At 37.5% G+C, this 58,058-nt stretch overlaps 3 protein-coding genes across 3 annotated transcripts; 2 read left to right on the plus strand and 1 right to left on the minus strand.

Moving 5' to 3' along the window:
- Window positions 1–19,816: 19,816 nt before the first annotated feature.
- On the plus strand, window positions 19,817–21,562 carry LOC136777916 (piggyBac transposable element-derived protein 4-like). The gene has a single exon (XM_066734519.1). The coding sequence runs from the start codon at window positions 19,817–19,819 to the stop codon at window positions 21,560–21,562; it is 1,746 nt and encodes a 581-aa protein (XP_066590616.1).
- A 717-nt stretch (window positions 21,563–22,279) lies between these two features.
- Window positions 22,280–23,947, minus strand: LOC136777988 (general transcription factor II-I repeat domain-containing protein 2B-like). Its single transcript, XM_066734617.1, has one exon. The coding sequence runs from the start codon at window positions 23,945–23,947 to the stop codon at window positions 22,280–22,282; it is 1,668 nt and encodes a 555-aa protein (XP_066590714.1).
- Window positions 23,948–37,130: 13,183 nt separating this feature from the next.
- Window positions 37,131–45,273, plus strand: LOC136778064 (golgin subfamily A member 6-like protein 25). The gene is made up of 4 exons (XM_066734699.1): window positions 37,131–38,692; window positions 38,826–40,057; window positions 44,749–44,881; window positions 44,946–45,273. The coding sequence occupies exons 1-4, from the start codon at window positions 37,131–37,133 to the stop codon at window positions 45,271–45,273; spliced, it is 3,255 nt and encodes a 1,084-aa protein (XP_066590796.1).
- The last annotated feature ends 12,785 nt before the right edge of the window (window positions 45,274–58,058 follow it).

Genomic DNA, 58,058 nt, shown 5'->3' on the forward strand with positions numbered 1-58,058 from the left:
CAGGACAATATAAGGGACTACTTTTGCATGGGTAGACATTCCAACATCGATTGTTTCTACCTCTGTCAGACTTATGCGAAAATACCGAAGCATCTGATACGAGATAACGCAAACTTGCTAATAATATTTAAGCAGGATGGAACTAATCTGAAGCATATTTTCAACGATCACGTCAACAGTGATATGTCGTATGAGAAATTTCTCACATTGTGTTCGACCTGTTGGAGTCGCGATTACCGTTTCCTAGTAATAGACAAGGATAGCTCTCTGAGGAACGGTCGTTATCGCAAAGGTTTCAACGAGTACGCCACGATCGAGTGAACGGTCTTGTCAGGCCGGTAAGGTTTCGACCTTGCCGGTAAGGTTTCGGCCTTGTGAATGTCGATAATCATGCCGGTAAGGTTTCACGATCACGGCCTTGAGTGTCAGTTTGATACTGGAGCGCAGGCTGTTCGGATCACCGTGTCAGGTCGGTTAAAACCCGTGTCGGTTCGGGGAGAATACAGCATCGCAACAGGTCGGTTAAAAACCGTTCAATTCGGGGGAAAGCTGTTTTATACAGCATCGCGATGGATGAAAAATCGCTTCTGAAGAGGATCGCCAAGACGAGCGAGGTCATTCGCGACAAGCATCGTGCCTTGAAATCGGAGAAGGCGATAATGTAGAGCAGTTTGAACGAGACATTCAAGCCGATAGTCGAACCATTGAAGAAACTCGTTTCGCAAACGGAGGATAACACAAATAATAATAATAATAGTTCGTTTGTCAAATACAACGATAAATTGAAGAGGGGAGCCTACTTCACATCGACACCGCATAAACGAGCAAAGAATCTTAGTAGTAGTAATATTAGTGAAACTATTACGAATCCATTGGATTTCATGACCGACGACGACGACGAGTCTTCTATAACCGATCAACCGTCGCCCGATTCAAAAAAAAGTTTGCTAGAAAAATTAAATGTTGATGAAAAACAGGAACCAGGCTTGTTTCAACATGTCTTTCAACATATTCAATTACATCCGATCCCTGGCAAGTATATTAAATTACTTATGACTGATAGGGATAACTTGATTGATCGTGCTTTTGGACCTCGTTATGAAGATGATCAACTGACGCTTGGTAAATGTAAATTTGAAATAAGTCATGAGGGAGATATTATTCTCGATAAGACGTTATACACCGGTACAATGGGTACTTATGAACTAATTTTCATGAGAGAACCCAATCGAGCCATTATAAAACCCGACGATTTGGAACAATACAAGAGTATTCTCAATCAAACTAAAGCGCATAAACTGTTAAACGATAGTCTAAAACAAATCAAAGGTAATAGAGGTGCAAAATATACAGAAATTATGAAACCATTGCTATTGGGAAAACCTATTTTACCGCCTTATCGGTTACCATCAACATCACGCGCAAGAAAATCGTCAACTTCTGACGCGTCAACATCGGGCGCAAGTAAACCGTCGGGCGCAAGTAAACCGTCGAGCGCAAGTAAACCGTCATCAGCATCATCGAAAAAAAAGGGTAAAGGTCTTATGCGTGTCACCGAGGGACCAATCAACTACGTACATTGGAACGATCCGAATGAATTGATCGAACGTTTGAGACTTTTGATCGCGTCGGTGGCTGCCGGTAATACGAGTCATCACAACGAGATACAGTCGATAATCGAGGAGTTGCGCGACGAGGATCTCATCGTATAAAGAAAGTTGCACGTTACACTCTTACCTCAGTGTAATATCAACGTCTTTCGGTAGTACGAGGTAAATAAATGTCTGACTCCTGCTGCTGTGAAATTTGCATTTGTTTAACATACATCGTAGACTGTATACTCTCGACATTACGAGCCATCAAAAAGAGGAATAATAATAACGAGGAACAGGAGACTGATTTTTGAAATGTCGATAAATAAATTTGGAATTGGACTGGATGGTGAGAGTAGGAAACACGAACCAAATTTAGAGCATTTACTGCTTGAATTCAAGCAATATCTGACAATGGCATTGAATAAACATAATGAACAATTTGAGAAAAAGATGGACCAAATTTTTCAAACAATTTGTGAAAAATTGGATGATAAAGTGAGTAAAAGAGATCTGGAAAGAGCAATACTTAGCAACACTTTTCATTAGGAATTTCTAAGAATCTGTCTATTTTTTTGAAAAAAAAAAAAAAAAAAAAAAAAAAAATGAGCAAAGAAAAGATACAGTTGGTGGAGGAGCTCCACGCACCGGCGAGGATAAATTTTCCACGCAGAAGAGTCATCGTGCGCGGCTTCGACGATCTCTGGCAGGCCGATCTTGTTGATATGCGCAATTACGTCGATGCGGGTCACCAGTACATTCTCACTGTAATCGATACCCTCTCGAAATACGCTTGGGCGGTGGCATTGAAGACCAAGAGCGGCGGAGAAGTGACGACGGCAATGACGAGAATCCTACTGAAGAACGGCAGATGTCCGAAAAATTTACAGACCGACAACGGCAAGGAGTTTTACAACAGTGACTTTCGGGCGTTGATGAAGAAACGCGGGATAAATCACTACTCGACCTACAGCGTGATGAAAGCGTCGATAGTCGAGCGCTGGAATCGTACGTTGAAGACGGAAATGTGGAAACGATTTACGTTGAACGGTAATTACAAGTGGCGCGCTATGCTGCAAGAGTTGGTGGACGCGTACAATGCGCGAAAGCATCGTACCACGGGAATGCGTCCCGTGGATGTGAAACCCGAGCATGCAGATAAGCTACTCAAGACAGTATACAACCACATCAAGGTCGCAGGTCGTGCCAAGTTCAAAGTCGGTGATTTCGTACGAATCAGTAAATACAAGCAGATGTTCGCCAAAGGCTACACGCCTAATTGGACTACCGAAATATTCGAGGTGGCGAAAGTGCAGAGGACCAATCCCGCTACGTATCTCCTCAAGGATTCCAGGGGTACGGAACTGTTGGGTGGATTTTACGAATACGAGCTTTCGAAAACCATCAATCCCGATGTGTACCTGGTGGAGAGAGTATTGCGTAGAAAGGGCGATAAAGTGTTCGTTAAGTGGCTGGGATTCGACAGGACGCACAATTCCTGGATAAATAAGAGCAATGTTTTATAATAACTTTTATTAAGATGTATCAAAATATAGAATAAATAAATAAATAAATAAATAAACAAATTATTTTAGACTATAATGTCCCCAGGGTAGAGTCGCCGCGGTGCCGGGTGTAACGAAACGCTTGTCGTCGTACGGACTGAGGGCGACCTTTCTCTGACTGATCGAGAAAACCTGGTGCAGCCTCGATCGAATCAAATTTTGACTGCGAGACTGTACGGTGAAATTATCCAAGCAATCCTTGTAGTCGTCAAATGTTATATTTCTATCGATAACGTAACCTTTGACACCTTTGGCTTTTTTGGTAATTCTCGCACAGTCCTGCACCTTGAAAGTATACATTTTTGCCCTCAGTCCTACGAACTCGGTCATGACACAACCATTGTTCTCGTCCTTCATCAGACCGGGTATCTTTTTGTTGACGCGTGGCAAGTCATACCGATTATCGTCAGGATAATCGCTGGTGTCGAATCGCGCGAGATCGCGTTTCATGACCGAGTAAACGTCGTCGCACTCGACACTGTATATCAGACTGTCCGTGTCGGTATACATCGCTCTACATTTACCGCCGAATGTAGGAAGCATATAGTCATAGTGAAATTCATACAAGCAAATTTTTGAAATATCTAAAATACTCATTCCCACGTAAATGGGTTTATCAAATTTCGCGGACAATTTCGACAATTGAATCGCGACCAAATTCTCGTTGAAAATCGCGAGACTGTGAAAATTCGGTTTGGAAATCAGGCTTTCCGCCCCGTATCTTCCCTCCCACTTGGTTGCGAGCCTCACGTCAACTCTATTCCTCACGTTCTCCATTGTTTTACCGAAAACCGCGTTGTTCATCAACTTGAAGAGATTCCTCTCAAATTCGTTGGTGGACGCGGTGCGCAAACGCGTGTTCAGCTCGATGTAATCGCGTAGCCAGGTGGACTCCTGAAACTTTAAACCGCGATGTATACGCTTCAGTACGAGTCCATTACGCATACATTGTTGCAGAGCGCGATAATGTATTACGTAACGGGTCTTATCGTTTAAAGTGGCCAGCAGCTTCTCCTGGCTCGCGCCCGGCGGCTTCTCGCGCACCATGCAGAACGGTAGGTCCGCGTGTTTGTCGTGAAGCTCGCGCGGATACTCCAAATCGACCTCCAAAATATAACCCTCGGGATGATCCGTGGGTATAGCGGAGACATCGAGATTGGCAGCGTCCTCGATCCATTGGAATCCATGGGTGGGCAGCGGCTGACACATTGCCCATCCATACAGATTGTTTACGTCGTAATACATGAGATATTTCGACGGTTCCGCCGGATCGTAGTCCCGCATATACCGATTGTTGGCCCTCTCGTAACGATGGGAGCACTGACTCAAACCACCGCGTATACCGCGCTCCACGAACAGCAACATATCCACGTCCGTGAAAAGCTCCAGCCTGATTCCCGTATGCTTCAACATCGCGTCCCAGGTGAAGCCCGGTAGCGTATAATAATGGGCTGGATCCAACTCATAATTTAGCATGCAACTATCGCGAAAACTTTCGAAAACATCGGTCAACAATAGGACATCGGTCTTCAGGTACAGGTCACTGTACTCCCCAAGTGTGCGCATGTGGAATTTGGTCCATACCTCTACGGCATGATTGTATGCTTCCTCGCTGATATCGCTGTCGGTCAGTCTGTTGCGAAACGACTGTCGCGGTGGTAAAGCCGTCTCTTCCAATCTAGCCGCGCTATCTATATAGTCGTAAGGAAAAATACCTTTCCTCGTAAGCAAATTCAACTGTTCGACGCTCAATTCCGAAAATTGTGACCTCAAATTTGTCAGCTGAGATTCCGCCAAGTACGAGCTCAATTTGTCCAAACTGGAGGCCATGAATTTGAACGAATCGATAAATCTCAGCCGTATATTATAATTTCGCAGATATTTGGTGAATGAAATGTATTTTTCCTTATGCACAGGCAGCAGATATACCGATCCCTCGTACAAATTAGCGATCGTCTCGAAAATGAAATGTGAATCATAGCCGGAAAAATTGTGGAAAATGACTGGAATGACATGCGAATCTTTGAAATTTAAATTACAATTATTGTGAGCCGGTCCTCTGTATCTGCCGGTCAGATGATCGTGATCGCGAATTCGTAGTTGATTCGGAAGAAACGGCTTTTTGCATATATGATAATTGGGATCATTATAGTGACGCGATCGTTCGCTAATACTAAGATTATGCATGGGTACGATAGTGTCCAGTTTCTCGCTCGCGATGCGCGCAATGACCTCGAGCTTGCGTACGAACCATTCGATGCAGTCGGCACCCCGATGAGCATCGTATTTCGAGAGTGACGCATCGCTAGCACTTTTTAAATAATAGCCTACACTCATAGGTTCATGCTTCTGATAAATATCACTACTGTTCGATTGTTCAACTTTTGATAATATGCACTCCAGATCCGCGTATACGACGAATGGCACTCGTTCCCCATTTTTGATGTTCTTGAAGGAAACCCAGCGATCCTCGGACTCTCTCGGTAACATCAATCGGAGATTATCGTTGAGCTGCGAGCAATCCTGCTCATGCGACTCAAGCCTCTCCACTGTGCGAAAGTAGTGGAGACATCTAAAAAAAAAAAAAAAAAAAAAAAAATAAATAAATAAATAAATAAAACATATGCAGTTATATTTGTATCATTATTAATACATACCGATCGCATATATAATGCGCATTTTTGCTCTTGGTGAATTGACTTCGCACCAATCTCGACAGATTCCTTATGCACATGAAATGTCCTGCCCCCTGTTCATCGTTGACGAGAAGAAGATTAACATGCCTCGATCTCTTCTTCTTCGTCACCTGAAGCGGTACGATTTTTGCGTCGCTATTTTGCTCTTCATTCTCCAAGGTGAAGATGTTCACCGACACGTCATTATCTGTCTCGAATTTCGGAATCTGTTTTAGCGTAGTCGGAAAGGTTAGGCTACCGACGTCTAAAACCGTCCGAAAATGTGGATAAGAGGACGTGCGCTTTGGATTAGCCGTAGGTTTGCCGGATAGAGTGCCGCCGTCACGGACCACGCGAAACATGCATTATCACTGGTTTCTAAATTTATCAGAGCTTTCCTACTCGTGATAGCGGATGGCAGATTAATTTTACAACCCGCGTGGAACGGGTTAAAACGATTAATGTTAACTATTAAATAATGAATTTTGTGCAAAGCCCATCCACTATCACGCTCTTGAAATTCACTTAATTTTTTCATTATAACGTCTAAAATGTTTTTCCTATACCAATCACTAAAATTATCAGTCTTATACAATGTAGCATTAGTCGTACTAATGTTTTTATCATCACTCTGGTCCTTAGAGATGAATTGTCCGTTAAATACACAATTAACCTTAACACTATTTGCACTAACAAATACCTTATCTATACGCGTACGCACTAATACTTCCGCGTCAACTAAAAAATCCTTAGGCTCTATATAATTACTATTAACTACCATGCCGCTGCATATTCGACTTCGAAACGCCGAATCAAGCTCCTCCCAGGTAAGTCCTTGTATGTCATTGCTACAACCAGCCCCTGATTTAATATAATTCAATTCCCTCTGCGCTCGTAGCAACAGACACTTTATACACGCGATTTCGGCAAAATTCTTCTGACGCGTTCCAACGGGTAAAGCTCGATCCGCGTTGCTCAATCGTCGAATATGCTCGCGACATTCCAGTACCCACGCATCGTACTCATTCGCACTATTAATTGTAAAAAATTTTCTTCGCAATTCAGTCGACATTTTGTGTGTTTCTTAAAGAAATGACTCTGTCATACGGTGAACAACAACAACAATAAATTAATAATTGCGAATGCGTCTCTCGCGAAGAGTAACGCTTATATATATATCGAATAGAGAATGGAAGTAGGGGTATCTACACATCCCATTGTTTCGTCCGAGATGCATACTGACATTGATATACATTGTTTTTTTTTTTTTTTTCAGAAGTCTTTTATTCCTTTATATATTGATCATATACAGATTTCATAAAGTAAACATTTTGCAGTGAACATATACCATAATGATTCATACACTTGGGTAACGGTGGTTCGAAATTTTTACTCCATCCAAGACTAAATTTACCCCACTCACACTCCTTCGCATTGTATATATTTTCTAAGTTGCAAATTTTTCTCAACCAATCATATTTCTCCCGTCCTTTCACGAAAATCCAATCCTCTCCCTCGTACGACGTTACATACTTTCTTATTACATCTTTATGCTTGTAATAAGGTGAATGACCGTCGGTCCAATTGAATCCATGTCGATTAAAATAAAGCCAACTTTAAAAAAGAAAAAATTATATATAAAACATTACATTTAAAAAAAAAAAATACTTACTCATTCTGTTCTCTCTCGAGATCGCTCAACCAAGCTTCTTGAAATGGTGGTGAAAATACATTCTGATACACTTCATTATCACGCAACACCGCAAATTCTTTAACTATAAAACTCTTGTCGGTCAATACAAAACCTTGAAAATCAACGAATGTCGGTGTCATTATCGTCGTCGTCAGTCGCTCGATGCAATACTGAACGATCTTTTTTTTGTTGCATTTAAGAAAATATTAAAATTTAATGTTTTTTTTTAGGAGGGGATATTTTCTAAGAATTTTTTCCCATTGTTAGTTTCTTCGGAAAAAAAAATATCTTCCAGAGATTAAGAAAGAATGGACTCCTTATCGAATGTAACTTTATATTTTTAAAAAATCTTTCTCTCTCTACGGAGATATTTCTTCGGAGATGCTTCATTTCAGTTTTTATCTTCGTCGAGAATAGCGCAACAATGCATAGAATAACTCACATAATGGATATAGAAGGTTTCTTAGTTTATAAAAAAGAACTTAAATATAAAGATATAGCTATAATTGATTTAAAAAGTAACCAAATTTCTTACGCATCTTTTCGTTTGCGTGACAGTATGAAAAACCTTAGTGAAAAAGACAAAAAAACTGTGTGGTTTTTGCTAAATATGGTGCATGGTATAAAATACAGTGATACGGGATTCGAGAAATACGAGCAGGAGGATGTGGAAGATTTTATTAGAGGTTGCCTAACGTGCGAGAATCCCGTAGTAGCCTACAAGGGAGGGAACATTGAAAAAAATCTATTGAATAGGATGAATGTGGATAATATTAATTTAGAAGTGTATGGTTGCCCTAAGTTTAAGGATTTAATTGAATTATATGATTTTGAAAAAACACCGTGCAATTTACACGTTCGAGAGAAGAACTTGAACAATGAACGTATCCACTGTCCGTACGAGGAGGTATCAGTTTTTGCCAAATGGATAAAAGCAAAAATGTGATTCTTTAAAAATCATAGAGAAATAAAGAGGGGAAAACAAGTCCTCGCAGCCTCATTCAATGTTACAACATCGTCGGTGACAGTAAGAAAAAATGAGCTGCGAAAAGTGTAAATTAATCATGATTCAAGAGGATATTGTTCCTCTTTCACCCACTCCTCCCAGAGAATTGACAGAGGAATACGTGAATCGAATTAACGATTTCTTCAATCGTTACTTCGAAGAGTATGAACGGAAACTGCATCATTATTTGCATAAAAACTGTAAGTATTTATTTTATAATATTTTTACATTTCCATAATTATTATTTGTTTGTAAAATTTTTTTCTTCAAAAAAATAAAGTGAAGAAAGACGAAGAGACTGAGGAAAAAGATATTGAGTCAAAGGAGACGAAGAAGGAAGAAGATAAAGAGGAGAAAAAAATAGAGGAGAAGGAGGAGGAGGAGGAGGAGGAGGAGGAGAAAATAGAGGAGGAAGAATGTAAGTATTTACTTTATTTTTTACCTTCTCATAATTATTACCTATTTGTATTTTTAAATTAAAGTGAAGAAAGACGAAGAGAAACAGACCGGGGAAGATATTGAGCCAAAGGAGATGAAGAAGGAAGAAGAAGAAGAGAAAAAAATAGAGGAGGGGGAGGAGGAGGAAAAAGATAATGCGTCAAAGCAGACTAAGAAGGAAGATGAATCACCACATTTCTTTTTCTTTTATTATTAAATTTTTATAGAATAGTTTAAAAATTATTGTAGAAATATTATTGTAAATATTCCCCTTCCTATTTCATCAGGGGTAAACGGAAAGAAATCTAATACGTTTTGATTAAGAGATGTAACTCAATCTAGAGTAGAGATAGATAAGGATTATTCGTACTGGAGAGCAATGTCGACTTCAGTAGTGTTTCTGACAGTAGACAAAATGAATTCGAACCAAAAAAAAATCAGTTTACCAGACAAAAAAATGACATTGTTGGATTATCAACAAACAGGAAAGCCTGTAGCTATAGTAAAGCCAACACCGCGGTTAGTAGTAGGACGAAATACATGGAGGCTTCTGCAGCAGCAGCATCAACCACTTCGAAGACCTGCACCGCTTCAGCCTAATGCTGCTGCTGCTGCTGCTGCTGGTGCTGGTGATTCTGATAATGTCAATAATCAACCTATACCACGTCTTTAGCCACCAATCGGTAAGAAAAGTTTTAACTCTTCTAACATTAAGTACTTCATGAAATTAAAATTTAAGACTAATAATAATAATAAATCATTTTCAATTTTTTAATCGCAGATTCTGCTGCTGCTGCTGCTGCTCCAGTTTAAGACCAATATTATCATTACTATTATTGTTATTGTGTGTATATAATATTATTATTAAAAATATATATTAATTTTATTTAAAAACTACAACGATTGTTCAACTAGCAAACCCCTGCTCCTCAACCTTGAATTCACGTGAAAAATGATAAAACGATATCATCCAAAGTATGGACGAGGTAGTAGAAGAGGAGGATAATAACCTGTTAATAGCTATTGTGAAGTGGAGAAATCTAATACGTATTGATAGAGAAAATAATAATAATTATACATTTCGTATTGAGCTTACATCTCTACCATTCTCAGTCTACCGAGTTTGCTTGACGTGATAGTTTCTACAAAAAAAATGGGTGTAATTAAATTGTACAGATTATCTACTGAACAAAATATTGAAAACATTCTAAATATGGATGAATTAGTGGAGGAAGAAGAAGAAGAAGTAGATTTGGAAGGAGATTGGGGTGAAATAGAAGACGTGAATAACAACGCGTTGACCGCGATTGTGAGAATGTTGAGGAAGAAGCTTCAGCGGCAACAATCCACATCAAATATCCAGTCTGATGGGGATAATGACGATGATGATGATGATGATGATGATGATGATGATGAGGTTCATCTATCAGATTTTAGTAGTGAAATGGAGTGGGAGGGTATTGATATGGAGGAAGAAATTTCTCCAGAAAATATATTACGGTTCGATGAGGATAATGACGTTCTCCAGCTACTGGAAACCATCAACAATCGGTAAGAATCAATGAAAAAAAAAAAAAAAAAAAAAAAAAAAAAAAATTTTATCAAGTGCTTGGATAAGTAGTATAATAAATATTTTTTCTCGTAGATGATACCGCTCCTACTGCTACTCTCACTACCACTTCATTTTTATAATATTTTATTATTAAATTCAATTATAACTTTTTTTTTTATGTGTGTTATTAAAAATATATTTATAAATTTTAATTAAAAAAACAAAAAAAAAATATCGTTCATTTCACAACCTCAAAATTCTATTTCTCCTTCTCCTTCTCTTTGACTGCGTTCCGCTTCTCGGATAGGAGGCTAATACGTTTTGATAAAGAGTAGACTAATATGTATGTATTGATAAAGAAGAAAGAAAGGTATCAGATTAACTACAAAATACGTGTCTAATCAGTAAGTTCATATTTCATTGGAAGATCGTTTTGCATCTGAGCGACTAGTGACGAAAAATCTTGAGATCATTTTAACGCTAGCAACGACAGTGACAATGTTCTGTGATACACCTAAAAAACGAGACATTTTTGAGGATAATCCTGATTTTGATGCCTTGATTGAAGACCTTGTGGGGATAATAAGTGAAATAGAGGAACAAATAGAGGAAGAGGACGAAGATTTGTTGAGGAATCCGGAGGATAATCCTGAATTTAGCGCCTTGGTTAAAGAACTTGTGGAAATAATGGGTAAAATGGAGGAAGAAGTGCAAGAGGACGAAGATTTGTTGGGTGACGATCCTGATTTGATAGTACTAGTTGAAAAACTAGTGGAGCTCAGAAATCGAATACAAGAAGGGCTACAGCAAGCGGAGCAAGAGCAGGTGGAATAAGAGGAAGAAGAAGAAGAAGAAGAGCATGAGGAGGAGGAGGAGGAAAACGAAGGAGAAGCAGCGAAAGCCTAAAAATCTTTTTGTGATTTTTGTAAGTATATTTGCTTTGTTAAAATAGTTATTACAATATCAAAAAAAAAAAAAAAAAAAAAAAAAAAAAATAACAAAATGTTTTTCAAATATGTCCCAGGTGAAAAATATGGCCACACAAACGGAGTCCATTGCTACAAGAACTGAGGCTACGCAAATGGAGCCTCAGATAGATCTCACACCACATTACTGGTGTACAAATTGTACAAAATATGGTCACCTACGCATCAATTGTTCACTACCAGAGTGGTGTAGCATTTGTCATAAATATATACATCATGCAATTGAATGTAAAAAAAATTTCTAAAAAAAGCATTGTAAATAAAACCTTTTTAATACTTCAATAAATTATAATTAAAAAAAAAAAAAAAAAAAAAAAAAAATTATGGGGGAGCGATCACTGGATCGCTCTCTACGAGTATTCTCTCTCTCTCTCTTTCTCCAAAGCGTCTACACTATTCGCCTTAAAAGAAGTCGGTCGCGCGGGCACCCAGGAGCGTAAAGACTCGGTTGGGCACCCCCCCCCAACTCTCATCCCAGGAGCGTCAAGATTCGCTTGGGCACCGCTCTTTAAGGAATTTAAGGTAAAAGGGGGAGGCCACATTTGTACCCCCCCACCAAAGGAGTCAGAGGGGGGATACACGCGACAACTATCGGTAGTTAGCGATACCGACAATCATCGATGGAATCTCTCTCTCTCTCTCTCTCTCTCTCTCTTTCTCTCTTTCTCTGCGTCCACTGCTTAACGTAAGAGTGGGCCCACGTGTGTACCCTACGAGATTAACGTCGGGGGAGGAGGATGCGCATGCGCACAACCGCTCGAGGAGAGGGGGCAATTCCCCTACTTCCCTTGCCCCCGCGGGACCCCGACCCCCTCGTCACCCGGTCATAGAATCCCCTTAGCTACTCTACTCCCGACACATTATTCACGAGTTCTTTCCCAGCGTACCACCGGGCTATAAAATCTCGGAGGCACCGAAAACCGTCATTTATCTACCGGTCATCGTCAGAGTAATCGACCGTCTCACGTTACGTATCCTCGATCAGGACGATCGTCTCGTAGACTTTGGACGTGAAGAAATTACCATAAGATTTCACATTAAGAAAAATGTTAATTTACAAATGTAACGAGGATTATAAAGCGGTGAAACTGGATGAAACGTTCGCTAGTCGTTCGTCCTACGTGGAGTCGAATACACCGGCTCGGAGTGAAAATCGCGACAAGAGGAGCTTCCTGCTAACGAGAAGAAATATAGAATTTTTACAATCATTGGGATTCACCGTGAAGAGATTGGGCGAAGGTACATAGTGGAACAATGGCAGATTCCTTGAACGTCACCGCAGCGCTGACCTACGACAATCTCATCACCAAAATGGAGATGCATGCCTACAATCCGTATGCGAACGCCTCGTTGGCGAACAGCGACGAGATTCGTATTCCCATACAGCAGCAAGATTTGATACTCCTGCCGTGCGAGAGTTATCTCTACGTCGAGGGTCAGCTGGTGGAGGGCACGCGTGACGCGAGCGCCAGCAACGAGGATATAGTTACGCTCGACTGCAATTCCGCGGCCTTTCTCTTCGACGAGATTCGTTACGAAATGAACAGTATCGAGATCGACCGATGCAGAAACGTCGGTATTACCAGCACTCTGAAGAATCTCGTTTCCCTGAGCACCGAGGAGAGCGCCAGTCTACGTCATTCCGGATGGTTCGTCGCTACGGCCAAAGACCGGCTCAAAAAGGAGGCGGCTGTTAAGAATTTCAGCTTTTGCGTGCCCCTGAAAATGCTGCTGGGATTCTGCGAGGATTATCGGCGAGTCGTCGTTAACGCGCGTCACGAGCTCGTTCTCATTCGCGCGCGCGACGATACAAACGCCATTTACTCATCGACCAAAATCACCGATTCGTCGATCAAGCTGCTACGAGTGCAATAGAGAATACCCCATGTGACCCTGAAAGAAATTACGAAACTCCAATTTCTCAGTATCGTCGAGCAGGACAAGAGTCTGTCACTCGCTTTTCGCGCCTGGAAACTTTACGAGTATCCCCTTCTGCCCAAGTCGCAGCGACACACGTGGTCCGTGAAAGCGTCCACGCAATTGGAGAAACCGCGATACGTCATTCTGGCGTTCAGAACGAACAAAAAGAGTAATCAGCACGAGGATGTGCTCAAATTCAATTATTGCAAAGTCCTCGATGTCAAACTTTATCTGAATTCCGAATCTTATCCGTACGATCGTCTCGACACTGATTTCACGAAATCCCGCTACTCCGTCCTCTACGACATGTATGTAAAGTTTTTCACCTCCTATTACGCTGGTGAGAAACTCGCGAGACCCATGCTCGACTATACGGACTTCTTGACGTACGGGCCGCTCTTCGTCATCGACTGCTCGCATCAGAACGAATCCATAAAAACCGGCACGGTCGACGTCAAACTCGAGATCGAGTGTATGGAAATCATTCCGGATAATACTACAGCCTATTGTCTAATTATACACGATAAAATTGTACAATATAATCCTCTTACGAATATTGTTAGAAATTAAGTTAGAAATGTAAGTTAAAAAAAACAATTTTTTATTAAATACATAAACATCAAATTTATTAATTCTTTTTATACAAAATACCTATCAAACTGTAGATTTAAATTCCACGTTGTGATATTTTCCTCCTTTGTATAGCATTATTAAATTTTTGGCTGTTGCAGCCTTTTGTAGCTGCTGCAACTGCTCCGTATCCTCCGCCAATTTTGCCATTCTACCAGGCAAGAAAATCCAATCTCCAACTGACAGCTTAACAATAATTTTTATTCCATATTTTGTTATAATTTTTTCCACTTCTAAAATATCGTACTCTTTATTTTCCGTCAAGCTATCTAACTTCACGAAATTCTTCGGAATGACACTTCCCAATTCATTAATTTTATTGAAATTCATTATTTTCTCTATGAAAAAAAGAAAAAAATAATTAGTCTCATTACAGTTAAAAAATCAATTAAATAATGCATTTACTAATCGAATTGAAATTCATTTTTATTTTTATTTAAAAAAAAATATATCCTTACCTTTTTTATGTAACAAACAAACAAACAAGTTTCTTTTCTCTCAATACTCCTGACACAAACTGTAACTGCTTTGCAGAATATTTTTTACAGACTTTTTCTCTCAATACACCTGACACAAACGCTTTGCAGAATACGTTTTTACAGACTGAAGCTTTTTCTTCTTCTGCTGTTCACTTGACTTCTTTGCAAACGATATTATCGTATGTTAAGCGTATTTAATTTCAATTATTGGAAAGGGTAATTTTCTTCTCTTTCTTGCAATGCATTTCCATTGTGATTGACCTATAGGTTTATCACAGTATAACACAATAGGAAAAAATATCACAATACAGTGATTATTCAGAGGGTATAGTGTATCCCTTCTCGATGAAGAAAGAATAGACTCCTAAGTGTTATCAAATGTAACTTTATATTTAAAAACTGAACGACAAAGAGTTTCTCTCGACGAAATTTCTTCAGAGGCTTCATTCAGTCGTCGAACCTCCATCAGTACAGATTGTACAATAGAAAATTAAAAAAAAATGGAAAGTGAACGGGGTTTTGTGAAAAGAAGTCTAGTAGAGGATGATGAAAATCCTGCAGAATCGATGTCGGATTACATCAAGAGAATTAACGATTCTCACAATCGTTATTTTGAAGAATATGAAGCGATGCTTCATCACAATATGCACTTGAACTGTAAGTACTTATTTTTATTTATTTTAAAAGAAAAAACCCACCCATCCATACAGACTGTTTATGTCGTAATACATGAAATAGTGTCAATAAATAGAATCATAAAAGAATTTTACGACACATATTTTTGAAAAAACCGTGAACTATCACACTATTTGACCAATTGTTCTTTTATTCAAAACCAAGAATAACGAAAAAAAAATAATTTTTTTCTTTTTTTTTTACCAGCCATTGATTTAGAGGAGAGGGAGGAAGAAGAAAAGGAGGAGGATGAAGAAGAAGAGGAGGAGGAGGAAGAAGAGGAGGAAGTGATTTTTGTAAGTATACCTGCTTTGTAAAATAGTTATTACAATATCAAAAAAAAAAAATAACAAAATGTTTTCAAATATGTCCCAGGTTAAAAATATGATCACACAAACGGAGTCTGTTGCTGCAAGAACAGAGGCTACGCAAATAGAGCCTCAGATAGATCTCACACCACATTATTGGTGTATAAATTGCAAAAAATTTGGTCACCTACACATCAATTGTTCAATTCCTGAATGGTGTAGCATTTGTAAAAAATATATACATCATGCAATTGAATGTCAGAAAAATGTCTAAAAAAGCATTGTAAATAAAACTTTTTTAATAATTCAATAAATTATAAAAATAAGCATTGTATTTAAATACTCCTTCTCTTTCTCTTTCTCTCTTTCTCTCCTTCTCTCCATCTCTCTCTAAGGCGTCCACTGCTTAACGTAAGAGGGGGGGAGGTCACATGTGTACCCTACGAGTTTAACGTGGGTGACACACACAATGCGCACAACCGCAGAGGGGCCAATTCCCCTACTTCCCCTACACCCGCGGGACCCCGACCCCCTCGCCGATCGGTCTCAGCCGAGGAGTGGGGCAATTCCCCTACTTCCCCTACCTCCGCGGAACCCCGACCCCCTCGCCACCCGGTCATAGAACCATCCTAGCTACTCTACTTACAGATTTCGAATAATATCTTATTTATTTACATTCTTAATTTTGTCTTCTTCCTAAACACACATACATTTTATTTTCATATATAACATTACATTATATCCCTACAGAAAACACTTTCGTGTAAAGAAAAGACGGCAAGAGTAATTTATTTCTTTTTATACAAGACTTTTGATTCCAATAAAAATACTAGCGAAACCAATTTTTACAGAAAGTTAACTCTTAAACAAAAGAAACGGTAGTGTCTCGATGGCAAGTACATTCCGGGAAATATATTCTGTCCAGCATATCAATGAAGGTTTTAAAGGACTTAAGGGGAAATCTGTATATCGACATTACAGAGCGAAATTTGCGCCAAATGGAACGGCCTCATTTCTTAACCGATTTTAACGTTTATCCACCTTTTTGGAAACGCCAGAAGATTATCCAGCGATCTTCGTTGACTGATTTTTCAAATTTCCCTTTTTTTTATATTTTTTAAAAATCTGTCAACGAAGATCGCTAGATAATTTTCTGGCGTTTTCAAAAAGGTGTATAAATGTGAAAATAGGTTAAGAAATTAAACTGTTTCGTTTGGCGCAAATTTGACTAATTTATTGAAATTTACGCAGAGCCGACAATAACAAAGGAGACGCTGGAACCTAGCTTGCCTCCCCATTCGAGCATCGAGGGGGGGAGTAGACTCGCTCTTCACTCGCAACGTCGCTTCCTACTCCGCAGCCTACAATGAATTGCACGGCCTATCTCTAAAATCACGCTACTTTTGCCACGCGGTACGGTCGTATTTCTTATCCAATTACATTGAAATCGGTATGAAAATAATCTTTCATTTATTTCGAAGTGAACCACGTTTTCCAATATTTAATACGACTTTTAGTTCTTTCCTGTTAGCGATAGAAGATGGAAGTGCGCAACGAACTAATCGAGTTGAACAGTGACCGGAATTGTCACGCACTTGCAGCTTCTTCGGTAAAGAGGGAAAAACTATAAGACTTATTTTGTGTGTTTGAAAATTTACAAACTTAGATCACTCTGTACTAAATGTAGGATTCTATTCGTACCAATTTTATTGTAATCGGATAAGAATTAAAATCATACGGCGTGGCAAAAGATAGCGACCATGCATGTATATGGTAAAAATCACGCTACATTTTGCCACGCCGTATGATTGTAATTTTTATCCGATTACAATAAAATTGGTACAAATATAATTCTACATTTATTACAGAGTGATCTACGTTTGTAAATTTTCACACAATAAGTCTTATAGTTCTTTCCCTCTTTACCAAAGAAGTTTCAAGTGCGTGACAATTTCGGTCACTGTTCAACTCGATTAGTTCGTTGCGGACTTCCATCTTCTATCGCTAACAGGAAAGAACTAAAAGTCGTATTAAATATTGGAAAACGTGGTTCACTTTGAAATAAATGAAAGATTATGTTCATACCGATTTCAATGTAATTGGATAAGAATTACGACCGTACAGCTTGGCAAAAGTAGCGTGATTTTTAATATAGGTCGTGCAATTTATTGTAGGCTGCGGAGTGGGGAGCGACGTCGCGAGTGAAGAGCGATTCTACTCCCCCACTCGCTGCTCGAGTGGGGAGACAAGCTAGGTTCCAGCGTTCCCTTTGTTATTGTCGGCCCTGCGTAAATCTCAACAAATTAGTCAAATCTTGCGCCAAACGAAACAGCCTCACTTCTTAGCCGATTTTAATGTTTATACACCTTTTCGGAAACGCCAGAAGATTATCTAGCTATCTCCGTTGGCAGATTTTTAAAAAAATTAAAAACTAATAAAAAAGTGAAATTTGAAAAATCGGCCAACGAAGTTCGCTAGATAATCTTCTGGCGTTTCCAAAAAGGTGGATAAACGTTAAAATCGGTTAAGAAATGAGGCCATTTCGTTTGGCGCAAATTTCGCTCTGTAATGTCGATGTACAGATTCCCTTTAACTTCTCAAGCGGAGAAGGCTTCCCCCACCAATCGGCCTACCTGTACTAGCATCGAACTAGGGTAATAAACCGCAGGCCATAAATAAAGGTAAATCAATTATACCTGTAACTTCAAATGCTAATACAAATCTTAAACTTTTATATTGTTAAGGGGCACACTACCCAGGCGCACTGAAAAATGAATGTTTTTTGGAGAATTTTTTCCTTGAAAACTATTCAATGGATTAAAATGAAATTTTTATTCTTTATTATATATGTTTTGAGATATATTAAAGCAATTTTTATTTTAATTTTTTATACAAAATGTCGTCTTGACAAGCGGTAAACGGAACATGTTTTTTCCGAGGAGCGAATCTGTGTGCACTATAATATTCTCCGAACAGCACCTAGAGTGAAAAAATTTTTTTTTTCGTCAATCGAAATTAGTTTTGCTAGGGAGGTACACACGCTTTTTAAGATTAATAAATAATTAAAATTGTTATTAACTATTTAATGTCGATTTTTAATGATAAAATTTTTAAGAAAGTTCAAACTGACGCCTATTTTCGATAAAAATGAATAATCGTGTGTACTTCCCTAGCAAATCTAATGTAGATTAACGAAAAAAAAATTTTTTTATCCTAGGTGCTGTTTGGAGAATATTATAGTGCACACAGATTCACTCCTCCGAAAAAACATGTTCCGTTTGCCGCTTGTCAAGATGCCATTTTGTATAAAAATTTTAAATAAAGATTGCTTTAATATACCTCAAAACATATATAATAAAGACTAAATATTTCATTTTAATCCATTGAATAGTTTTCAAGGAAAAGTTCTGCAAAAACTTTCATTTTTCAGTGCGCCTCGGTAGCGTAACCCCTTAATTCAGGGCTCGGAACGGTTTGCAACTTTCGGCTGATTTCCAAGCTCTATCCCCTCCACCAAGTCACGTGGGCTCGCAGTCGCTGGTCGTAGCTGGGCGCGTAAAACAGCCAGGGGCGGCACACGCAATTCTGGAACAAATAAAACACATGGGACCAAATTACTGTTTATCAGCAATAGTATAAAAAAATTAACATTTATTGGCTCAACGTTATTCTAAATATAGTATTACCAAATAATAAGTCGAAAGTGTGTTACACTAATGTAATTAGTTGATTTTAATAAACATTAAATTTATTCGATCTATAAAAGAATAGTGCTATGGCCCTGCGTGTTGAATTTATAACTATTAAAAGTACGCACAAATTGCAGTATTATTTTCCCTATTGTAGTTCTGCTGCTAAAAATAAATATACGTACGAATACAATACTATTTACCATTCCTTTCGCACGAAAGTTTTTTATATCTGTAATTATATACTTATATGTATGCTTTAACCCTCAACGGGTACACAGGGTAAAATTTACCCAATCGCAATTTCCCTCAAAGCTATATTTTAATATAGAGGAAAAAGAGGGTATTGCAAATCTATTGAAAAAATCAGTTATTAGGAGCTCTCCTATAAACATCTAAGACCGGCTACATTTTGTTAACAGTATTTCATTTGCAAGGTAATAAAAAAATTGTGCGGGTAAAATTAACCCTGTGTACCCGTTGTGTCCCAATATTGGCAGACTTCCGGACAGCAAAAAGGTAAGCACTAATATACTATACTCATTACTAATCTTAAGATATATATTTACTTTTATTTATATTGATTCGTATATAGTTTAAAAGAAACAATGAGACGTTCTGTTAGACTAGCAGCCCAGTTAGCAGCTGCAGAAATGCAAAATGCTTGTACATCAGATGAAGAAATTTCTAATGCTAGCGACGTAGAATGTGATGAGGATATTACAATTGAACAAAGTGATAGTTGTTCAGAACAGAGCATTTCGGAGAGTGAATGGCCTACTACTTCAAAACCCAAGCGCGGTCGGCCGTCACTTCTCCGCGCAAAAAACTGCACATGGTCAGTTACACCTGTCTCGTCAACAACTATGTCTAAAAACTTAAGAAATTCAATTGATAGAGAGTCGATTATACCATCTCCAAAAGAGGCTGCTCTTCAAATAAAGTCACCCTTGGAAGCGTGGAGTCTTTTGATGTCCGAAAATATAATTGACAAAATCGTTAAATTTACTAATATTGAGCTTTTACAATATACTGCGGCAAATAATGTATCAGATCATATAGTTATCAAAACTATTGACAAAATTGAAATAAAAGCATTCTTTGGGTTGCTGTACTATTCAGGCCTATTTAAAGTAAATCGTACGGATATCGAAGATCTTTGGTCGGTTCATTCGTTATCATTATTTCGTGCTACAATGACGTACCGTAGATTCAAAATTATTTTGAGGTGTATTAGGTTTGACGATAAAGAAACCCGAAAAGAACGTCTGCAAAATGATAAATTTGCTCATATTCGAGAATGTTGGGATATGTTCATTTCTAATTGCAAAAATTATTACGAACCTGGGAAAAATGTTACAATAGATGAGCAACTATTATCATTTCGTGGTCGATGCTCATTCAAAATTTATATACCTTCAAAACCTGACAGGTATGGTTTGAAAATCGTTTCTATACACGATGCTGAAACACATTATATGTTTGATGCTTTACCGTATACTGGTACCGTTGTTAACAAAGAGCCAACTGAAAGTGTTCCAGCTTACTTCGTGCGAAAGTTATGTGAGAGTATCTCTGGTTCAAATCGGAATATTACTGCTGATAATTGGTTTACCAGTTTGCCAATTGTTGAAAAATTGTCTGATTCAAATCTAACATACGTCGGAACTATCCGCAAAAATAAACAGGAGATTCCTGAGTCATTCAAGCGCGCACCTGCAGATAATTCAGATGCTCAATTTGCTTTTCGAAAAAATATGACTCTTCTTTCATATTATCCAAAAAAGAAAAACAAAAAGGTGGTTTTATTATTATCATCACTTCATAAAGATCGTGGAATTGACGCAGAAACAAATAAGCCCAACATCGTTGTTTTTTACAACAAAACTAAGGGAGGGGTGGATAGTTTTGACAAAAAATGTCACGATTATTCTGTTGCACGGCGAACTCAGCGATGGCCTCTACGATTTATGTACGGTATGCTAGACCAATGCAATGTAAACGCACATATTTTGCACAATTTCTGCGAGAACAATTCTATGCTTTCGCGAAAAAAATTTGTTCTAGAACTTGCTATGTCACTTGTTAAACCTCTCTTGACTTTGCGGTTAACACTTCCGACATTACGCATTTCCGTACGCAATTTAATTGAACAATTTATTCCAAATGAAGAACGCTTTGAGAATCAATTAATCGAAGACGAGCTTCCAACAAATTTACATGAAAAACCAAAGCGTTGTCAGCTTTGTCCCTATTCAAGTGATAGAAAATCGCGTGCCTTTTGTATACGTTGTCGTAAAACCATGTGCAAGGAACATGTGGCTAAGATTTGCACTATATGCGAAAAAAAATAATTATTTAAGTTTTTTTAATGTATAAGAACAGAAAAATTGTTTATTTTGTTAATTAATAATAACTTTTATTTTTTAAATGTTTATTAACTTTAAAAAGCACTTATAACTATTACTTGCTAATATATAGAAGATAATAATCTTATATAGAAGAAATAAAGTACCGTACAAATGATTCAAATTCTATCACTTTTTAAATTGTCATAAAAAATAAAAAAATTTTTATAATCGTAAAAAGATGTTAATTACTTTAAAGTATAGCTCTTTATCTTCAAAATAGTATATATATTTGTTAGTTTATTGTTTATCTTTACTAATAAAATATTACTTAGAACAGAAAAAGGTTTTTTAAAAACATATCGTTTTATTTTTCAGTAAATCTAAAAAAATTTCATAAATTTATAACGTTTTATGTTCTCATTATCTTCTTTAAACTATGGTAAGTAGTTTAAAAAAAAATTCCAACATACATTAATTTGGAGCCGAGATATAAACGTTTGAATTTCGGTAAGGTAAAATTTACCCTGTGTACCCGTAACATTACATTTTCAAAGTGTACCCGTTGAGGGTTAATGTTGTAGACTGTTTCAAGGATCAAATGACAGATTCTTAATAGATTTCCACATCACCCAGGAGGTACTATTAATGATGCATTTTTTTTGTAAGTGGTATCCCCAATAGGTCTAATCCACTGTAATTGACAACAAGAGAAGTTAAAACTTAATTTGGTTTATATGTTGTGACTGGAGGAACTAACGAAAAAGTATCTATTTCGATGTTAGTTAAATATGTTCTCATAAGAGCAGTCAAAGTGGAATCATTCATGGAAGACCGTAAATCATTCTTGATTTGTTTCATTTTAGAAAACGAACATTCACACAAATAGGTGGATCCAAACATAGAAAATATCCTGAGCCCAAAACTTCTTAGAAAAGGATATTTGTCTTTTGGCAAGGTTTTAAAAATTTCTAATGAGTTCTGAAATTTATTTTTTAAATAATGTAAAGAAATATCATTTTGTAAGTCGCAAAGTTCTTCCCGTAAGATCACATTTTGCTCTTCAATAGGTACAAAGAAGACATTTTCATATAAAATTAAATCCTTTCTAAGAGCTTGCAAATCTTTAAAACGAGTAGTGAATTCTTCAATAATCGATTGAAGGATATAAAAGTGTTTCTTAAAGTCGCATGTATTTGGAGCAGATTCTTCCAGTAAATATTTACATGCGGGAAAGTGATAAAAGCTATTATGTATTAAATCATGCATAAGCATATTTAATTTTGCTATGAAGGAATCGATATGACTGACTAATTGAGAACTAGATTGTTCTGATGTTTGCAATTTATAATTCAAGGTGTTAAGATGATTTGTTAAATCTGTTATTAATGCTAGCTCACAAAGGGAATCTATATCTTCTAAAAATGATTTGAACTCATTATACATTGCTGATGCCATTGCTATAATTTGCAAGAACATCATTATTTCATTCTTTAAAGCGAGAAACCTTTCTAAACATTGCCCTGCACTAAGCCAACGAACATCAGAATATAAAGGTATATCCTTATAGAGTGAATCATGCTCAGCTAAAAATAATTTAAATTGACGATGAGTTAATGATCTATTTCCTCCTTTAATGAAATTTATAATTTTTGTGACCATTTTCATTGCAGCAGTAATCTTTATTGCTTTGCCACATAATGCTTCTTGATGAATAATGCAATGGATTAAAGGAACTTTTATATTTCTTTGAAATAGCTGCCCAGCAAATCCTTTTCTAGTTCCTACCATAGACGATGCACCATCCGTAACGATACATGAACACTTGGAAAAATTAATATTAAATTTTTCAAAAGTGTTTTCTACCGTACTAAAAATATCTGCGCCTGTCGTTGTACCATGTAACGGGAAGAAATCTAATAACTCTTTAGTATAAGAAAAGTCATCTCCTACAATGCGCACAAATATACTTAATTGACTGACATGACGGTTGTCAGTACTTTCGTTGAGGTACAATGAAAAATATACACACGACTGTAGCAGAGATTTAAATTTTTCTTCAATAGAACCAGCTATTACTTGCACTCTGGTAGCAACCGTTTTATCGCTCAATGGAATTTGAAGAACATCATCAACCGTCAAAGATCCTCCAAATGCATTTACTGCTTTAAGAAGACACGATTTAATAAATTCGCCATCAACAAAAGGCTTACCACGTTGAGCAATAAGCAAAGAAATATCGTAGGAAGCTTTACGAGCAAATGAGGATGTTTGGGCAACAATATCCAAATTTGGAGGTTCATCAGAATATTGTTTAAGAACTAGTTTCAATCGTTCTATTAAATTTCGTCTTTCATCATCTTTATAAATTGAATAATTATATTTCGACATGTGCTTTGAAAAATAATGTTTTTCTATAGTAAATGTAGAAACAATGGATGGCTCATAATGGCAAATCAGACATACCGTTTTGTTGGATATATAAGCGAAGATTTTGTCTTCTCAGCAACTGTTGACACGCTGCTTATATTTTTGATTTCCACTCATTTTATCACTCTAACTGTCAATAAATTAGAGAATTCACAACACAAAACCAGCAAAATCAAGGAAGAAATCGATATTACTTGCTATTAAAAGAAACAAATTTTGATGAACAAAAGAAAGAAGATTTATTTCGACCTCTAAATTACAAAATCGTACAACCGGAGACCTAATCGAGTAACCCGTTCTAATGACCGTTTATTGTGACTCTTTAAACGGCAATAATCATCTATCGAACAACTGCTGATATTTGGCTATGTCAATAATATTGTTGTTATACTGAAAAAGTTCATTGGGAGACTGAAAATGATACTAAAATATTTAAATCTTCTAGTCAACCTTCTGAGTATAATAACAACACAGGGTGTTCGTTACAAAAGTTTCCAGCTGATTATTTCGTAATCCAATAATTTTTCAAAAAATGTTTCATACAAAAGTTTTATGGTTCAAAAGGGGACATAAAATATTATCATTTGATTGATTTTCAAATTGTGTTTGAAAAACATATGAAGGTCACCTTGAATTTTTTAAATAACCTACTATATTTTATTGCATATTCTTTTAGCTTAATTCAAGAGGTTTTCAAAACACTATATGAAAGTAACATTCCTTCTAGCAGTTCACTAGATATATCAAATTAAAATTATATGTAGGTGTGAATTTGCTTAAAATAGTGTGTGTAAAGTTATACACATTTTCATAAAATCGCGTCTTATTTATCATTAAAAACCAGCGAAAGTTTCATAATTTCTTACAAAACAAAAAATATGCATTCTCCTTGTGAATTAGCTTTAATAATAATAGCTTAACGAATCACCTTCATAATGTCAATTATTAATTGCAAACGTCAAAACAGTCTATTTCTCAGTTGGTCAGACGTATTAATTCCTTCGGTGCAAATTTTAATGTATGTTTATGCATGCTTTAGTATTTAATACTATTCCTCACATTGCCGTCTGTAAATATTTACTTCAAGAATCTGCTCCAAATACTTGCAACTTTAAGAAGCAATTCTACAGGGTCTTTTCCTAACAGTGGAGCATAGGAGATTCGTGTTAGTTGACTATAGCACTCGGAATGATGGAATCTGAGAGCGCTGATTGGTCAATATTACATAGTACCAACAGATAATAAATCGTTACCAATAGTTGGGTACAAAAAATGAGATTCATCCGCCATATTGGTGTGGAGAAATGTTTACATGCTAATCCTAGCAGAAAGAGGTGTAAAATGGAGAAATGTCAAATGGTAAGGTTACTAATGTAAAAATTGAAAAAAATGAATGGAAAGTATGAATATTCTTCATTTTCCTTCAAAGTATTCAATTTTTACTTTAGTAATGACAACATTTGACATTTTTCCATTTTACACCTCTTTCTGCTACGATTAGCATGTAAACATTTCTCCACACCAAAATGGCGGATGAATCTCATTTTTCGTATCCATCTATTGGTAACGGCCTATTATATGTTGGTACTACGCAATATTGACCAATCAGCGCTCTCAGATTCCATCATTCCGAGTGCTATAGTCAACTAACACGAATCTCCTATGCTCCGCTGTTAGGAAAAGACCCTGTATGTCTTTTCAGAAATTTTAGGCGCAAAATTTTTTCTGTTTAAATCTACCTATTTGCGTGAATATGTTTACTTTCGAAACTGAAACAAATTAAAAATGATTTACGATTTTCCGTAAATGATTCTACTTTGGCTACTCTTATGAAAACCTATTTGACTAACGCAGCGAGATAGATACTTCTTTCATATTTCCTCCAATCACAACATATAAACCAAATTAATTTTTAATTTCTCGTGTTGTTAATTACAGTGGATTAAACCTACTGGGGATACTACTTAAAAAAGATGCATCATTAAAAGTACCTCCCGGGTGATGTGGAAATCTATTAAGAATCTGTCATTTGATTATTGAAACTGTCTACATCATTAAAGTAGATAGGTATGTAAGTACAGGTATATCTTTCATGTAAAAAAAATGGTAAATATTATTCTATTTGTACGCATATGTATTTTTAGCAGCAGAACTACAATATGGAAAATAATGCTACAATTTGCGTACTTTTAATAGTTACAAATTCGATACACAGGACCATAGCACTATTCTTTTATAGATCGAATAAATTTAATGTTTATTAAAATCAAATAGTTACATTAGTGTAACACTTTCGACTTATATTATTTTTAATACTATATTTAAAATGACGTTAAGCCTATAAATGGTACATAATTTATACTAATGTAACATTTTTATTCATATGGAATTTTTTCAGCATAAACAATATTACTATTGCTGATAAACATTAATTTGGTACCACGTGTTTTATCTGAACCATAATAATTACGTGCGCCGCACCTGGCTTAAGCTTGCGCGCGCAGCTACGACCAGCGACTGCGAGCCCACGTGACTTGGTGGAGGGGATAGAGCTTGGAAATCAGCCGAAAGTTGCAAACCGTTCCGAGCCCTGGCTTAGGCTATAATATATTATATGATAGTATTTATGGAACACTCGCATTACATTTGAAGTAAGCTATACTGTGCTCGTCACAAACAGGCTTCTGACAAAGGGAACATTCTTTTCTGGATTCCTCGACCTTATGTATAAATTTGTTTACAGACACAAAATCGGAATTTAAGTATGAAAAATATTACAAACATTTCGACTTTAATGCCTATTAAATACATATAAATTATATAAAGCTTAATTTTTTACAGATAAAGTCGAAGAATGGAAAAAAGTGTAGTGGGTACCCGGATACCCTGGGTGGACAACAACGTTGGTAAGGCTAGGTGGGCACATAAGGGTTAAATAATACATTCCCCCCTAAAAGAGTAGATTAGCCAATTAACGCCGTGTTTAGTCTCATTTTCATCATAAAAATGTAAGCACTGCCTTAATAATAATTTCAAAAATGTTTAATTGACAATATAAAAGTTTAAGATTTGTATTAGCATTTGAAGCTACAGGTATAATTGATTTGCCTTTATTTATGGCCTGCGATTTATTACCCTAAGCTCGATGCTACTTCAGGTAGGCCGCTTGGTGGGGGAAGCCTTCTCCGCTTGGAAAGTAAGGTCCTTTAAAACCTTTGTTGATATGTTGGCAATGATCGCATATTTTCACCCAGAGTAACTGTTTACATATACAAGCCGCCGTATCCGTGTGATGGGACAAACGTTGTCACTTCACACGGATACGGCGGTTGTATGTGTGAAAAGTTACACTGAGTGGAAATATGCGATCACTGTAGGTTGGATAGAATATATTACCCGGAGTGTACAATGACCGGCAGAAATGGCGGCCCTTGATGCGTTTAGGAACCGCATTTTAGGATCCATCACTGTATACTCTATTCTGCTAGGCGGAGATAGGGGAATGGAACGCGATAACTATAGTAGTTAGTTTATCTCGCTCTAAATGCGTGAGTGCGAGAGAGAGAGCTTTATACGGCATAGCAGGGCAAGCCAGGCGTCCCGAGGCTTATTTCTATCTGTGCCATTGCCTATGGCTATCTCTCTCGCTCGGTAAGAATCATTCGTCCGTCCTTGTTTAGGTCAGTGCTACGCCAATGGATACTCTCTAAAGAAGATTTTCTCAGGCGACACCATTGAAGACTGCGATTACAGCGGGGATTTTAAAATACTGTGCACCTGTCACTGTCAAACGTCAGTATGAAAGATTATTGTCGCTTACAGCGTTTGGTGCAATTAACATTATAAATCTGGATTATTATGTGATATTCTGTAATGCACATATATATATACATATGTTAATTTACTTTTAATTTTTTAAACCAATAAGTTATTGGCATTATAGAAGAAACTCATTTAAATATAATAATATACTGGTTTCCACTTATGTAACTTTTCTTGTAAATATAACATAATTTTAATTAATAAAATTCACTCGTTTATTAATCAGACTAAGAAGAGTTATTTCTTTTAAATTTTAACATGTATAGAATAATATCCTAAACGCGCACACTTAACTAATTATTATTAGAGAAATATTTTTATAATCGTTACACATTGATAATAATATATCTCAATATCCTTCAGTTTAAAATATCATTTACATTGAAGAAATCTTGATCAATGGTCATGAAGAGTTCGTGGCTCAATGGCTAGGTCGCTTGCCTCGAAGATTAGTTAGAGCGCTTTTGTCGGTGGTTCGAATCCCGCGGGAGATATTTTGTTTTTCGTTTTAAAAGTCGTGAAACGTGGGAAACGGTGATCTGGACCGATGAAAAGGTTTTTGTATCATCCGTTGACCGATGTTTTCTTCACGTCTGGAGGCCCAGCAATTCTCGGATGAAACCCGAATACGTCGTTCAGAGTGATCGCTCTGAACGAATCACGTATGGCGTTTGGGGGTGGGTGTCAGGAGGCACGATAGGTGAATTGGTTGAGGTTCCTCCTAAGATGTCTTCTGCAGACTACATTACGATCCTTGAAGAGGTGCTTCTTCCAAGTGTTCGTGCTGTGTATTCTGCCGAAGATATGCCAATAATCCGTGTAGTGCAGGATAATTCTGCAGTTCACACTTCACACACCACTCGTGATTGGTTAGGGGATCATCCGGAAATCCAACTGGTCCAGTGGCCGGCCAAGAGTCCGGATTTAAATATTATAGAAAACGTTTGGGCGAGAATGACCAAGAAATGGGTCGTGCCAAGGGAGATGACGAAAGCAGCAGTGCTTGAGAATGCAAGAGCTGTGTGGGAAGGCCTACGGCATGAACCACAGTTTCTTGAAAACTTAATTGAATCGATTCCAAATCGACTCAATCAAGTTATTGACCGGCGCGGATATTGGACTGACTACTAGACGAACTGACGTTACGTAGGACATACAATTTTGACAAAAATTAGGAAGCTCTAGCCGTGTCTGACTAACTGCCCTTTTCAGGGCAAAATAAACTTTTCAAAATATGTTTGGAAGCAGTAGCAATGCTTCCAAATAATTAACAAAAAAAAAGATAGTAATGCTTTTAAAACGAAAAAAAAAAAATATCTCCCGCGGGATTCGAACCACCGACAAAAGCGCTCTAACTAATCTTCGAGGCAAGCGACCTAGCCACTGAGCCACGAACTCTTCATGACCATTGATCAAGATTTCTTCAATGTAAATGATATTTTAAACTGAAGGATATTGAGATATATTATTATCAATGTGTAACGATTATAAAAATATTTCTCTAATAATAATTAGTTAAGTGTGCGCGTTTAGGATATTATTCTATACATGTTAAAATTTAAAAGAAATAACTCTTCTTAGTCTGATTAATAAACGAGTGAATTTTATTAATTAAAATTATGTTATATTTACAAGAAAAGTTACATAAGTGGAAACCAGTATATTATTATATTTAAATGAGTTTCTTCTATAATGCCAATAACTTATTGGTTTAAAAAATTAAAAGTAAATTAACATATGTATATATATATGTGCATTACAGAATATCACATAATAATCCAGATTTATAATGTTAATTGCACCAAACGCTGTAAGCGACAATAATCTTTCATACTGACGTTTGACAGTGACAGGTGCACAGTATTTTAAAATCCCCGCTGTAATCGCAGTCTTCAATGGTGTCGCCTGAGAAAATCTTCTTTAGAGAGTATCCATTGGCGTAGAACTGACCTAAACAAGGACGGACGAATGATTCTTACCGAGCGAGAGAGATAGCCATAGGCAATGGCACAGATAGAAATAAGCCTCGGGACGCCTGGCTTGCCCTGCTATGCCGTATAAAGCTCTCTCTCTCGCACTCACGCATTTAGAGCGAGATAAACTAACTACTATAGTTATCGCATTCCATTCCCCTATCTCCGCCTAGCAGAATAGAGTATACAGTGAAGGATCCTAAAATGCGGTTCCTAAACGCATCAAGGGACGCCATTTCTGCCGGTCATTGTACACATATGTATATATAGTTGAGCGCTACCGTGTAACTTATACAGTAATTTTAGCCGTCCCAATTTTTAAATCGATATATCTCTGTGAATATGCATTGTCATGATTTAACCATAGCTTATCTTAAGAAGGTTTTCAAAGAGCTTTCGAATGAGACCTCGAACATTAAAAACGGTTCACGCAATCCAAGGATCTCATACTCTGTTGTTTATATATATTGAAAAATTTCAGATTGTAAAATGATCAGTAAAACAAATATTTTAAAAGGGAATGAGCCAAAGATAGTACAAATTAAAAACTATATAAATCCAAATGAAATATAAGTTTTAGTAATATACATATACACTGCAGGCCAAAAGTTTAGGACCACTTGGTAAAATTGTCAAAATGACAGACTCTTCTTTAAGTGCGTGTAGTTTGGCAATCCTAAGATGTAGAATAACTTTAAGAATATAGTCGTCAAGCTTATTAAATTCCGCGTCTTACCACATTGATTTGACCTAAAAAATTCTAATGGGTGTCTGTATTAAAGGTGAGAGATAACATACAATTTTTGATGTCTCTTTATATATGGATATCCAATTTCAATGACTTGCACCGGGTATAGTAATAGTCTTACGAATTTAAAACTTAAGTAAGTGAAAGCTTGAAACATAAGCTTTCATTTAAGACCAAAAACATATAAGAATTGTTATTTGGTCCGCAGTTATTTGAAAATTAGTCGAGCAGTGCGCGACCAGTATTTTATCCGCAAAACATTTGCTCGCTAAGCTCTAAGAACAAATGCAGGTCAGTATAAACTATGAGTGCCAAACGGGTACCACTTTTAATTTTCTTTATTTTAATTATTAATAACACTACGTATTTCAATCCAATCAATAAAAGTATAAATATGTTAATTATATTTAAGCTTTCATTGATTTATTTGAAACCGTAAAATAGTAGTTAATCAAATTAAAGAAAAGTTAAACGTGGTTCCCCTTTTTGGCACCCATAATTTATACCGACCTGAATTTGTTTCAAGAGCTTAGCGAGCAGATGTTTTACGGAAAAAATGCTGGCCGTACACTGCTTCATTAATTATCAAATAACTGCGGGCCTAATACAAATTTATAAACGTTTTTGGACTTGAATGAAAGCTAAAGATTCAACCTTTCACCTATTTGAATTTCAAATGCCTCAGACAATTATTATGAACGGTGTAAAGAATTGAAATTTGATATACATAAATAAAGAGACGTCAAAAATGTTGTCAAGTTCCTCTCCTTTAACACAGGCACCCATTAGATTTTATCAGGTCAAATCAATGTAGTAGGACGCTGAATTTAATAAGCTTAACGACAGTATCCTTAAATTTGTTCTACCTCTTAGGGTTGCCAAACTACACGCACTTAAAGGAGAGTCTGTCTTTTTGGCAATTTCACCAAGTGGTCCTAAACTTTTGGCCTGCAGTGTATATTAGGGTGTCCGTTAAAAAGGCATTATTTTGTTTGTTTGTTAACTATATCTAACTTGGTATAGAATTAGATAAAAATGAGGTTTGCAAGAGTCTAGCCGATTTAGGCGGTAAAAACCCGTGCCACCGAAGGTTTGAAGATAAAAACGAGATTTCGCATAGAAAAATGATGTATTGTGACAATATTGCATGTCATTTCTTCATTCTTCAAACATTTGACACAATGATATAACTTTTGTTATCTTACATGTCTCTGAATATGAATCCATAGTGAAATTTATTATTTGACTTGTTACAATCTTCATTTCCCGTGTTCATATTTTTTTTTAAATAAAGATATGTAATATAAATTCATTATAGACATATCTTGAATATTTTCTCTCTCTTTGCCTCGCCATCTCCGCCCCTCTTCGTTCTGACATTTCTGAATATGATAAGATTATGTAAATATTTTTTTAAATTCTTTTTAGCATGAGTTTCATGGGTTTATGCTGTTAAAAATAATTGATTTATGATGGCAAATCCTTTTATTCCTGTGTCTTCTGTAGATTCTCTATCTTTTTTTCTCTTTCTCTTTCTATTAATTCGAAATGATTAGTTTTTAAGTTAAAAGTAGAGCCTGTAAGCTCTACCTTAAGGATATACTGAATGTACTTTTCATTTCTCTTAAAATTTAAATATTTTTGATAATGCGGTCTTACATATATTTAGATAGAATTTTTGGTAAAATTAATATATCTTAGTGTAAGATATATTAATTTTACCAAAAATTCTATCTAAATATATGTAAGACCGCATTATCAAAAATATTTAAATTTTAAGAGAAATGAAAAGTACATTCAGTATATCCTTAGGGTAGAGCTTACAGGCTCTACTTTTAACTTAAAAACTAATCATTTCGAATTAATAGAAAGAGAAAGAGAAAAAAAGATAGAGAATCTACAGAAGACACAGGAATAAAAGGATTTGCCATCATAAATCAATTATTTTTAACAGCATAAACCCATGAAACTCATGCTAAAAAGAATTTAAAAAAATATTTACATAATCTTATCATATTCAGAAATGTCAGAACGAAGAGGGGCGGAGATGGCGAGGCAAAGAGAGAGAAATTATTCAAGATATGTCTATAATGAATTTATATTACATATCTTTATTTAAAAAAAAATATGAACACGGGAAATGAAGATTGTAACAAGTCAAATAATAAATTTCACTATGGATTCATATTCAGAGACCTTTAAAATAACAAAAGTTACATCATTGTGTCAAATGTTTGAAGAATGAAAAAATTACATGCAAAATAGTCACAATATATCATTTTTCTATGCGAAATCTCGTTTTTAACTTCAAACCTTCGGTGGCACTGGTTTTTACCACCTAAATCGGATAGACTCTTGCAAACCTCATTTGTCTCTGATTCTATACCAAGTTAGATATAGTTAACAAAAAAAAAATAATGCCTTTTTAACGGACACCCTAATATATATATTTATTATTTTCAAAAAGTGCGAGCTTATAAATACTAATTAATATTTTTTTCTCGATGTAATTGCATGTAAAATTGAATAATTCATGTACAATAAATTCTTACATGTATTCCAGGTACAATAAATAATAATCGAGATTTATGTAAAACTTAAATGATCGCAATTTTATTTTTGTACCACCATAAATAAATACTTTAATTCCAATTAAACGTACTTTCCTTATCTGCATATTCCAACATTTAGACACGTACTATACAGCAATTAAGTTTAGCCATTCCAACTTGTAATTGCGATTAGTAGCGCATAAGATATTTTGCGAGAACTGTTTAAAAATCCATTGATTAAGGGTTTCTTATTTAAGTCATAAATTAACTATATATATTGTAATGGATTCTTCTACCACAGTAGTATATCTATGTCACCACAGCGGGTGTACGAATTTCTGAACAATCTTTTTCCCTAGATGTAGTGGAGGTAAATATCTGAAGGTACTTTTTCCCCTAGATCCTAGTGGCGGCGCCTGGCGGCGAGTATAGTAAATTTTTGTGTGTGGCGCCGCCTGGCGGCTTGTCGAGTAATTATTTATTTAATGGGGGCACGGCTAGGTGGCGGCGTGCGCGAGGGCCCCAGCCCCCGCTGCAGCCCGGGCTGTGAGGGTGGTATATTTAAAAAGTATGTTTAAAAAAGTTGGATATTTTTTTGGGGGGGGGGGGGTTGGTATTGCTGGAGGGGTTGGGGGAGCGAGGTAAAGTTTATTTCCTACCTCTGTTACTTGTAACGTAGGGGTCAGCCACCTTGCCGAACCAAAGTAGATTGTACGCGTCCGTGTGCAATACCGGTAGTATTGCACATTGCTGACACCCGGACTTCTTTTCCGGAAATGCGTCAAACCTTAGGCGTCGGCCGCGGATGTGGAGACTTTTTGGTTGTCATGTGTCGAAAGATCATGGCGCTACTGACGACACATGACCTATTAAGCCTCCTACATATATGCGAGTTCTGCGACCCTCAAGTCGAGTCTTATTCTGTGCAAGCTTAGCCGCTGCCGCATCATCCGCGTTCCAAGGTCGTAACTCTAGTGTCCGTTCCACGGGAGCAGAGTACTCCACCGTATTCTAACAAACCTCTTGCCCAGTCGCCGTGTACTGGTAGTTAAGTCTAGTAATAGTAAATCCGAACCAAGTCGTGTAGTGATCATCACGAGTGTGTATCTTTCAGTCGTACCTAACACGTACCGTTCTGAAAGATAACAACAACTACTACGAACTGATCATAGTTAACTAGTGCGAGTAACCCACAAACATAAGAGAGTCTAGTCTCTCTAATAGTTGTGACGAATAGTCAATAAGCCTGCGAATGCTGTTCCAGCATAATTAGCGTTTACTGTAAGTATAATTGTAATACCTGAAAATACATAGTTTTGTGTCAAATCAGCTGTTCCAACATATGTTTATACATACTATAATTCACCCCGAATCTTGCCAACTCATTACATTCTTACCGCTCGGAGTGTAATACTTTAGTATATTGTACTGTGAGTCGCAAAGCTCAGTCGGTGTTTCTACTGACCCAGACTGTAGTGTCAAGTCAGCCGAAACTCGACCGATAGGCGGCCACGACTACCCAGTACGTAACATACTCTAAAAAAAAAAGATACTGTGAACTAATGGTTCATACTTGTAAGGTGGTGTGGCCGAGCGGTCTAAGGCACTGGTATAAACGAGAAACCAGTATAAAAGTCCCCCTACGATTGTGTGGGATACTCGTGGGTTCGAATCCCACCGCCACTGAAAACTTTTTTTCTCTCTCACAAAGTCATCACGCGTGTGCGTGCGTTAGACATTCCTTTTAGGAAATTTTTTTTGTGAAAGTGGGAAAGATAGTGATGGAGAGGGAGAGAGAGGGGAGAATAAATACTGCTAATTTCCAGATATGCGTACACGTTTCATCCTGTCAATCTAAAAAAATGTTTTTCGTTAATAACAGATTTTTATTTGGTATTGCACACACAAAAATACGTGTAGCTCCTTCTTTCCTCTTCTCCTTCAATGAAGAGTGTGATAATATCAATCAAAATAAAATCATAAAATTTTTATGAGGTATTGCGCACCCACAAAAAAACACGTGTAGCTCATTCTTTCCTCTTCTCCTTCAATGAAGAGTGTGATAATGTCAATCAAAATAAAATCATTAGAATTTTATATGGTATTGCACACCCAAAAAACACGTGTAGCTCCTTCCTTCCTCTTCTTCTTCAATGAGGAGTGTGATAATGTCAATCAAAATCAAGTGAAGAAAAAATGAAAGAGGAGAAATATAGGTTTTTCCACCTTTTTCTCTTCAAGAGAGAAAAAAGTGTGATAATGACAATGAAAATAATGTGAAAACAAAGGAATGAGAAGAGAGAAAATTCATTAATCATGTAAAATTATGTCAGCTTTTTCCTCTTTACCTATCTAAACTTCTGCAGTTTATGATAAGAAGCTGACGTATAAATATGTGATAAAAGAGAAACATTATGCAGCGCTGCTGCTGTTGCGTGGGCAAGTTAAAACTGCGAAATAAGACATAATAAGTGAGCGAGTTGAGGACTTTCGCTTCCGGTTGCGTGAATGGTGGAATGGTGTGAGTGTGAGAGAGAGAAGTGAGGAAAAAGGAAGAATTTGGGTGAGAGTGAGGAGCAGAAAAGAGTGAGGAAAGGGAGAGGGAGAAAAAGCGGAAAGGAGGGTTAAAAAAGAGGAGAGTGGGAAGCAGAAGCGGGAAGCGGAAGGAGCAGCAAAGGTAGGGGATATTTTTGGAGGTTAGGTGAAGGGATAGAAAAAGGAAAGATAGAGCGGGAAAGGAAAGATAAGAAAGTGACACCTGTAGGAGAAAGTAAGAGGAAGAAAGGTCGGTAAGGTAGGGAGTGAAGAGATCTAAGGCGGGAAAGAAAGAAAAGGCAAAGTAAGGAGATGGAAGGAAGGGAATATGAAGGAAGGGGAAAAGAAAGGGAGAAATTAAGCTTAGGGAAGCTGGGAAAAGGGGAAAGTGGAGGGGAGAGGGGTAGAGCGGGAAGTACGGGAAGTATAGAGGAGTATATGAGGGGGAAGAGAAAGGATAGAGAGGAGGAAGTGGGGGAAGGATGGGTATTTCAAAAGAGTGCGAAGATGGGAAGAACGCCGGAGAAAGGAATGGAGAGAGGGATGGAAAAAATAATGGAGGCGCTCAATGAGATTAGGGGGAAAATGGAGGGATGGGAGGAGGGAAAAAAGGAAATAATAAGAAAGATGGAGGAGGTGAGAGGGGAGATGGAGAAAGATAGAAAGGAGTGGAGAGGGGAGATAGGGGAATTAAAGAAAAGGATGGAAAAAATGGAAAGAAAAGAAAAGGAGAATGGAGAGGAAGAAGAAAAGGGAAACGAGGAAAGATGAAAGGAGGATAAAGAATTAGAGGAGAGAATAAGAAGGCTGGAATGGGAAAAGGAGAAGAAGGAAAGAGAAAGTAGGAAGAATAATATAATAATATGGGGAATAGAAAGGGTAGAAGGAAGTGAAGGGGAAATGAGGAAAGAGGTGGAGGATTTAATGGGGATAATAGGAATAAGAGAAGGAGTGAAAGGAATAAAGAGAGTAGGTGGAATAGGAAAGGGAGGAAGAAAGGGAGTGATAGTGGAGATGAAGGATAGGGAGGTGAAGAAAGAAATAATGAGAGGAAAAGGCAAGCTAAGAGGGAGGAAAGAAAGAATAGAGGAGGATATGACATGGGAAGAGAGGAGGGTGATGGAGAAGGTAAAAAGAATAGCGGAAGGGGAAAGGAGGAAAGGGAGAAGGGTGTATATGGGATATATGAAAGTGTGGATAGAAGGGGAAGAGTGGAGGTGGAGAGAAGATAAGGGGGATTTATGGAATGGAGCGGGAAAGAAGTGGGAAGGAGAGAGAAAGGGTGAAAGAGAAAATTTTCGGGGGAAAGAGAGAGGGGGAGAAGAGAAGGGATAGAAGGGAAAGAGTTGGGGAAAGGAACGGAGAAGAGGAGAGAAAGAATAGGAGGAGGGGAGGGGAGGAAAGAAGAGAAGAGGAAAGGAAGAGGAATAGAGATTGCGTTTTGGAATGTAGCAGGAGTGGGAAACAAGGAAGAGGATTTTTGGAGAAAAATAGGAAAGTGGGATATAGTATGCATGGTGGAAACGTGGATGGAAGAGAAAGGGTGGAAGGGAGTGAGCAAGAGAGTGCCGAGAGGATACAGATGGTGGAAGCAGTGGGCAAAGAAGGAGGAGAGGAAGGGAAGGGCGAAGGGAGGAATATTGATAGGGGTAAGGGAGGAGTTAGGGGGAAAGGAAGAAGGAGAGGAGGGGAGGCATGAAGGGATAATGGAAATAGGAATAAAAATAGAGGAGGAAGAATGGAGAATTATAGCATTATATGTAGGGAAGGGAATGAGGAGCATAGAGGAGGGTATAAAGAGAGCAATAGAGGGAGGGCAGGGTAAGAGGTGCTTGGTAGGAGGGGATTGGAATGCGAGGATACGGGAATTGGGAGGGGAAGGGGAGGAGGGTGAGGAAATGGAAGAGAAAAGGAGATCGAAAGATAAGGTAGTAAATGCGGAAGGAATGAGGATGATGGACATAATTGGAGAGATGGGAATGGAGGTATGGAATGGAAAAGTAGAAGGAGACAGGGAAGGGGAATTCACGTATGTGGGACACATGGGGAGGTCGGTAATAGACTATGTGGTAGGAGACAGGGAGGCGAGAATGGGCGTAAAAGAAATAGAAGTAGAGGTGAGGACAGAATCGGACCACTTGCCGATAGTGGTAAGGTTGGGGAGAAAAAAGAGGAGAAGAGGAAGGAAAATGGAGAAGGCAGGAATAAGGAGGGAATGGAAAGAGGAGTTAGTGGAGGAGTTTAGGAAAAAAGTAGAGGGCATGGAGGAAGGTGAAGGGGAAGGGGTGAAGGAAAGGTGGGAGGATTTGCAGGAGAAGATGAGGGGTATAGTAGAAGGAATAAAGGGGAAGCAGAAAGGAGGGAAGGAAAATAAGAGAGGGTGGTGGGATGAGGAATGCAGAGAGAAAAAGAAAGAGTTGAGGGGGGAGATGAGGAGATGGCTGAGGGGAGAAAGTAAGAAGGAGGATTATAGAAAGAAGAAAAAGCAGTATATGGAAAGATGTGAGGAGAAGAGAGGGAAATGGAGGGAGGAATGGAGTAAGGAAATAGGAAAAGCAAGGGGAGAAAAGGAAATATGGGAAATAATAAAAAGGTGTAGGGGGAAAGAAGAGAGTAGGGTAGAAGAGATTAGGATGGATGAATGGGATGAGTATTTTAGAGAGATGTTAGAAGGAAAAAAGGGAGAGAAGCATGGGAAAGAAAAGGAGAGGATAGGGAGGAGGAAGAGGGGGGAGGGGAGAGAAATAAAGAAGGAAGAGATAGAGGAGCAGATAAAAAGGTTAAAGACAGGAAAGGCAGCCGGGGAAAATGGCTTAGAGAACGAGGTATGGAAGAATGGAGGGAAAAGGGTAATAGAGGAGGCATGGAAAATATGCAATGCGGTATGGAGAGGGGAGGGATGGCCGAAAGGATGGGAAATGGGACTGATAGTACCGATAAAGAAGAAAGGAGAAGGGAGAAAGGTAGAAGATTATAGGGGAATCACGCTGATGGACACGATGGCGAAGGTATATGCAGGAGTGCTGGGGGAGAGAATAGAAAAGGAAATGGAAGAGAAAGGAATGATAGGAGAAGGGCAAACTGGATTTAGAAAGGGGAGGGGGGTAATAGAGAACATATATACACTGAATTATATTATTAACAGGGAGATAGAGGAAGGGGGGGGGGGTGGTGGGATGTTTTCTAGACATAAAGGCGGCATTTGATAGGGTGGATAGGAGGAAGTTATGGGAGGTGTTGGAAAGAAAAGGGGTGACAGAGGAGCTAAGAAAGGCAATTGAAGGGATGTATGAGGAGACGGCGTGTAAGGTAAGAAGAGGGAAGGAGACAGGGGAGAAGTTTTGGGTAGAGAAAGGGGTAAGGCAGGGATGTCCAATGAGTGCCAAATTATTTATAATTTATATGGCGGAGATGGAGGAAAGGTTGGAGGAAAAAGGGAAAGGGGGAGTAAGGTTGGGGAGGGGAAAAGTGCACTGCATGATGTATGCGGATGACGTTGTGTTGATGGCAAAAGAAATGAGAGGGATGAGGCTAATGCTGAAGACAGTGGAAGAGTTTTTGGATGAAAGGGGAATGGAATTAAATGTGGAGAAAACGAAAGTGGTTAGATTTGGAAAGAGAGTGAAGGGGGAGGTGAAGTGTAGATGGAAGGAGGAGTGGATAGAGGAGAGGAAGCAGGTGAAATATTTAGGATATAGGTTTAGGAGGAATGGAAGACAGGAAGAGCACGTAGCGGAGAGGATTAGGAAAGCAGGAGTAGTGATGAGGGAAGTGTGGGGGATAGGAAAGAGAATGTTCAGAGATAATTTTGAAAGGAGAATTTGGCTTTATGATAGGATGGTGTGGCCTGTACTGGAGTATGGTGCAGAGGTATGGGGATGGGAGGAAAGGGGAAGAATAGAGGCGATGGGGGAGAGATACTTAAGGTGGGTAATGGGAGTGGATTGGGCAACGCCGGGATATAGTGTGAGGGAAGAATGTAAGAGGGAAAAGATGAGAATGAGAGCGGCAAAGAGAGCGTGGGATTTTGAGGAAAGGCTGAGGGAGGGGAAAGGGAATAGATGGGCGAGAGAGTGTTTGAGAGAGATAGAGGAGAGGGAAAGGAAGGGAGGGAAGAGGACAAGATGGGAGGAAGAGAGGAAGAGCTTTATGGAGGAAAGGGGAAAAAGGAGAGGAGGAAAAGAATGGGGGAGCAAAGAAGAGAGAATGAAGATGTGGGAGGATTTGGAGAGGGAGGAAAAGAAGAGAGAGGAGAAGGAGAGGAGAGAAAGAATAGGGAGATCGAGATATAATAGGTGGTACAAGGAGATAATGGAGGAGGAGAGACCGGGATATATGAAAGGAGAAAGGAAAGAGGGAGAGTGGAAAAGGCTAGCAAGATATAGGATGGGGAATGAGATGAGGGAAGGAGCATACTGGAGAAAGGAGGAGGAAAGGAGATGTAGAGTGTGTGGGGGGGAAGAGGAAAGTTGGGAGCATGTGCTAGAAAGATGCACAGGGGAAAGGGAAAGGGAGAGAGGGGTGGGGGAGAAAATAAGGGAGATTTTAAAAGGGGGGGAAGAAGGGATGGAATGGATAAGGAGGATGGATGAAAGGAGAGGAAAGAGAAATGAGCCGGAAGCGAAGGTACGAAAGAACGGAATGGATGAGGAAGGATGGATGAAGGAATGGAAATCTCTCTCTCTCGGAATAGAAATGTAAGAAAGAATAGGTTAAGATAGGATAAGGAATGGAAGTATGAGTGGAAAAGAGGAAGAGTGGAGGAATGTAAAGAAACAAGAAGGAGTGTGGAGGAAAGGAAATGTAAAAGTAGATGTAAGGAATAGATGTAGGAAATGAATGGAAGAAATAGATATAAGAATAAGTGTAAGGATATTGTACAAAGTTTTTGTAAGGAAAGAAAAAGGCGGACCCCGAAAGGGCGCCAGGAAAATAAAAAAAAAAAAAAAAAAAAAAAAAAAAGTGAGCGAGTTCTACGAATTACTGCTGTAGTACACAAGCTATCCCGATTCTAGGACCCCCCACTCCTGTCCACTCGGATCAGCCTGGTTGCGAGGTAGTGGGGGGAGTCAAGAAGTGCTAAGCGGTGGTGGTGGTGGGGGAAATCGGATGCTCCATGTGAGCTCGCAGCAAGTAGAGGCGAGAGGGTTGCGGGGGGTGCATGAGGATACTTGCAGCCTTTTGACGTCACACCCACACTCGTCTGACGTCAGGTCACAGTCGGTAAAGCAGTTTCCTAGATGGTAAAACAGGTTCCCTTTGCGGTGTTTTTTTCGCTCGCGTAACCTTGAATCTTTTTTCCATATGCTTGTGTTGGAAAGTTGATTGTGTGATGTCTTCTAATAGCTACAGGAGGGAATAACTCCGGGAGACAAAATAACGCTGAGGTTTAACTGATAGTAAACTGTTTATTAAAATATGTTCAATACAGAATATAAACTTTGAGTGGCTAAGCTACGAATTTACAAAGAATTGACAGAGTCTAGAGTCTAGACTAAGGAGTCATCTGTCCTCGAGCGAGTTTTCCTCTTCCGATGGGTTCGAAGCACGATGGAGAAAAGATTTAGTGTGTGTACAACCTATGCTTGGGTTAACTACTGCTAGGCACTAGGAGCAGAGACAAATCACAATGTCTTCAATTAAATATCAACAAGCACACTCTGATGCTGCTTTTCCAAAGTTCTCTATCTTCTACTTAATTTTATAAATCAACAAATTGTCCTCTATATCATCACTAATATCACTACCAATTATTTCAATTACACTAGTAGTGTAGTAAGGCCGGTTCTGGCCCCCCCCCCCCCCCCACTCCTGTCCACTCGGATGAGCCTGTAGTGGGATTCTGTAACTCTTAGCGACAACTTTCGGTATCGTTAAGTCCAGTTACCGACAAAAATCGCTAAGTGCGATTCTGTAACTCAGAGTCAGCGATGATTGTCGCTTGTAATGTCGGTACTGTCGGTAACCTACCGAATCCTACCGAATAAACGTACCTTTCCTTTTTAAGAAAACTCTCAGTTCAATCTTAGTTAAGCGACGGAGTTACGAACAATTGAAGTTAATATAAATTGTACTAAACCGAATCATTTAGCTGAGAATTGATATTTCACTGAGTTTTTTATTGAAAGGAAAACTAATAATATCGTTGTAACTTAACAACGACCGAGATAGATGTCGCTAGAGGTTCAGCGGTACTAATATAAAATTTATCCGACGAATAACTTTAATAAACCTTTGCTTTTCCTTGCACGCATTCCACCAAAAACTCACAATGCTCGTAATAAATAATATATACCATATCAACTATTATATTGTGAGTGTTTTTGGCCTCAAGTGGGTCAAACCCCTTAACGACAGCTGTCGGTATCGCTAACTACCGACAGTTATCGCTTGCGCTAACGAATGAGCGATTCTGTAACTTTAGCTTTACGACAATAGTCGGTGCAACTCATTGCTGGGATTCTGTAACTTCCCAGCGATGATTGTCGGTATCGCTAAGTACCGATAGTTGTCGCTTTCAGTAACGAAAAGAGCGATTCTGTAACTTCCGTCTATATGGATTCAGTAACTAGTTATCGACAACTTTCGGTAATTGAATCGAGTTACCGAGAGATATCACTAAGAGCGATTCTGTAACACAAAGTTTTCGATAATTGTCGTTAAAAAGGGCGGTCGCTACCGAATTCTATCGTTAACTTAACGACGACCGTGATAGGCGTCGGTAGAAGTTTACCGAGAAAGTAAATATAATAAATGTCACAAATATTTCTTAAATTAATATTTAGATATCACAAAAAAGTACTTACAATAAATTTTCTTTATAAATTAAGGCTTACAGTAAAAATCATAGGAAATAAAATTTAATATTTTTCCAATTTTTATATTTAAAAATAACTAAATATATATATATATGTATATATGCAGAGGTTTTCTCTAAAATATAGAATTAATTGTATTATTTAACTATAGCACACAGGCACTAACTGTACATTGTCTGACTCAAAAAAATGTTAAAACATTAATTTTTAATAGTTATTTTAATTAAAATATACTTACGTTTTAATACTTCTTTTAAATAAAATATGATAATTTTGCTATAGTAAGAATTGCTATAGTCAAAATTGATATAGTCAAGTAACATAAAAATTCCTATTTCGGTTGGTATTAAATACACCAATATTACCAACTTCCCTAGAACCTTAACGAATTTTATCGTTATCGTACAAATATGAGTTGCAACGACTATTGTCGTAAAACTAAAGTTACAGAATCGCTCATTCGTTAACGCAAGCGATAACTGTCGGTAGTTAGCGATACCGACAGTTGTCGTTAATGGGTTTGACCCACTTGAGGCCAAAAACACTCACAATATAATAGTTGATGTGGTATATATTATTTATTACGAGCATTGTGAGTTTTTGGTGGAATGCGTGCAAGGAAAAGCAAAGGTTTATTAAAATTATTCGTCGGATAAATTTTATATTAGTACCGTTGAACCTCTAGCGACATCTATCTCGGTCGTTGTTAAGTTATAACGATATTATTAGTTTTCCTTTCAATAAAAGACTCAGTGAAATATCAATTCTCAGCTAAATGATTCGGTTTAGTACAATTTATATTAACTTCAATTGTTCGTAACTCCGTCGATTAACTAAGATTGAACTGAGAGTTTTCTTAAAAAGGAAAGGTACGTTTATTCGGTAGGATTCGGTAGGTTACCGACAGTACCGACATTACAAGCGACAATCATCGCTGACTCTGAGTTACAGAATCGCACTTAGCGATTTCTGTCGGTAACTGGACTTAACGATACCGAAAGTTGTCGCTAAGAGTTACAGAATCCCACTACCATATTTGTACGATAACGATAAAATTCGTTAAGGTTCTAGGGAAGCTGGTAATATTGGTGTATTAATACCAACCGAAATAGGAATTTTTGTGTTACTTGACTATATCATTTTTGAATATAGCAATTCTTACTATAGCAAAATTATCATATTTTATTTAAAAGAAGTATTAAAACGTAAGTATATTTTAATTAAAATAAGTATTAAAAATTAATGTTTTAACATTTTTTTGAGTTAGACAATGTACAGTTAGTGCCTGTGTGCTATAGTTAAATAATACAATTAATTCTATATTTTAGAGAAAACCTCTGCATATATATATATATTTATTTTTAAATATAAAAATTGGAAAAATATTAAATTTTATTTCATAAGATTTTTACTGTAAGCCTTAATTTATAAAGAAAATTTATTGTAAGTACTTTTTTGTGATTTCTAAATATTAATTTAAGAAATATTTGTGACATTTATTATATTTACTTTCTCGGTAAACATCTACCGACGCCTATCACGGTCGTCGTTAAGTTAACGATAGAATTCGGTAGCGACCGCCATTTTTAACACCAATTATCGAAAACTTTGTGTTACAGAATCGCTCTTAGCGATATCTCTCGGTAACTCGATTCAATTACCGAAAGTTGTCGATAACTAGTTACTGAATCCATATAGACGGAAGTTACAGAATCGCTCTTTTCGTTACTGCAAGCGACAACTATCGGTAGTTAGCGATACCGACAATCATCGCTGGGAAGTTACAGAATCCCAGCACTGGTTGCGAGGTAGTGGGGGGAGCCAAGAAGTGCTAAGCGGAGGTGGTGGGGGAAATCGGAGGCTCCACGTGAGCTCGTAGCAGGTATAGGCGAGAGGGTTGCGGGGGTGCGGGAGGATACTTGCAGCCTTTTGACGTCACACCCCTACTCGTCTGACGTCAGGTCCCAGTCGGTAAAAGCAGTTTCCTAGATGGTAAAACAGAGAGGTTCTCCCTGCGTTTTTTTTGCTCGCGTAACCTTGAATCTTTGCAGCATGCTACTACCCCGCTGAACCCCCTTTACCCTAAATGTAGCTGAGTATGTTACTTTTTTTCCATAGCTCAGCAATTTTTGAACTAATATATAATAGCATGCACAAACACACAATTGATTCAAAGCATACTTGGTGCAACGTACTGTTCCGTTTTCTCGGTTAAATAAATCCGAGGATAAGGGCCAGGGGACGCATCAGTTTAACACAAATTTTCGAAAGATCGTAATCAAAACGATGTTTCCTACATTTGTGGACTTTCAAGGGTTTCGATTGAAAGATAATTCTTTTATAGTGAAAGAGTTTGCAGTTTTGCGCGATATAAAAGTGTTTCACATTTTATTTTCACCACCATTTTCATATTCTTGGTTAAATGAGGCAGAGATAAAACAAGCAAAGTAAGTGAAATTGTTTAATTAAAACAGAAGCTTTTTACTGTAATATTTTTATTTTTACTTCCAGCTGGTTATATTATAACCATCACGGCTTAAATTGGACAGATGGCTATTCACCGTATTATAGGTATAAAGATGTTATAAAGAAATATGTGATAAATGAAGAAGAACAACAAGAGATATTCGTGAAAGGACTAGAAAAAAGGAATTGGCTTAGTGGTATCTGTGATTATACAATAAGTAATGCAGATGAATGCGAGTGGGGAGATTTCAAATTGAAAGACAGCAAAGACAAGTTGGATCTTTCCATGTGCATGAATCATGAAGATTTATGTGCATTGAAAAATATTTATTTTATGAAATATATGTATGAAAGAGAAATGTACAATAAATAAGAAACAAAATAAAATTACGTTTCAGTTATTTAAGCAAATTCCTACAACAGTCTTTTTGAAACGATTTTTAATACGTGTTTAAATTGAAGAATAAGCATATCGAGTTTCTACAGTAATTCTATTTTAAAACTAATTTTTATACACACACACACACACACACACCAATTGATGACTAAGTATATTAAATTTCACCTCAATATGTGAATTATAAAAAGATGTATCATGGATGAAATGTTTCACTCATTCCACTATAATCAGACTCGAATCAATCTTCCTCTTCTCCCATTTTTCGCATCAATTTTACATTCTCAAAATGTATACCGAACTTCGAAAAAAGTTTAGCTTAATTAAAACTGAGCACGAGTACTCTGCATGGGTACGTGAATGTCGTGATCGTATCCAGGAGCTGAGGAACGATAATCGGAATGCATCAGTGGGTACACAACAGAAACATTTTGCTGAAATCGCGAACATCAAGTGCCTTCTGCTTCGTGCATCAAAGGATAAAAGCTCCATTAAATTTGGTTCTGGTTCTCATAATGCGGGAGAACTTATCTGGGAGGAGCTCAGATCAGCGTTTAATAGCCGAATATGTAGTGGTATGGTGATAAATAGTAGTTACATAGAACCACGCAGCTTTCTATTAGATGCAGAAGAAATTGTGTACACCCGTGTAAACCAAGTATTTGATAGTGTAAATAGTGTTAAGAGAAACTGTGTATTTAATGGACAATTTGTTTCTAAGGACATTAGTGATGATAAGCATATATGTACAAAGAATAGCGTATTGTATAAAACTGCTAATTTTAAGGAATGGTATAGGCTAAATATTGTATAGATTTTACTAAAAATGTTCAGTGAGTTTCAAGAACGTGATAGTGGTTGGGCTCTGGAGAAAATTCTGAGTTTAATAGTTAATATTAATCATTACAATCCACTACGTGCTGGATGCAGAATTGAGCTTCCAGCCGCTATTTTACATAAAAAAGCTGTGATAAACATAGACAATGAAGATAGCGCATGTTTCGCATGGGTTGTGACAGTGGCACTATTTCCGGCAATTCCACCTGCCAAATCCTACCGAATATCCTCCTATCCACATTATCGGTCTTTTTTAGATGTAGGAAGTATAACGTTTCCGACCACTCTAAAACAAATTCCGAAATTTGAGGTGGATAATGACATTTCAGTTAATGTCTTTACCATGGAGGAGGTGGAGGAGGAACATAATTGTAAAGCCAAAGTGAACATTGTACCGCTTCAGATAACAAAGATGAAACGTTCTAGGCATGTTAACCTCCTCCTCATCACGGATGACCAGGGAACTGCACACTTTCTTCGTATAAGAAATCTTCCAAGGTTGACAAGCAGTCAAATAAGTAAAAGAGAACACAGTGCTCATATTTGTGATCGGTAAGTAAGAATTATACTATTACGACGTTAATAATCTATATGGATGGGCAATGTGTCAACCGTTGCCTACCCACGGTTTCCAATGGATCGATGACGCTGCCAATCTCGATATCCTTAATGTGTCCGAGGATTCGTCCGAAGGTTATATTTTGTTGGTGGACTTGAATATCCACGCGAGCTTCACGACAAACACTCCGATCTACCATTCTGCCCGGTGCGTGAGAAGCCGCCAGGTTCACACCAGGAGAAACTGCTCGCAACCGTCGACGATAAGACGCGTTATGTGATACACTACATTGCTCTACAGCAGTGTATACGTAACGGTATCGTCTTAAAACGCATTTATCGAGGTTTAAAGTTCCAGCAGTCCACCTGGCTGAAGTCGTATATCGAATTAAATACACGCTTCCGGACAGCCTCAAAAAACGATTTCGAGAAGAATCTCTTCAAGCTAATGAACAACGCAGTATTTGGTAAGACTATGGAAAATGTTAGGAATAGAGTTGACGTGAGGCTCGTAACCAAGTGGGAGGGAAGATACGGGGCGGAAGCGTTGATTTCCAAACCGAATTTTCACAGTCGTGCGATATTTAAAGAGAATTTGGTCGCTATTCAATTGTCGAAATTATTCGCGAAGTTTGATAAGCCCGCGTACGTAGGCATGAGAATTTTAGATATTTCAAAGACCTGTCTGTATGAATTCCATTACGGTTATATGCTTCCTACATTCGGCAGTAAATGTAAAGCGATGTATACCGACACGGACAGTCTAGTGTACAGTATTGAGTGTGACGATGTTTACTCGGTCATGAAACGTGATCTGGTCAAATTCGACACCAGCGATTACCCTGCTGATAATCGGTACGGCTTACCTCGAGTCAATAAAAAAGTGCCTGGGCTAATGAAGAACGAGAACAATGGAAAGATCATGACCGAGTTCGTTGGACTGAGAGCGAAAATGTATACCTTTAAGGTGCAGGACTGTACGAAAATTACCAAAAAGGCTAAGGGGGTCAAAGGTTATGTTATCGATAGAAACATAACCTTTGACGACTACAAGGATTGTTTGGATAATTTCACCGTACAGGCCCGTAACCAAAATTTAATTCGTTCGAAATTGCACAAGGTGTTTTCCACTACTCAGCGAAAAATTGCTCTCAGTCCGTATGATGATAAACGTCACATAACACCCTGTTGCGTAGCGACTCTACCTTGGGGACATTATAGGTTAAAAGACTAGATTTTAATAGCTGTATTTATTGTATTATATTATATTACATAAATTATTATTATTATTATTACAAAACATTATTCTTATTTATCCACGAATTATGCATTTTATCCATTCCTAACCATTTTACAAATACCTTATTCCCTTTCTTACGCAATATCTTCTCTACCAAGTATACATCAGGATTAGCTGTTTTTAAAAGTTCATATTCATAAAATCCACCATGTATGTCTGTACCACGAGAATCTCTAAGTAGATACGTGGCAGGATTTGTCCTTTGCACTTTTGTAATTTGAAATATTTCAGTAGTCCAATTCGGTGTGTAACCTTTAGCAAACGCATTTTTGTATTTACTGATTCGCACGAAATCACCAGCCTTGAACTTGGTACGTCCAACGATCTTAATGTTGCTATATACAGTAGCAAGCAGATGCTCAGCATGCTCAGGTTTCACATCAACGGGACGCATTCCTATAGTACGATGTCTTCGCGCGTTATAATCATCCACCAGCTGTTGCAGTATATATCGCCATTTGTAACTACCGTCCAGTGTAAAACGTTTCCACATTTCGGTTTTTAACGTTCGATTCCAACGCTCGACTATTGACGCTTTTAACGTGCTGTACGTGGAGTAATGATTTATTCCACGTTTTTTCATGAGCAGTTGAAACTCGTTGTTGTATAATTCTTTACCATTATCAGTTTGCAAATATTTGGGACATCTTCCACTCTTTAAAATTTTTCCCATAGCTGTGGTCACTTCCTTACCACTTTTTGTCTTAAGCGCTACTGCCCAACCATACTTCGATAAGGTATCAATCACTGTCAGAATATAGTGATGACCAGTATCAACGTAATAACGCATATCAACAAGGTCAGCCTGCCAGAGATCATCGAAACCACATATTATGACTTTTCGTCGTGGAAAATTTCTTCTCGCAGGGACATGTAACTCTTGCACCAGTTGTTTCTTTTCTTCACTCACGATTTTCCCCGAATCTCTTTTTACAACTTTTCCCCCAGGCACATATAATTTCTGTTTCTTTTCTTCACTCATGATTCTTTTTCTTTCGAAAGCAATCGTTTATCATGAGTATAAAATTTATGATGCATCCTAAACATTCACTTTTTGGATCCATCATTAATCTTGCTGTTTGGTTGCAAAAGTTTTGCCTCAATCTCCTGTATTTTTTAATTTATTCTCTCTTCAATTTTCTCCTCCAATTTAGCTAAACTGTGTTGCAAGAACTTTATATTCACAGCACATGTATTATTATCAGAATCAATAGTTAAATTTACTATTTTTTTATTATTCAAATCCAGTGCTCTTTTAGTTACATTTAATGTACCAATATTAAATTCTTTCCTTACGTTAAAACCACTACCAAATTTGTTAATTGACATATTGACGTGTGGTACGCAACTGAAGAACATGTTTATAAACTGTACCCTTTTATAGAATAAGATCCTCTTCACGCAACTCTTCTATTATTGACTGTATTTCATTATGGTGGTTTGTATGACCTGCGGTGGTTGATGCAATTAAAAGTCGCAATCGATCAACTAATTCATTAGGATCGTTCCAATGTATATAGTTTGCAGGCTCATCAGTAACACGCATAAATCCACTACTAGCTATCACTCGTTGTGATGGTACTTTATTGTAAATTAGTGGTTGAATAATTTTCTTATACTTTGGACCCTTATTCCCTTGAACCTGTTGGTAACTATCATTTGCTCTTTTATATGATTTAGTTTGTTCCAGGATTTGCTTATATATGATCTTGTCATCAATGCTGTAGAGCTTTCTATCAGGCTCTTTCATGAAGATTAATTCAAAAAGACCTCTCGTACCAATATAGCGCTTTTTATCAATTAAAATATCACCTTCATGACTAATATCAAATGTACATCTTCCCATCACATATTGGTTCCTTTCATCTAATGTAACTCCGAAACCATGATCGATTTGATCTTTACTACCGAAAAGGAACAACTGCATATAATGACGTGCAATAGGTGGAAATGATCTCCAATCTATGGAATGATTTATTTGTTTTTTGAGCAATCCTAAGGTTTCCTGTCTTAATGTTGAATGTGATGATGCAGACTCTTGTCCAGGCTCTGAATGTAATGATGCAGATTCTTGTCCAGGCTCTGAATGTAATGATGCAGATTCTTGTCCAGGCTCTGAATGTAATGATGTAGATTCTGGCATTGATTTCATTGGTAATATTGATTTATCAAAAGTAGATTTTCCATCATTATCATCATCATAGATCATCAATGATTTATTTGTAAGAGTACCGTCATTGTTATGTAATTTCTTTTTTTTCTTGATAATATACTCATTGGGGGTTGAAGTATGATAACGCTTCCTCTTCTTGTCATGATTTATATCAATGATTATGTCATAAGATTCTTCATTGCTATTATCTGTTTGCATAACTAGTTTTTTCAGTGGATCAACTATTGGTTTAAAAGTTTCATTCAATCTACTTTCCACCATTGATCTTTCCGATTTCAGTGCGCGATGTTTTTCACGAATCACCTCACTCGTTTCAGCAATCTTCTTAAGTAGTGACTTTTCATCCATTTTTTATTGTAAACTTTTAATTGTTTAAGCAGTCAATGTGCTAGTTCAATCGATCTTTAAAACTGTTCAATCAACTAGTATAGTAGTTCGACCGACAGGTTCAGCGGTTCGACCGACCTGTTTAGCGGTTCAATTGAGCTGTTCAGCGGTTCGATTAACCGGTTTAGCGGTTCGACCGACCGGTTTAGCGGTTCAACCGACCTGTTTAGCGGTTCAATCGAGATGTTCAGCGGTTCGATTGACCGGTTTAGCGGTTCGACCGACCGGTTCAACGGTTCACCTGACCGGTTTAGCGGTTCAACCGATCTGTTTAGCGGTTAAACCGACCTGTTTAGCGGTTCAATCGAGCTGTTCAGCGGTTCGATTGACCGGTTTAGCGGTTCGACCGACCGGTTCAATGGTTCACCTGACCGGTTTAGCGGTTCAACCGATCTTTTTAGCGGTTCAATCGAGCTATTCAGCGGTTCGATTGACCGGTTTAGCGGTTCAACCGACCGGTTCAACGGTTCACCTGACCGGTTTAGCGGTTCAATCGAGCTGTTCAGCGGTTCGATTGACCGGTTTAGCGATTCGACCGACCGGTTCAGCGGTTCAATCGAGCTGTTTAGCGGTTCAACCGACCTGTTTAGCGGTTCAATCGATTGGTTCAACGGTTCCCTAACCAGTTTAGTGGTTCGACCGACCTGTTTAGCGGTTCAATCAATCGGTTTAGCGGTTAACTGACCTCTTTAACGATTCGACCGACCGGTTTACCGATCCAAGTGACCCTTTTATCCGTTTAATGATTTGGTTAATAATGTAACCGGTCCGTTTTATGTAATTAAAAGATTTACACTGTTCAATGCTCTACGTTAAACTAACACTTTCCAGCACTGATATGATGCTTTATGCTACTCGATGGTTGCATACTCATTGAATCCCTTCCGATATCGACCATTTTGCATACCACTGTCCTTATCAATTACTAAAAATCCATAATCTTCCTGCCAACACTTTGAACACAATTCACAAAATTTTTCAAAAGTCATATCAGTGTTTACGTGATCTTTGTAAACATGCTTCAAGTTAGTCCCATCCTGCTTAAAAATGATTAACATATTTGCATTGTCACGAGTCAGATGTTTTGGGATCTTGGCATAGGTCTGACAAAGATAGAAGCAATCGATGCTCGAGTGCCGACCCATTGAAAAGTAGTCTCTTATATTGTCCTGCTTATCGCTTGCCACATCATCAAATATAAAGATTGAATTTGGTAATGCATCTGTCACATTTATAACCTCACTATTATTTGAAAATTGATGATAACCAATTTCCTCCATATCTGTCAATAGCTGTTCCAAGTAACGGTACTTCGGTTGCTGTAACGATTTCGAGTAAACGTACAGGTTGTCAAATCTTACACCGTGAGGATTCTCAATAAGACTTAGCAATACGTTTGTTTTCCCACAATTTGAGGGTCCGCAAACTATACAGCGTATAGTTGACGGTAGCAAAGTTCCATGACGTTTCATATCACTAACGGTGGCAGTGTGATAATCGGTATTAGAGATATTGATACTTAATGGTTGCTTTACAAAATGCATTCTCGAACGACTGTGAGGTTAAATCTTAATTGCACGAGCTATTTATAGGCATGAAATCGGAGAATTGAATCAGTTTTCATTATGCCTGCATTTGTGTTGGATGTTACAAGTTTGGAGGAGTTAAGCAGTGATCAAATGGAACACGTACCGAAAATTGTACTTTTAAAATACTTTTCACACAGTATTGACAGATATTGGAATAAATTACCCAAGCATATTCGTGCAGATCCTGAGGTTCAAAAATATCGCTATTGTTTACAACATTTTAATCTACCTAATACTACTCATGCGGATGGACTACCACCGTTGATACAAGATTGTTATACATGTCGTGTGTTGGATATGGATCATTTCTCAATAAAACAATAAACAAACTACCGTTTGAGCTTCATTTACCGGAATACAATTACTGTGGATCAGGAACTCGACTTCAAGAACGATTAGCACGTGGTGATCGAGGTGTGAATCAGTTGGACGAAGCCTGTCTAGAACACGATATCGCATATTCGCAATACAAAGACTTGTCGCAGCGTCATCAAGCTGATAAAGTGCTCGCAAAACGTGCACGTAGACGTATCATAGCTGGTGACGCAACCTTGGGTGAGCGTGCTGCAGCAACAGCTGTCTGGGCGTCTTTGAACGCAAAGCGTAAACTTGGTTTAGGATTACAAACAGATATGGTGAGGAAAGCAGCAGTGAGAAAAACTGGAAATAGTGCTGTAAAAAAACGGAAAATTCAAGTGCCTAAAAAACGGGGCGGCTTGTTGCCTTTGCTCCCACTGCTAGGTGCGGTGGGAGGACTAGCAGGTGGAGCATCAGGTATAGCGAAAGCTGTAAACGATGCCAGAGCTGCGAAAAAACAGTTGGAAGAAATGCAGCGTCACAATCGTATGATAGAAGCAACTGCAAGAGGTGGACGGGGGCTGTATCTCGCACCGTACAAACAAAGCGGAGGAGGGGTAGCAAAAAAATCAATGTCAAAGAAACGAACAAAAAAGTAACTGTACACGGTCTACCAAGATCTGGTGCTACAAGTAATATTCAATTATCTCACGTATGTCGTGATATACCAAATTTCCGTGGAGTCTTTATGCGTACAAGTCTACCACGAAACGGTCCATGGTCTAATGAATGTGCAATCGTTAACCTTGACGATTCTAATGGTCCAGGCACTCACTGGGTTGCCTACGTTAAATGCAATAATCTTGTAAAGTATTTCGATTCTTTCGGTAATCTGAAACCACCGACTGAACTTGTTCGGTACTTCGGTCCGCTTAGTACAATTTATTACAATCATGACCAATATCAGTCGTATGATACGAGCATTTGTGGTCAGTTGTGTGTTAAATTTCTAAGAGAACAGACGAAATGTCTTTAACATTTACGCTATCAGGACACGGTCATGTGTTGTAATCAAATTTTTTCCCACCGATCAATCTGAATGACGGTCACTATGAGCTGGGGCTCGTAGATTTTCAAAGTTTCTACTCGATCGCCAATGTAGATGAGACGAATAATAATTTTTACTTTGGTAAAAATAAACTAATAACCATACCTACAGGCTGTTATGAGTTGAGTGCGATAAATGAATACTTGCGTATGCGGTTGGAGTTACCGTATGATGATAATGTTATTATTCTGCGTGCCAATAATAACACACTGAAAAGTGAAATAATGTGTAAATATTCTATTGATTTTACAAAAATTAATAATATTGGTTCTCTGTTAGGATTTTCGTCGGACCGCGTAATCCTACCAAACACTTGGGCTGAATCGGACAAACCTGTGAATATTTTAAAAGTAAATATTCTACGTATCGAATGTAACATTACCGCTGGTGCATATACGAACGGTAGACCACAACATGTAATCCACGAATTTTTCCCAAGCGTTCCACCAGGTTATAAAATCTCTGAAACACCGAAGAACGTCATTTACTTGCCAGTCATTGCAAGGGTAATCGATCGTCTCACATTACGTATTCTCGATCAAGACAATCGTCCTGTAAATTTTGGAAAGGAGGAAATCACCATACGATTACACATTAGAAGATGTTGATTTATAAGAATACCGACGATTATAAACCAACATTACTCGATGAACCAATCAGTCAATTAGCTGCAACAGAGCGTAATACATCAGTTCAGAGTGAAATAAGAAAAACGTGATCGGTGGCAAAAAAGTTTTGACAAGAAAAAATATTGATTTTTTACACTCATTGGGTCTGACTGTGAAGAAAAGAAATCATGGATCCGTTGAACGTTACCACACAGCCTGCGTACGACAACCGCATCACTAAATTGGTAATACATGCTTACAATCCGTATGCGAATGCATCATTGGGAAATAGCGATGAAATTCGTATCCCAATACAACAGCAAGATTTGATTCTATTGCCCAGTGGTAGTTACCTCTACATAGAGGGGAAGCTGATTGAAGGTACTCGTGCTGCTACTACACCTTTGACGGATAAAGTTATGCTCGGCGCTAATTCCATGGCATTTCTGTTCGATGAAATTCGTTATGAATTGAACGGTATTGAGATTGATCGGTGCAAAAACGTTGGTATCACTAACAGTATGAAGAATCTCATATCTTTAAGCAGTGAAGAGAGTATGAGTCTACGTCATTCTGGCTGGTTCGTTGCCACTCAAGAGCGTGAAAATGTTGCTGACACATTCAGCTTTTGCGTTCCCCTGCATATGCTGTTGGGATTCTGCGAAGATTACAAACGTGTCGTTATCAATGCACGCCATGAGCTCGTTCTGATACGAGCGCGTAATGATATACATTCAATATTTTCTTCGAATCAGTTTATCGATTCTGGGATTGAACTGCACCGAGTGCAATGGAGAATGCCTCACGTAACTTTAAATGAATTTACCAAACTACAATTTCTACGCATTATCGAGCAGAATAAAAATCTCACCATGGCTTTTCGTTCCTGGAAGCTCTACGAATATCCCCTTTTACCTCAAACACAGCGACATACATGGGCTGTGAAAGCGGCTACACAAGTACACAATTGGAGAAGCCTCGATACGTGATACTGGCGTTTAGAAAAAATAAGAAGAACGATCAATACTCGAATGTACTTAAATTTAGCGATTGCGATGTACGTGATGTTAAAGTCTATTTAAATTCTGAATTTTATCCGTACGATCGTCTCGACACTGATTTCACGAAATCTCGCTACTCCGTACTCTATGATATGTATGTAAAGTTTTTCCACTCATATTATGCTGGAGAAAAACTGTCGAAACCAATGCTCGATTACCTAAACTTCTTGCAATACGGTCTGCTCTTTGTAATTGATTGTTCACATCAGAACGAGTCAGTGAAAACCGGCACGGTCGATATTAAGACTGAAATCGAGTTTTGGAAAAATGTTCCGAGTAATACTACAGCCTATTGTTTAATTATACATGATAAAATTGTAGACTATAATCCGCTTACGAATATTGTTAGAAATGTAAGTTAGATATGTAAGGTTAGAAAAAAATAAAGCACTTTTTAATAAATATATATAAAGCATTTTATTCACTCATTTATTATACAAAACACTTATTATTTAATCTTAAATTCTAAATTATTATAATTCCCGCCTAAGTGTTTCATGATTAAAATATTTTGTGATGCTGCATTTATCAGCTCCGTAAACTGATCCTGCGATTCGAGTAAGGCAACCATCCGGGCAGGGAGATAAAACCAATCCTTCGTTGATAGTTTCGCTATTATCCTCATTCCATATTTAGTCTTTATTTTCATAATTTCAATTATGTCATATTCTTTATTTTCCTCGAGACTGTTTAATTTAACAAATGTCTTTTCAGGGATGAAAGCGAATGCATTAACTCCAGTTAAAAATACCATTTTATCTAGACCTTGTATTACACAAAACTTTTATTATTATTATTGTTATTATTATTGAAAAAAATTAAAACAATATTTGAATAATATATTCCTACCTTTCTTTAGCAGTTTTCTCAAAGTAATCAGTTAAAACTGAGGTATAAACTGATCTGAGTATTCTTACTGATCTGAAGATTCTTGCTGGTTGTGTGGTCGATGCACTAACTAAAGTTTGAACAGATTGAAGCTGGTTCACTATTGTTCGAATCTATTTATATAGGAAAAATTGTTGATGGAGGGGGTAAAATTCATTGATGGAAGGGGCAAATTATTTTTCTGTTGAAAACGTGTGCAGATTTTTTAACATGTCATTAATACTGATTAGCAAGATGATATACTGCTGATTAATCGATTTATGACTCTATTAAAAGAATATGCATGAATCATTCAAGTACAGTTTCATTTTTAAGAAAAGAGGAGATGATCTTCAAGATATCTGTAACGATCTATCATCTGAATAAAATATATATTAAAATTTTTTAAAAGAATATGATTTTCATAGAGAGCTGCAATTGCTGCTGCACATTTTTAGATTTTTCTGTATCAAAATATATATATATGTTTTATCCTCAATACACACGTCTTAAGAAATAATATTCCTAAACGTGTAACATAATCTATATGTAGCGTTTTAGAGGTTCTTAATTTTTATCTCATGCTGAAAATGAATACCATGAAGATATTTGTATATCTAAAGCATGCTTCTCTCTTGAATCTTTATTACATGCATTTTCAGGATGATTTTAATTTCAATGCTTAGTAAGATGATGATATGTGTTTGTTTATCTAAACTTGGGGTGTAATTCTCTCTTGAGTCTTTATTACATGCATTCTCACGATGATTTTAATTTCAATGCTTAGTAAGATGATGATATGTGTTTGTTTATCTAAACTTGGGGTGTAATTTCATCAAATGACACGTATAAGTACCCTCAACACTGTCGTTGAAGGGTGTTGGAGATGTTATAAAAATCTGAGTAGTTCCAGACTGCTCATTAAAGTTTGCTTCTACCTCTGATCTGTTTTACATTAAATTAAACATGTGTACCGGTAATTTGTATAATAATAATAGTTTACGTCGAGAATCCACAGTCGATGGTGATATAACAAATTTTTTAAACGAAATTGGTGTTGGAGCAGATTTAGGGGCCATAATTAGATTTTTAATAAATGATATTGAAGAAGTTGAGGAAATGAGTGGTGATGATAATGACGATGGTTATGATGGTGATGATGAAGAGGAGGAGGTTTTAACCCATTAACGTCCAAAATGTCAAAATTTCTTGCACGTTTTCAAAGTGATTTTTTCCTATGTAATTGGCGTTGAAAAAATTCTTGAACCACATATTCTGATGTAAAATTGCATGCTCTTTCAGAATCCGTTGCCAGAATCATGATAAAACTCACAGGAAAAGAGATATGCTCGATTGAAACATAAAAAACACCTAAATTTTCGAAAAAAAAAATTTTTAGGATTTTTTTTCGAAGTGTTACAGTGAAGATATCACCTTGCGACCGTGATCAAAGGTGATCATGGGAGTTGAAGTTTAACAGGGAATTTTTTTGTTGACCTTGAACCATCGCTTCTTTACAAAATGGCGGAAAAAACGAATTTTTTTTTTTCAATCTTCATCAACTTTTTTCTCGAAATCTATGGTCTTTAGAAAAAAATGCATAAAAACAAAAATGCCTTAGAATCGCTCGAGGAACATTCTCAAATTTTTTCAGAATTTTTTGAGACAATTTTTGATTTTCCGGGAAACTTGTGAAATGGAATTTTCAAAAATGTCTCCAAAAATTCTGAAAAAATTTTAGGATGTTTCTCGAGTGCTTCTAAGACATTTTTTTCTAAAGTCCATAGATTTCGAGAAAAAAATTGATAAAGTTGAAAAAATAAAAATTCGTTTCGGCCGATGTTTTGAAAACCTATTGGTAAAAAACGATTTCTGTGCAAATTTTAGGAAGATTTTTTTACTCTTCGCGTTACCCAGAGACTACTGCGTGGACGTCGTAAAATTCTGTCTCCTTTGGGGTGCTTTTTTCCCGTGAG

The sequence above is a fragment of the Prorops nasuta genome, unplaced genomic scaffold (genome assembly GCF_024137725.1).
Source record: "Prorops nasuta isolate Cenicafe-Biocafe unplaced genomic scaffold, Cenicafe_Pnas_1.2 PNAS00001, whole genome shotgun sequence".
In the NCBI taxonomy this organism is placed as follows: Eukaryota; Metazoa; Arthropoda; class Insecta; order Hymenoptera; family Bethylidae; genus Prorops; species Prorops nasuta.

What these genes read in the sequence shown, in the direction of transcription:
- LOC136777916 (XM_066734519.1), top strand. Translation starts at nt 19,817, where the DNA reads ATGAGACGTTCTGTTAGACTAGCAGCCCAGTTAGCAGCTGCAGAAATG.
- LOC136777988 (XM_066734617.1), bottom strand. Translation starts at nt 23,947, where the DNA reads ATGTCGAAATATAATTATTCAATTTATAAAGATGATGAAAGACGAAAT.
- LOC136778064 (XM_066734699.1), top strand. Translation starts at nt 37,131, where the DNA reads ATGGTGGAAACGTGGATGGAAGAGAAAGGGTGGAAGGGAGTGAGCAAG. An exon ending in AAAGGAGGAGGAAAGGAGAT is followed by an intron (nt 40,058 to 44,748) that starts GTAGAGTGTGTG and finishes TGGACTTTCAAG; the next exon opens with GGTTTCGATTGAAAGATAAT. An exon ending in GCAGAGATAAAACAAGCAAA is followed by an intron (nt 44,882 to 44,945) that starts GTAAGTGAAATT and finishes TTTTACTTCCAG; the next exon opens with CTGGTTATATTATAACCATC.